The sequence below is a fragment of the Phoca vitulina genome, unplaced genomic scaffold (genome assembly GCF_004348235.1).
Source record: "Phoca vitulina isolate PV1807 unplaced genomic scaffold, GSC_HSeal_1.0 scaffold9, whole genome shotgun sequence".
NCBI classification, from domain to species: Eukaryota; Metazoa; Chordata; class Mammalia; order Carnivora; family Phocidae; genus Phoca; species Phoca vitulina.
Genome location: NW_022589712.1, coordinates 39,841,443 through 39,913,531, shown reverse-complemented (window position 1 = coordinate 39,913,531; position 72,089 = coordinate 39,841,443). Strand labels below are relative to the sequence as shown.

At 38.4% G+C, this 72,089-nt stretch overlaps 2 protein-coding genes and 1 pseudogene across 4 annotated transcripts; all 3 read left to right on the top strand.

Moving 5' to 3' along the window:
* The first annotated feature begins 8,362 nt into the window (after nucleotides 1-8,362).
* Nucleotides 8,363-8,541, top strand: LOC116634817 (annotated as a pseudogene).
* Nucleotides 8,542-15,518: 6,977 nt separating this feature from the next.
* FABP7 (fatty acid binding protein 7) lies at nucleotides 15,519-19,828 on the top strand. The gene is made up of 4 exons (XM_032407963.1): nucleotides 15,519-15,834; nucleotides 16,279-16,451; nucleotides 17,079-17,180; nucleotides 19,464-19,828. Exons 1-4 carry the CDS (start codon nucleotides 15,762-15,764, stop codon nucleotides 19,512-19,514), a joined length of 399 nt encoding a protein of 132 aa, XP_032263854.1. The 5' UTR covers nucleotides 15,519-15,761; the 3' UTR covers nucleotides 19,515-19,828.
* Nucleotides 19,829-22,763: 2,935 nt separating this feature from the next.
* SMPDL3A (sphingomyelin phosphodiesterase acid like 3A) lies at nucleotides 22,764-40,396 on the top strand. 3 transcript variants are annotated; one of them, XM_032407959.1, is made up of 8 exons: nucleotides 22,764-23,654; nucleotides 29,033-29,246; nucleotides 30,381-30,525; nucleotides 35,004-35,100; nucleotides 35,839-36,008; nucleotides 36,469-36,649; nucleotides 38,004-38,128; nucleotides 39,763-40,396. In XM_032407959.1, the coding sequence occupies exons 1-8, from the start codon at nucleotides 23,543-23,545 to the stop codon at nucleotides 40,078-40,080; spliced, it is 1,362 nt and encodes a 453-aa protein (XP_032263850.1). In that variant the 5' UTR covers nucleotides 22,764-23,542; the 3' UTR covers nucleotides 40,081-40,396. The 3 variants fall into 3 exon arrangements, with proteins under 3 accessions (XP_032263850.1, XP_032263852.1, XP_032263851.1); XM_032407960.1 differs by lacking the exon at nucleotides 22,764-23,654 and adding an exon at nucleotides 23,683-23,846 and having other exon boundaries at nucleotides 39,763-40,302; XM_032407961.1 differs by lacking the exon at nucleotides 29,033-29,246 and having other exon boundaries at nucleotides 23,591-23,654; nucleotides 39,763-40,302.
* Nucleotides 40,397-72,089: the final 31,693 nt, after the last annotated feature.

Sequence of the window (72,089 nt, the reverse complement as noted above, 5' to 3'; positions counted from 1 at the left end):
TAGTGGCTGGTCTGTCGGAAGCCCTGTATCTTGGCTACTACTATTATTACCTCCACCGTCATCCTTGCTTTTAGGCACACATTCCAGGTGAGGATGGGTAACCCCAGGGGGCAAAGTATGGTCGGATACCTCTTGTCCTCGATTTTCATCACTATGAATGCCGGTACCCTTGCTGAGAAGTACCATTGCTCTAAAGTTTCCAGTCAGGTAACTACCACATCCTGGCTACGGGCCTTTCTGGTTTCATTTCACACTTAGCTATTTTCACACCTCTCTTCAGCACATTTAGCTCAGGAAGTTCTGTGTCAGATACACCTACTTAGATAAGCAAATGGCTATCTCTATTTTAACACTCTGCTCTGCTTCTGGGTAAGAAAGGAACTTCATTAAGCTTGCTACCTCCTCTCTCTCCACTTGAGAACTGAGGCACAAACTCTTTCTCAGATCCTTCCAAACATGTACAGGATTTCGTTCTGCACTACACCTCAGGACTCGGCCTGGGGAAAGGGAGCCAGTGAAGGACCCTGGGCCCCATCAGGGACTCACTAGCTCCCAAGCTCTCTGGCTTCCCTCCTCAATTCCCTTCGTTTTCTCTCATCCCTCTGCCTCTGCCCAGGTCATCTTTCCTTCCTATGGGCCTTATAGAATCTGAGATGGGGGGACTGGCTCTTGTTTATGCCTGAGTCCCCAATCCCAAATACTTCGACTTCTCTGACTGAAAATCTACTGCCCACCCCAGGCTTTCCACCATACCCCCATTCCCACCTTTGTCTGTGGAAAACTCTCCTCCCTTGGTGACTTAGCTGACTAGCTAGATAATTTACTAATGTGATTGAGAAAAAGGCTAAGGAGCAAAAAAGAAAGAATCAATGATTTACTTTTCCAAATACTATTTTGTTCTAGTCACTCTTTATGTTCTGAGAAAGAAAACTGACTTCTCATTTAGGTGCGTTTGTCCCTGTCTGCAATCTCTAAAAAAATTGAGAGCTCGTTTTTCCATACAAAAATCTATTTCACAAGAAGAGTAAGTTCCTCATCACACAATGTATCCCACAGTCCTCTGGGTGACATTTCCTCCCCCGCCTCCAGGGTTAAGCCCAAATAGTGGCTTCCATTTGCAACCCGCTTGAGTAGAATTGCCAGTCATTTTTAGAGGGGATTTTCCTCCTTCCAGTGCTGGCCTAAGCCACTCCTGGCCCTCCTTGCCCTCCTCTGAGGACACTGACCATCACACAGGCTGAAGCCATCCTTCATAAATAAGTTCTGATGAAAGCTTTTACATAAGGGGTGAAGGGTTGGCTTTGCTTATAGCTAGGATGCTTTTTACACTTTGTCCAAGCTTCGGACACTTTTGAAAGAGAAAGGGGACACCATTTCTAATTTTGCCAGGACAATAGGGTATGAATGATTTAGAAGACTGAATTTCTGTAGCAATTCATAAAGCTCTGTTGACTCTTGTTTCTTCCCTTACATAGATTCCCATTCCCCTACCTAGAAAATTTAAGAATTCAGTCATTTGCTCACACCCAGAGGTTTATCTGAAATTAGTTTGACTTTAGAGTCAGCCTCATTCCCACACACCAATTCTCTCCCATCTCTCACTTCAAGATGATTAGGTTCTGTAGTGCGTGTATTTGGTAGAGAGAAGCTTCTACGTACTGTGGGTACCACTATGAGCCTGCAAGACTCAGTTGTATAAGAAATGTAATTTTATTTTTCTACATTCAAACTTGGTTTCAAACAGGAATTCCACAAAGCGGATTCTACCTCATCTCCATCAAACCTAGATAATCTCAATTCATTTACAGTTTATTTTTAGTCTTCCGGAGAGGAAAATCAGGCAAGTATTTTCTCATTTCTCCAATCCCATCCACTGGATTCCCTGCTTCTGTGGCCACACGCTGTGCCATATGCCTTCAGTTTCGGTGAGAGAAATGCTGCCACTCCTAAGGCAAGTCCTTCACTGTACCGGACTTCTCGGACTTCCACCCCCTCGAGGACTTCTCTCCAGAGACTGTACCCTTTTTCTTAATTGTCCCAGGGACCTTCAAATAATTCAGAAGTTCAACCTTTTTCAACTCAAAAGTGTTAGCTTTTACAACTTCTTTTTTTTTGGCTTTCCCTTTCCCTGTTCATCCCTGGTGACAATAGGTGCCTCAAAGTCTAGCCTCAAGCAGTGGCTCCAGCCAAAAGTCTGGTAATGTTTCTCGACACTGCCCTTTCTCTCATGTGGAGCAGGGACCAGCGGCATCAGATGCACGGGGGATGAGGGCCAATGTCCAAAGAGGACTGAGAACTAGATGCCGGGATACCACCGTAAGGCCACTTCCTTCCTGGCCCCTGTTCTCTGGCACCTCCATTTCATCCCTGGTCTTCGGATCTTGGGTGAAACCTCATAGAGAAGGAAGAAGAGGGAATCCTTGAATTGTCTTAGTGTAAACCTAAAATGCCTCAATAGTCACAAATTTTACTGAATTTGCTGAAAAGGGACTATGTCAAGTTTTCTGCCCTTAGATAAAAACTGGAAGTTGAGTTAGTAATCAAGTTCAGTTATAGGAAAAGAAAGACATATATTATAATATGTAGGTCTGGACTACAAATTCATATGTGCTATCCTTGAGGGTTCTCTCCTCTTTATGTGGCTTGTGGACTTTCTTTCCTGATTGGTCTCTCAAGGAGGGTACATGAATCTCAGAGTCTGCAAGATGATCTATTAAGATTCCAGAAGAAATTATTAGTACTCCTATTTATATTTAACTTTATATAAAACGGGATTTACATTAATCTTTACTATCTTTAGATGTGGATTGATACTGGCCCTTCACACAGGTATAATGTCAGTCACTTGTCATGAAATGTCCTGAGGAAAAAGTGACGTGGTAGTCTAGTGGTAGTCTAGTCCCATTTTTCATCCCATTTCAGCTTACTGTGAATTACTGGCTTGTATGTGGATCCACTGAAGTGAATTCTCAAATAATGTTATCTAGGTTTATTTAAACTAGGCATTATAAAATGAGATAAAAAGATTGGGAAAATGTCTACAAAAATACTGAAGATTTAAGACAATGTTAATAATGTACAATATTATAACAAAAAATGAGTGCTGCTAATGTGTTCTATTCTTAGTGTGAGTTTTTCTAAGCCACATTCTAAGATATAAATTGGGAGCATATAGATCATTTTAACAAAAAAATGTTGGCTTGGAAAGTTCACAGTTACAAGAAGTCCACTTGAAATGTGAGTTTATGCTCATTATTACTGAAGATAACCCTACCCTTAAGAGTATATTTGGCCTCGAAATAGTAGCTAATGGTAATAGGAAGCCATCTGCAATTAGCAAGATAGTATACAAAAATATTATTTCATCTTCATCTCATTCTTCAGTTCATATTTTTATGTAAAATTCATACTATATTAATATAGTAATATAAACATATAAATTATGAATAAATGAATAAATTATATACATGAAGGACAAGCATTTTTTATTGATGGGGTGCAAAATAAAAAATATTTAGAGACCATTGCTCAATAGGACAGCAATGAGAAGGGCTGCTTCTAAATCTTATAAAATGGTAGACCTGCATGGTGCTTTGAGAAGTTTGTTAAGTTCCTTTGGGACCAACATCATATTTTGTTTTCTTCTTGGGTTTTTCCTTTATAAAGTTATGAAGCAGGGCCACTCGCATCACACACTCAGAATGAGTCTTACACCCTCCCACTCATTCATTTATTCAAACATATCAGTTAGGCACACCTTACCTGTATAGAGTCCAGAAGTCTTCCTAAAAGTCTCCACATCAAGTAACAAGAACTCTTGGCAACAATTCCGAATTGTATTTGGCTGCCATCTTTCCCCACAGGGTGTCTGCCAACTATGCAAATCAAATTACAGGAAGAGGTTTGGCATTGCTCAAGCTAAAAATCTAGACATGCAAATGAATTCTAATTAATCCCTAGGTTAAAAAATTATTTCCAATAAAGGGCTATTTTTCTTTCTCCTTCTCCTCCTATTCTTCTCCTTTCAATACATTAAAATAATGTTACAGGTTGTCAGAAGCGTCCACAGTCCATCAGGCTTAAGCAGAGAATACATGACATGATAATAACTAACTTCTCTTGAGTACTTACTAAGCACTTTATTTGTATTAATTCATTTACTCCTTACAATGACTGTTTAACTATGACTCTGCTCATTTTAAAGAGGAACTGAAGCACAGAGAAATGAACTGATTTAGCTAATTTTCTATATGGTAAGGAGGAGAGGCAGGACTTCTCCTCTGACGGTCTGGCCAAAGCGCATATGATCTGAATTGCTATGCTGTAAGGCTACCTCTAGCCTACTTATGGTTCATTTGGCAGATGTCAATTTTTTCTTCATGTTTTTTTTTTAAGATTTTATTTATTTATTTGACAGAGAGAGACACAGCGAGAGAGGGAACACAAGCAGGGGGAGTGGGAGAGGGAGAAGCAGGCTTCCCGCGGAGCAGGGAGCCCGACGGCGGGCTCGATCCCAGGACCCTGAGATCATGACCTGAGCCAAAGGCAGATGCTTAACGACTGAGCCACCCAGGCATCCCCTCTTCATCTTTTTTTAACTTTATTTTTTAAAAGATTTATTTATTTATTTTAGAGAGAGAGAGGGAGGAAGGGAGCACATGTTGGGGGGGTGGGCAGGAGGGTCGGAAGGAGAGAGAGAATCTCAAGCCGACTCCCCACTGAGCTTGGAGCCCAACATGTGGCTCAATCTCATGACCCTGAGATCATGACCTGAGCTGAAATCAAGAGTCGGACACTTAACCGACCCAGACGCCCCTTTTTAAAAACTTTATTAAGATATAATTCAAATGCAACAGATGTATCTATTTAAAGTGTACAGTTTGGTAATTTTATCAAATGTACACCCAAGTATACAACAGATTAATCAAGACAGAGAGTATTTGCATCACTCTATATTTCATTACTTCTTCAGGCCCCTTTGCAAGAAAGAGTAACTGAGACTTTCATCATTATAAAATATCCCTCTTTGTCCCCAGTAAGTTTCCTTGTACTGTTCTATTTTGTCTCATAATAACACAACCACTTCAGCTTTCTTAGATTAACATTTGCGTGATATTTTTCCTATCACTTTTAACATATGTGACTTTCTATTTAAAGTAAACTTTCTTGTAGAAAGCATATCCTAGGAATATATATGTACATATACTTAATTCTACCATGTTTTCTTTGTTTTCTATTTGTCCAATCCTATTTGTTCTTTGTTCCTTTTTTCTTCTGCACCTGCCTTTTTTTGGGGTTAATTGAACTTTTTTTTAGCATTTAATTGTTATAGCCACTTTAAGCTTTTTAGGTGTAATTCTTTTCTTTTTCTTTTTGACTGTAAAACTATGTCTGAGGAGTAGTTTTACATTAATTATTAAATTGGTCAATTGAATAGCTAATTTTTTTAAAGTGGCTCTTTTTGAAAACAATAAATATCTTAATTTGTTATAACATTCTGATTTTATTTAAATAAAGTCGCTCTATTTTTACATTGTTATATTATGTATTACTATATCTTATTATATTCTATATATTTTCTGTCATATATAATGCTTTTATATATTATATATACATAGTTATATATATATATATTATGTTGTTTTATCCAAAGTGGATAAAATGAAAACCACAAAATGCAAGAAATGAGAAAATGGAGGTTTTTGAGGAATAAATCTGTAAATGTGGTTTCTTGAATGCACTACTTGTTTCAAAATTGAGGTTAACAATAAAATGAGTCTTTGCTGAGCATTTTCTTTGATGTTGACTAGGGCCATTTTGTTAGCCGTAAATACTTGAAAAATAATAGTGAGTTGAGCATGTATCATTATAACGACTTAAAATGAGTGCTTTTGCATTTTTGAAGGTGATTAGTGTATGGTTCCTCATTAAGTGAATAACCAAATTTTGAAATAAAACTTGTTTTGAAACAAAATTTATGAGATTTCCAGGTTAAAGTTAGCTTTATTTACCAGAGAACCTCAAACATAGCTATTTAGTTCCTTCTGCCTTCCCCAATTCCATCTGGGTGAGTGGATAAGGCTCATACAAGGTCACTGTTAACATAAATAGGTCCAAGATCTCTTAACCTCTGTGACAGGGTTTCCATGAAGTTAAATTTGAAAATAGACCAACATAATGTAGAAGAATTAAAGAATCCTAGGACATTTAACAAAGAAGGAACCTGAGTGATGATCTAGAGTAACGTCATCATTTCTAGACCAGGATTCAGATGGTTAAAGTGGTTAGGAAATTTATCTAAGGAAAAATGTACAGAGAGCCAGTGGAAGAAACCCTGTGTTTTAAGCCTGGACAGTAATCTTTCAAAGTCAAAACAAGAAAATCTTCTCATAATAGGATTTTAATATAGGGCAGCCAAAGATTATTATATTAACTTATTTGAGTACAGAATTTGAATAGATTTAAGATTAAAAATGCTAATCCCTGGGTTATGGAGTTTTGCTTCATTTTGTTTTTGTTTTAATTATTTGTTCAATTGAAAGCTGTCTTGAAGAGAGTAAAAGGATTGAGGACACAGACTTTTTGCGGAAAGTAAACATTTTCCTGAAAGAAGTATCATACTTTGGATAAATGGAGCTAAAACCTATGGTCTCTAAATGGAAAGACTACATATTATAATGATTCAATCCTTGCTGACAAAATTTATAAATTTTAACTCAATTCCGATCTGTTAAAATTTTGAAAAGGAGATGTTCAAAGAGACAGAAAAACTACCCTCTCCAAAAGGATCCCCAAGAAATCTTGAACTGAAGCATTACTTCAATCTTCTATGACCCATCAGCTCTTTGATAAAAACTGCATGCTGACCCTTGATATTATAAGTCAAAACAATGAGTATTTTCATATGCTTCCTTTAACTGAACACATCCTCCCTTCCCGCACCTAAGAGCCTCCCTTTAGAGAAAGGATTAATGTATGTATCTTTTCTATGAGTTGCAAGCCATTTCCTTAAAGTGTTTATCATTGTTCTAAATTTGGACTTGATCTTGAGAATTTTGAAACACATTTTGACAGCAAAGCTTGATCTTGTCCCAGGGGCAGGCAAAACTAGGCTGTCAGGATTGGATGTATGCCATCAGAATTTACTAATTTGTAAGAGAAATAAAATTATAGAGTAAATTGGGTTCTCAAATCCATTGCCTAATGTAGTCTCTTCCTGCAGACAAACAACACATGAAAATGGTATAATAAGAATGCCTGTTGATTGATTTTTCAAAGAGAACATGTCTTCTACATTCACATATAATGAAAACAGATTTGAACCACAGCTGTTTTCAAACACTCTGTGACATTACTCTATATTGATTTGGTATGTAAATGCTATAATGGAAAGACTGGTCAGCTATACTTCTTATAACATTTTATGCATCTTTTCAACTCTGATTGAATGTCTATTGGCTTTTCCCCTTATTTATATGTTTACTTATTTGAATTATATTTGATTAAAAAATATTGCTAGAATTAGAGTTTGGATTCTATTTTCATTTATTATATGAAATGATGTGGTATTTTGATCTATATACTGATGCCTATATTCAGCTACAGAAGGTTTTTCTCAATTATGATTTTGTTTATTCCATTCGTTTTGATGTCTATCTTAATGATATCTGTAATAATTAGGCTGCATTTTCATTCTCTTCATAGCTAACATTTTCACTTTCACTACTCACAATGTCTCCCTGCATTCTGGAGAGTCTCTTCAAACAATATCATTCTGTTTATTACTGTCTCTTCGGTTGATATAATACCTTCTATTTAGTTATTAATTTCCTTGAGTCTTTTGATCACATTCAGCTTATTTTTGAATCTCAGTCTTTTTGTTGTTGTTGTTTTCATTAGGCTTATCCTTTATTTCAATCTGTTCTCTTCTTATGGGTTCTTGCTCCTGTCTTTTTTTTTTTAAACATCTTATTTATTTATTTGAGAGAGAGAGTGTGTGTGCGCATGAGCGAGAGAGAGAGAGTGAGAGAGAGAACACAAGAGAGGGAGCAGCAGACGGAGAGTCTCACAGGGAGCTTGATGTGGGACTCGATCCCAGGACCCTGAGATCATGACCTGAGCTAAAGGCAGCTGCTTAACTGACTGAGCCACCCAGGCACCCCCGTTCTTGCTCTTGTCTTATAGAAGCCACTCGCACCTATTGATATGCCAGATATATTTTTCTGGTTTTTTTTCTTCTGTTTGTTTTGATAAAATTTTCAAGGGTATACTCTTGTTCTCTGTTGTCAGGATAATGTGACCTTTACTTTTTTGTAGATATGCCCACAGATTTCATGTGTCATTTGATTATTATTTTTTGGTTATCGCTTCTTGGCCTTTTGGCTAAGATCAAGTGTAGTAAAAGAAATAATCATTCAGATGTGGCATTTGTTACATACAGTGTGAGTAGTGTTTTTTGTTTTTTGTTTTTTTAACTAAACTTGCTACACAGATAATAACTGATAGACCCCTCCCCTCAGATAGACGAGCTATCTGAACTAGCTATCTTAGCTAGAGGGTAGGTTTGGTGGGATCAGCTTCCAGTTGTGAAACAAATGTGAAATGAATTGGAATATTCTGTCCTCACTGCTTAGTTCTCTGACACTTTGGGGATATACCGGCAAAAAAACTACCATATTCATCATTTACTGCTTAAGTGGTTTTAAAGTTTGCTTAAGATAATAGCACCTTGTATGTAGAAACCACACTTCTAAGGGAGCATTATGCTAGCTACTTCCTGCCCTTTTCTAATTTCAAGGGAGGAGAAGGAAAGGGCAGGAAAGAGGGAACAGAATTATAACAATCTAAAATGTAATGTTCCTGTTTGCAATATCCAAGGAAATATGTCTTGCTAGGTTTCTGGTTGGCACAGACCTAACATCCTGTAGCCAGGAGGCAGATGGTGGAGTAGATCAAAGACTTTCTTGCTTTATTTTAAGCTTTAAAGGCACACTATATTAGATGGCAAAAGGGCATATGACTCACCAGCATACCCGTTCATAATAAATATAATTGGGGAACCTGGAATTTAAGGGAACATTGTTACTATAAAAAGAGATGATTTATAAAAATCCTGGAAATGACATAGTAAATAGATGAACATTAGAAGCATTCCTTTAAAAATCAGGAATGAGACAACAATGTTTTTGCCTTGAGTTGACCTTGAGTTGAAGTTCTAAGTACAATATTATAGGAAAAATTATATCAGAGATGAGTAAGTTGAAATAGCATAATTTATATATGCTATCATTATTAACCTAGAAAAATAATCTATGGGTTATTAAAAATAATAGGATAGTAGTGAACAGGCTACAGATCAGATGTTTCCCAAGGTCAGTTATATTTCTATGAAATGGCAGCAAACCACTAGAAAATATAATTAAGGAGAAAATATTATTTTCCGTAGTCTCAGGGAACCCCAGTTATCTAAGTCTATATAAAATATATACAAAAGCATTAGAGGGAAAATGATGAAACATTATTACACAATATTGAAGACTCTATAAATAGATACATCATTTACATAAATAAGAAGACAATATAAAGGTGTCAATTATTCCAAATTGATCTATAAAAGAGATGTAATTCCAATTAAAAAAACAAATTTTTTATGGATGTTAATAGAATTTTAGTATATATATAAAAATAAGGGCCATGAATAGTTAGGATATTTCCAAAGAAGAATAATAAGTTGGGGAGACTTGCTCTTCCAGATACTGGATTATCCCAAAGCCATAAAAATTAAGATGACTTAACAATAGTAGAGGGATTTTAAAATTGATTAGTAGCATAAAATAGGATGCAGAGATCAACACATGTATGGAATGTTGAAAATTACAGAGGTGAGTATAGTTTGGGTCCCTACTTCTCACGACATGTAAAAATATAGTCCAGATAGTTAAGAGCTCAAATGTTAAAACTTTAAAACTCTTGGTAGAAAATGCATATAATTATCTTTTGGAACTTGGGTAGGCTGTTTCCTTAAATAAGACAAAACACATTGACCATAAAATAAAATATTAATAAATTTGACAATATTAAAAGCAAGAACTTAAAGGGATGCCTGGGTGGCTCAGTTGGTTAAGTATCTGCCTTTGGCTCAGGTCATGATCCCAGGACCCTGCTCTCTGCTCGGCAGGGAGTTTGCTTCTCCCCTTCCTTCTCCCTCTGCCTGCCGATCCACTCACTTGTGCTCTCTCTCTGTCAAATAAAATAAAATCTTTAAAAAAAAAATTAAAAAGTAAGAATTTTGGCTATCAAAAGCTACATTAAAGAAAGTGAGTTACAAATTTGCAGAAGATATTCATGACAACCACACTCTAAAACAATTAGGATCAAGAATATGCAATAAGAAAAACACAAACAATCTACATGATATTGGGCAGAAGATGAATAGATATTTCACAGAGGAAGGAACCATAGACCAATAAACACATGAAGAGATGTTCACCTCATTAGAGATTAGGAAAACACAAATCAAGACAAAATTGTCATTTTATATGCATCTGATGGGCCTACTTTAAAAAGCTTGTCAGTACTAAGTGTTGGGGAAGATGTGAATCCACTTGTGGGGGCCTAAACTGGTGCATCCATTTTGGAAAACATTTTGGCATTATCTTCCAAAATTGAAGGTTAATCTATGGCCCAGCAATTCCAATTCAAGCTATGCATGCATGGTTGGCTTACTTTGCTCAAGAACAGTGTTAAAAATTAATACTTTCTGTTTTCTTAAGAAGAAAAAAATACCATAAAGCAGGTGCCAGGAGATTCAACTCCACGTGGAGATTTTGCCAAGATCGCCCAAAGCAACTTTTCTTTCTTTGTTCCTTTAATTTCACTATTAAAAAAATCTTTATTTCATTTATTGTCATTAGTTAATACATAAAGGAAATAGCCATGAAAGAGTGGTCAATCTGTCACAGTATTTGCTTTCTAAAGCCTGTGGATGCATTCGTGTTATAAAAGCCATAGCAAAATCATAAACTGCTCTCAGGTATAGGAAAATTGGAAAAAATATCTATTAGTTGAATCATGCTTAGCACAACACAGTCTCTTCGCTAATCTTTCACTTTCTCTTCTAGTACAATCTTCAATAACAGAGAAAAATAGCCTATTATTTGAAAGCAAACATTATTAGGTATAAACTAATACATCTTAAATAATTAAAAACAGTAAGGTTAAAGTGTCAGTTTAGAGAACTATAAAATCGTCAAGTGGCTTTTCCTTAAATTTCTACTATAGACATGTGTATAACAAAATTCTCTTCCCCTTCACACTATATTAATATACAACCAAAAGACTATCTCTAAATTGCTGAGATTTTATGTTTTATATGAGGTATGAAAGAATCAGAGTTACAGAATTTAAGTTTTAAGTTAAAATTAGTATATCATCAGCTTACATCCTTATGTAGAGAGTGGAAGAAATAAATGAGCATGGGTGAATAATTTCAGCACCATGATCTATAAGGAGCTAAGGTGAATATGTACAATTTCAATGATCTTACATTCTTGGACAATGAAAAAGAAATGATTTATTATATTTTAGAATAATACTTAAACATTCTATCAGTTTTAGCATATTTTATTAAACGGAACATAAGAATATTCTGATGTTACAAAATAAAATGGTCTAAGAACTTCCATCACAGAGGATTGTTTGCATAATGGATTAATTAGTCATCTAGATTTAACAAAAAAGAGAATTTATGAAAAGGTCATAGATGGAGCTAGCTTTAGGGACTTGGTTCAAAGGCTCAGTTGATGTCAGAAGGGTCTGACTGTATACGCTTTGCTTTCTCTGGGTTGGTTTCATTTCAGGCTTTCCATGGTGGCCTCCGGCATCTTCAGTCATGTCAGCACAACACCAAGTCCAGGTTAGTCCCCATCCCAGGTTTAGGGGATTCCAGATCAGCTTCTGCCCGCCCGCCTCACCAGATCTGTGCTAGTGCTCAGGCCTGCAAGGAGCCACAGGATGCCTGTCGGGAACGGGTAGAGGGGTAGGCTTTGAGTTCTAGCTGGGACGCTGGTGAGGCTGTGGGCATCGTTGGATCCATAACTTTTATGGTTGAGACACAATGGCATGTCAGCCTCCCTTTGAGTTCTTACTCCGAGTCCTTTAAATGTTAGTGGCAGGCCAGGTATATACAATGTTAGAAATTTTCTTCTTTAACGTGAGGGCAGGAGGAAGTCATATGAAGGAGTTTAGGCAGGAGAGGAGCAAGATAAGATTTATTTATTTATTTATTTATTTATTTATTTATTATGTTAAAAAACTAATGATGTACTATATGCTGGCTAATTGAACATAATAATAAAAAAATTTAGATTTTTAAAAATGGCTTTACTGTGCTGTAATCAGCATAGAGTCAGCTGCACATATTTAATGTACATACCTGATAAATTTTGACACACCAATGAAACCATTAATACAATCAAAAAAATGAAGAAAATGAAGAAACAAATAACTTGTATCTAGAATATACTGAGGACTCTGAAATTCAGTAGCAGCAAGACAAACAACCCAATTAAAAATGGACAGAAGATTTGAACAGTCGCTTCACCAAAGAAGATATACAAATAGCAGAGAAGCACATGAAAAGGGTCTCAACACCTTTTGTCACTAGAAAAATGCAGATTTGTATTTTAAAAGGTCACTCAGGCTCCAGTGTCGGGAAAGAACTGGAGATCAGGCATGGCCAAAGGAAGAACAGCTGAGAGGCTGTTGCCATAGTGATGTAGGAAAGATGTTAGGGTTCGAAGCCAAGAAGGAATTCTTGAGACATCTTTGGTGCAAAAAAAAAGTGGTTTTATTAAAGCACAGGGACAGGACCTGTGGGCACAAAGAGCTGTGCTGGGGCTGTGAGGAGTGGCCCATTATATAATTTCAAGCTGGGAGAGGGTTAGGGACTTTCAGAGCCTCCGTTAAATACTGTACTTAGAACTCTTGAGGTATTTTGCTATTTGGGGGTACCCTGAGTCAGAACAAGTAAAGCCAAAGCCTCTCTGATTCCCCACAGTTCCTCCAGTTCCTGGCATTTTGGAAACAAGGTCTCCAGGATCCTGAGGGGGCTAGCTATTTTTAGGAAAAGGTCATTTATCACTGTTTAGTAAAAACTCAGTCATGAGACTCTTCAGATGTATGTCAGTGGGTCATATGCTTAGAGGATGATTGGCAACATGTATCTTGGTGGTGTAAAGAAAAAGGAAGTTTCCAAAGGAATTTTTATATGTTCAAGTAGATCTACAGGATCCTGGGGCTCAAGCTTAGATTGCCTCTTGCCCTTAGCAGAGTATTACCGTCGAGGCAGCTGAGCTCCTAGAGGAAGGTCCCTCTGCCTGTTCCAAGGACTTGTCAGTGGGCTGTAGGTAGTGAGGAGATTTAATAATTTTTCTTCTGCCTTTGTTTCCCACATCAAAAGGATTCATAAAAGACAGTGGCTGCTTGAATTAAGATGGTGGTTGTAGAGACAGGGGATGGATGACAATTGGACAAATATTCAGGAAGCAAAATAGATAGACCTTGACACTGATTTTGATTTTAGAGAATAGAGTGTTAGAAATGATTCCAGGGGCACCTGGGTGGCTCAGTTGGTTAAGCAACTGCCTTTGGCTCAGGTCATGATCCTGGAGTCCCGGGATCGAGTCCCACATAGGGCTCCCTGCTCAGCGGGGAGTCTGCTTCTCCCTCTGACCCTCCCCCCTCTCATGCTCTCTCTCTCATTCTCTCTCTCTCAAATAAATAAATAAAATCTTTAAAAAAAAAAAATGATTCCAGATTTTCCGGCTTGTGCCGTGGGGTGGCTGATGGTGCCATTTACAAATGTGGTGAAAACTGGAGAAAGGCCAGGTATGGGTAAAGATTAAATTTATGTTAAAGGAACACTTTTGAGGTATCTTTGAGACATCACAGTAGAATCTTGGAGCTGGCAGGGGAATGAGACACGTTCTGAGGCTTGTGTCTCGTCTGCAGTGTGGGCAGAAGCTAAAAGGCAGTGGGCTGAGGCTTAAATGCTAGCAGATAGAGGAGAGCAGGAATTGCCGAATCAGATGCCCTTGTTCCATCCCCATGAAAGCCAGGGAGCCTACTTTTCATCTGTGGTCTATACTAAGTAAAGCACGAAGAACCTCTGGGGAAGGGAGTTTCTGAGACCTCCATTAAATACTCTACTTAGAACTCTTGAGGTATTTTGCTATTTGGGGGGTACCCTGAATCAGAACAAGGAAAGCCAAAGCTCCTCTGATTCTCACAATTTTTCCAATTCCTACCCCCATTGTTAACACCCAACTTATATACAGATGGTATTTACATAGATGTGGCCTCAGGAAATCAAAAGGTCCTATGGTGCAAGTCATTCAAAATCTTATTTTTTTTTTTAGTCTTTAATAAACATGATTTATTTCTCAGCCATATGGATAGTAATCTCACTGCCAAAATTATTTGATTTTGATGATTTGGGACATATAGGATGTTCTATGATATTATATATATATTTTTATTTTATTATGTTATGTTAATCACCATACATTACATCATTAGTTTCTGATGTAGTGTTCCATGATTCATTGTTTGTGCATAACACCCAGTGCTCCCTGCAGAACGTGCCCTCTTTAATACCCATCACCAGCCTAACCCATCCCCCCAACCCCCTCCCCTCGAGAACCCTCAGTTTGTTTCTCAGAGTCCATAGTCTCTCATGGTTCGCCTCCCCCTCCGATTCCCCCCCTTTCATTTTTCCGTTCCTGCTATCTTCTTCTTCTTCTTTTTTTTCAACATATAATGTATTCAAAATCTTATTAAATGATCTTATGTTCAATTTTTCCACATAGATTTTATAATCTGTTGAAGGAGAGAAAAAAGAACATTCTTTTATTTTGTACCTCATTAGTGAGTCCTAACCATACTCTTCCTTAGGTCCCTTTTCCATTTCAGTCTGGCTCTCAGATTCTTAGAAAGGACAATGGATCTTTAAATTCACTCAGTTTGTGCTGGGAAGAGGCCAAAGTTAGTTAGTGCCCCATTGATACTCAGACGGAGTAGCCTTCTCGTTGTACAATCTAGGGAAGGCATTTATACCCCCTCCCCCTCTTCTTCTCCTAGTTTGGCATATTGTAGCTTGTGTTTTGCTCTCCCTGTAAATATGAGAGAAAATAAAAGAGACTATTCAGCCTCTTTTGTCTGAAAAGTCTGACATTTCAGTGGTTTTCTTTAAAGGGGGTCCTCATTTGTAATCAGCTTTGCCATTAACGGAAATCAATCTGAATGTCCTATTGTGCATCTTTTTCTTCCCGCACAGTCTAAAATTGCCTTTGCCAAGTTTTCGAGCTGAACCTGAAAGACCCTCTCTCATTTCCCCCATTCCCTGCCTCCAGCCCCATTGAATCCTTGCAGAGCTTTCTCAGCAGAAAGGCTACAGAGTGAGGTTAGGGAGGCACTTGCCCTACTCCGCTAACCCAGTGGCCTGAGCCAATCACAAAGCAGATTGGAACCTCACTTGAGCTCCCCCTCCCCCCCTCCCCCGGCAACAGCCTTCTGGAAAGGGGGACACTGGAAGGGTGTGTTTGCAATTCAAATCCTTGGCTTTCTGCCTGCCTCTTTTCCAAATAAGAAGGCAGGAGCTGCGGTGAGGTGCAAAGGGGTCTTCTGAGTTGCACTGGCAGTAAGATCCAGAGATCCTCCCTCCTGTCTCTTACCTGTTTTCAAAGCTAACAGAAAGGGCAAGGATGGTGGAGGCTTTCTGTGCTACCTGGAAGCTGACGGACAGCCAGAACTTTGATGAGTACATGAAGGCTCTAGGTAGGTAAAAATAAGATGTGCTGCTCTCCTCTTAACCTGCAGCTTCCATAGTACGCCCATTCCTTTCTTCACCCATGAGATTGGCGAGTGACAAAGACAGAGTGTATTGTCGTAATCGAATGCTAGGCTATGCATTTCCCACAGAAAGGATTTTTAATGTGGCATGTGTCTGCTTTCTTGCCTGGGGCTAAATAACAGGGCATTTAGTAGTCTGTGGAGAATGTGAAGCTTCTGTGCCTTTTTGTTTTCTCTTCAGCATCCACTTATCATTTGTGCATCCAATTAAGCATCCATATATATGATTATAGCTCAGTAGTTGTATTGGCTGATTAGGGGGCTGATGAAACTTACACTTGAGGGTCTGGATTCCAGAATAGGAAAGTGGATTCTTGTTATGTGAGTTATTTGGGAAGTTGCAGCTAACTGTATTGCTTCTTTCTTTAGGTGTGGGCTTTGCCACTAGGCAGGTGGGAAATGTGACTAAACCAACAGTGATCATCAGTCAGGACGGGGACAAAGTGGTGATCAGGACTCAAAGCACATTTAAGAACACAGAGATTAGTTTCCATCTGGGAGAAGAGTTTGACGAAACCACTGCAGACGACAGAAACTGTAAGGTAAGGAGCCGCGCCTTCGCTGGAAGGGGGTGGGGAGCAGGGAATAAAAGAGAGAGTCCGCATGGTTCTCTTTTTTAGATGATGAGAAGTAGAGAATGTTCTCTGTATTTCAATTCAGAGAGGACATGAGGATTACTTTCGCATTGTAGCGCACACATGTGATGTTCTGAACAGTGGCTGCTGACTGTATGTAGCTCGAATCTCAAGTCTATTTCTTACTCTACATTTTTCTTCTCATATCTGTATTTCAAAAAGTAACAGTGTTCATTTAAAATAAAGATTGCATTTTGCTTAATCTCTCTGATTGCCTCAGTTTGACTAAATAGTTTGCCTCATCTTAAAGCTTTGTTTAAAAGAGTAGAGTGACCGGTCTGAGAGTACTTGTTCAGGATTTTCATTTCTGATAGATGAAGTTTTTGCATTTAGATGTACACATTTCAATCAAATTATGAATTATTAGTTTCTATAATGACTCCAGAAGCAACAGAGGATATGGTACTAATATGATAATTAGTTGCCCACCATTTATTCAATTATGTAGCTCCTTCAAAAACCACTTCACTTGATTTTTATATGAGAATCTAATCGGAACCTTTGCTATGTTCTGCATTTTGTTGTCGGTCTCAGTCTGTTGTTAGCCTGGATGGGGACAAACTTGTTCATGTACAGAAATGGGATGGCAAAGAAACAAATTTTGTAAGAGAAATTAAGGATGGCAAAATGGCTATGGTAAGTAATGGCAATTCTCCCTTGGTTCCTTCTAGCTTGGCACAGCTCACTCCTGTTCCCCAGCTCCTTCTCCCTCCCTCCCTTCGTTGATAACGTTAAGTCTCCAGCAAGGTTCTTTGACCATGCGTACAACAGAGGAAATACAAATGTCCTAGCTAACTGTATCCTCAGCTCTGCTTCTTTAATTATAGAAAAAAAGAAAAATTCTATGCAGCGTATTTTTAAAAAGTTGCCACTGATTTAGCTACAACTATGCCAAAAGAATGTGTGGGATTACCGTGAGTGTCTAAACCTCAAATGAAAAATGAATATAAAAAATATTCATGGGGACATCTGTGTGGCTCAGTCTGTTAAGCATCTGACTTTTGGTTACGACCAGGACATAATCTCAGGGTCATGAGATCAAGCCTCATGTAGGGCTCTGCTCAGTGCGGAGTCTGCTGGAGATTCTCTCCCTTTCCCTCTGTTCCTCCCCCACCCCCTCACCCCGCTCAAGCTCTCTCTCTCTCTTTCTCACTCTAAAACAAACAAACAAACAAACAAACAAAAATAAAATCTTTAAAAAATATTCATGGAAATATATAAAAGGAGTGATATTACTATAAAAATATCAAGTTTCCTGAATATCAGAGAAATTACAGCTACTGTAATAAATAAGAGATCTTTAAGCACTTTATATTTTAGTTTATAAAATTCCATATGTTCAGTGCAGATAATTTAGGATGTAACAGAAAAGTGTAGTATCTCTTTAGAGGGAACCATTTTGGTGTTACTTCCTTCCAGTCTTTCTTTTGAGGCATAAGGTGTCTTGTAAACATGCCTGTTCAATACTGGTGGTCATGTAAAAACCTATAAGATATAAAATAAAGTAAAACTTCTCTAATAATGGAGTAACATCATAACCTGGGGAAAATGTAATGCCTTAATCTAACATCCAGGCACTATTTTGTGAACTGAGTAATGGTATTTTGATAACATTAAAATAGTAAATATATCATTTGGGGTTTTTTGGGGGGGGCTGGGTATTGCTGTACATATTCCTTCTAAGTGGACGAAAGGGGTTTCTCGTTTTTGTGATTTAAGGAAATTGTTGTTTTTTTCTCTTCTCCATAATTGCTGCTATCAGGGCTGTTCTAGATTAAGACACAGGGCTTACATTATTCATACTTCTTTTCACGGGTGGAAATGGGATGGAGAACAGAGGGTCAGTTTTCCTTTTACGTGAACGAATATTTGCCCACTTATTTCTGCACTGATCGTCGAAAAAAAGGACTGATTTATAAAAGATCCAATCTGAGATTCTCCTTTATGCTTTTATCTCCATTTTTTCCCCTGGATACAGGACAGTGGATAGCTCAGCTTTGGCATGTATGACTGATCAGTCAAGACTGATTTCAAAAAATATTAAAACAATGGATGATGAAGGCATGCTATATTCTTGAAAGTCATGTCAACACATGAAAATAATGAACATTAAAAAACCCCCTAGGTTTTGGGGCGCCTGGGTGGCTCAGTTGGTTAAGCAACTGCCTTCGGCTCAGGTCATGATCCTGGAGTCCCAGGATCGAGTCCCACATCAGGCTCCCTGCTCAGCAGGGAGTCTGCTCCTCACTCTCATGCTCTCTGTCTCTCATTCTCTCTCTCGCAAATAAATACAATATTAAAAAAAAAAAAAAATTTAAAAAAAAAAAAAAAAAAAAAAACCCCTAGGTTTTGTAGAGATTTTAGAGCAATTGTTCCAGTCAATTTGACATAAAAGCCCATGTTCCATATCATACCCACCTAGCCACCTAGGTCCACATCGGCTAAAGTATGATGACCAAAGTAATGAGAACGTTTGTAACTTTACTTTTTCCTGATGACTTTGAAACCAGTCATTCCAAATACCATTTGTCCAAATTATTTGGATTTTCTAAAAATTCTTCAAAATTTATGTTATGAAAACAGATTCACTTTCAAAGCAGATAGCTATTTTGCTCCAATTACCCTGATAATTTAAGGCAAAAGGAATTCTTTTGACCTGAAATCTACATAGTTAATCTCGGTGTTTGAGTTCATTTTCCTTTTAGAGACATGAACTATGTATACGTGTTATTCACTCCATAAATAAAAAAGTTTCTTTTCTTTTTATTTTAAGAAGTGAAGAGCTGATGCAGCATTTAATGTTTGTAAATGACATTATTCTTTTGCATAACACATAAATTATATATATGATAATCTTTAGAAATTTCAGCTGCTGATATTCTTGTGTAAAAAGATTTGATTATCTTTTGCATCTTTCAGACTCTTACTTTTGGTGATGTGGTTGCTGTTCGCCACTATGAGAAGGCATAGAAAGGTTCCTGATCTGGGGTTGGAAAAGCTCTACAATTTTTCTGTTTACTCAAGTCTCAGTGTTATCCTGCTCTTACAGCATGGGTGATCACTAATTAAAGGTTATCTCTGATGTGGAGGTAGAAAACGGTGCTTTAAACACTTGTTTTAAAAACTTTTTACTGCAACTAGCCCAATTTTGAACTGCAGATATATCATGTTTTATAATTCACGTTAAAAATTTTAAGCCACATTTTTAAAATAAAGAAGTGAATACATTTTATAATTTCCATTGGAATGCAAATCAAATTGGAATAAAAATCTTACACCCATGAGAAATTTTGTCGTTGTTTTTAATATCAGTAATCTGGTGGGGAATTAGACATTAGGAGGTTTTAGACAAAATAGCCTTTCTTATTGTATAAGGTAAAGCTGGAAAAGTTAGCACTTTGTTTAAAATATGAATTAAAAAGAAATAAGCAGAAGCCTGGGGAAAAGTGGAAAGGCCACAGTTTTGGTTGAGACTGCCATAGAGAATTTGTGACAATTAAATTCATTTGGCCAGAACCCAAAGTAGCCTTGTGATGGTGGGTTGGGCTGCTATTAGCAACAGGTAGTCTGATGAAACAAAATGATATACATGAAAATGTCTTATTTATATTTAAAGGTAAATATAGTCAAAATATCACATAATCAAAATGTCATGTAACTGGCTTTTTTTTGAAAGGTATATAGGAAAAGAAAGTGAATTTTATCCTGGATTATAAAGATGTGTCTCCAGACAAGTACATTGAGCTCAACTAAGTCAATAAGAGTGCTAAAATGGAGTGTGCATAGAATGTGCATTAAGGCATTCAAATTCCCTTCTTTTGGGGGGTAGAGGGTGTGGGAGTTGTCCAAACTGAGTTGACCAAGGGAAAGTAAATATCTATTTGTAACTGGCTAGGATTTGCCTTTGTAAGTAGAAACAAACAAATGTTATTTTGTATTTCATCGTTTATAAAATACTTTTTAGCCAATTCCCCAAACCAACAATGTGAAGCAGGTAAGGCAGATACTATTATTTTTAGTTTACTGAAGAGGAAATTGAATATTAGGTTTACATGTCCACATTCTCATGATTAATGAATAATACTGAGAACTGTAAACCTTGTGATTTTCCCCTTCATTTCTTCTCAAAAATTGACATTTCATTTAACATCTCTTCTGGGGAAAAAAAAAAAAAAAAGAAAAAAGAAAAAAGCAAGAGTTTTAGTTTCCCTGATCACTCCTTAGGAAATCTTTTCTCTGTTAGCCTCTGGTAGGAAAATAGGGTAAATATTTTTTCAGGAAAAATATGCAATATTCATTTAATCAGCCAGCCAATTTCAGTAAATTTCTATAAATTAATTCAAGGCCCAATTAACTTACAGATATAAGCATGAGGAAACTTACTTTAACTTACAAAATTCACCATAATGATACTATTATCTGACTATTGGATTACTTTAATTACTATAATGAAGAGTAGAAAAAACTAAAGTGTAGCTATAGGATTTAACATTTGAATACACTTATTACCAAATGCCAAGATAAGACAGGCTTAGATGAAAATTCCTAAAACCACAGGATCTATCGCCCCACTCCCCTGTTTTTTTTAGTAGGATCCAAATCCAGAGTGGAGCCCAATGCAGGGCTTAAACTCACAACCCTGAGATAAAGGTCCTGCTGCTAAACCAACTGAGCCACCTAGGCACCCCATACCTTTGTCTTTAAAAACATGAAACAGAACATCAAGACAGTGTTTGCTCCAAATTGTTCAGACACCCTTCATCTTTGCTTCTGTTGGAGGACTGATTTCTCTTGGTGATTCCAGCCTAAGCTCCAGTAGAAGCATGGATTCTGGCCTCTCTATTCTTAAGGATACAAGGCCTAGGATGGGGATTTGGCAGCTTTGGCTCAGTATAATTAGGCCAAATAACATCCTGCTGCCGTTTATTTCCATAACAATTGTCTCGCAGAGTGAAGAATGGGAAGGGTTTTGGGTGGCCTAAATGAGAACAAAATTAAAATTATAATTACTGAGATCAAGGGTGGCAGTGATGGACCAAATGTATTTTTCTGGGAAAGTAATTAACAAATGTTTTTGCTTCCTAAATGTTTACAGGGTAGTTGCAAATCATTTTTTCTTCAAGCAGTATTCCAGCTCTTACAGTAATCTGCCAGTGTACTAACTTTTCTGGTTTGTCCTTTTTGTTTTTGTTTTTAACATAGCTAATAGAAAAGGGAAAATTACCAAGCCCACAGGCAATTTGACCAACAGGCCCTGGGAAAACGTTTGTGAAATCCCAAGGTCTGCAAACTTGAGTAAAGGCTGTCTTGGGAAATCCACACTTGGACCACTGATGATGAGTAAGCAGTGGTTTCCACTCAGTCACATGTGTTCTCTCTCACCCAAATGTACACCTTCACAACAAACCATTCCTCCCTCTGGAACATGGGGACCTATCAATACATTTCCAAAGCTAAGGTGAAAACCCAGAGATGTTGAGGCACCGTAGCTTTGTGCTTCTTAGAGAGTAGGTATAAAGGAAAACAAAAGAAAGCAGAGGGAGTAGAAGGCAGAATGATGTTTCTACCCATTGTCTTTTTAGGATTTCAAGCATTTCTTAGGTTTCAAAATATGCAGGTGGTATTTTATGCTTACTTACTGAAGAATTGTTTCACAATCAATTCACTTCCACTAAAGCTTAATGAAAACTGGGGAGATGGGGGGATGGAGAAGACCGAAAAATGCTATTTTTACACTTAAAAAAAAAATCCTTTTCCTATCTTTGAAAATGTTTGGGCTAGAAACACACAAGTTATTTTGCTGTCCTTAAAGTTACTCTCTCATCTGTCCACCATTTTTTCCCCTGCCCATTTTCCTCCAGACTTTTGAGGTTGTGGACTGAAAAATTCCAAAGACCGTTCTGTCCACCACTGGAAAGCATTTTGGTTCTAGAAAGGCTTTTGAATTATCCTAAAACTGAGGCAGGACTTAAGCACTCTGGCAATACATGAAACTAGATGGAGGCACCTCGATTCCCATTTCAAAGCCCCTTTCATGTGGCACTTTCCCATTAAATTACACAGGACACAATATAAGGTTTCCTCTGATGAGAAACAAATACATTTAACAACCTCTTTTATGAGGTTAGTCATTCTGCAGGATATTTTCTTCTCCAAAGGAATTCCATGCCCTACAAATTTAAGCTATATGGTTTTTATCTTAAAGAGACCAGCATCCCCATATCCCCCTTTTAAATGGTAAAAGAAGGAGCACAGAACCCAAAGCAGTTTGGTGATCTTGGTTCTATTGTCAGACTGAGTATCTTCAAAAATTCCTTAGAAGAGTAAAATCAACTAGCTCTATGCTTTTCATGTATCTCTGGACCGCCTAAAGCACAGTTCTGAGACATTGTTCTAACTCAGTTGAGCAAACAAAAACCCCCAAACAACCAAAAAACTAAAACCTAGTGTCTTTGAGCAGTGTTCTCAAACATCACCATCACTTTAGCATCACCTGGAGGGCTATTAAAAACACAAATTACTGGACTACTCCTACCCTCCCTCCTGAGTTTCCGAAGTCATTGACCTGGGATGGGACCCGGGAATTTTCATTTCTAACTAAAATTCCCAGGTGGTTCCGATGCTGTTAGTCTAGGGACCGCCCTTTGAGATCCACTGTGCTATCCAAAACTTCTGATGACCTACTCCAAATTATGATACTTCAAGGTTCTCTGCGTGTGTTCCGCAGAGGTGCCCCATCCGTTTGGTGCCAGTGGCGTATAGGAAAGATGATCTGCTTGGGGTTTGCCCAAGCACATTCCTTCCTAGGCCAGTCACTGACGCGAAGACATAAGAGGGCAGATAATCGCCAGACAGTTGCAGAAGGTCAAACGAACCCACTCTTTGCGGAATCTGCCCTCGCACGTGACCGCTGGGCGTCTACACCCTCAGCCTTCTGCCTTCTCTCCACCCCCGGGCTAGACAGCCCCAGGCTCCCCGGCTCTTGGCCTTGACCCGCGATGGCGCTGCTGGGTGCGCTCGTCTGCTGCCTGTTGGTCGCCTGGCATGGCCGTCCCGGGCTCGGGCTGCCCCTGGCGCCCGGTGGCAGCCCGGGTCCCGCTCCGGCCATGGGTGAGTCTGCGACCCTTTCCCCGCCGGGAGCTGCCGGAGAGCGCCGGGTTAAAGCGCCCGCGCAGTCAGGAGAAGTGCTTGGGGGCAGAAGTGCGCCCCCACCGGGGCTCGGGGGAGTGGAGCCCCAGACGCGCGGAGCGCTGGGAGGAGGAGGGCGACTGCGGGACGAGAGCGCCTAGCGACCGGCGGGAGGTCGGGCTGGGGAAGTATCCTTGCCAGTGGGGGGCGCTGCAGGGGGCTGCGGAGACCAGATTTCTCCGGGTGTTTGTCCCCGGAGGAAGGAAGGAGATCTCTGCTTGTCCCAAGGAAAACCGAAGCTAGAAGCTGGATGTCCCGCCTTCCCAGAGGGCTCGATCTGCCCAGAGCGTAGGGGAGCTGCGGAGTTTTCTCTTCCCCACAGGGGTGTACATTTCAGTGGGACTCGGGGTGTCTTCTGTCCTGCTCGCCGGGGTGTGGTGGCCTTTTCTTCCCACTCCTCCAGCAGAGGACCATCACAGTCTCGATGCTACCCACCTCTTAGTCTATGTTAGAACTCGTGGGACCTGGATGCCACGGGGTTCTCTGTGGGTGGGACCAATTTTATTCATTCTTAACGCTTTAATTCAGTAGCTGTTGCAGTAGTGGTTCTCAAAATGTGGTACGGGACCAGCAGCATCAGCATCACCTAAATTTGTTAGAAAGGCAGGTTTCCAACCCACCCCAGACCTATGGAGTACGAAACTCTGAGAATGGGGGCCCAACAACCTGTTTAACGAATTTTAAGATTTTTGAATGCCCTTTGAGCCTTCAGTTTCAAAGATCAAGGTACCCCCGCCTCCCTGACTCCCTTTGAAAATAATTGCTTTGTTAATTAGAGGCGGAAAATGTTGATAGGTGGAGCTCTGTTCTGTGTTTTGGGCAAAGCGGTCTCTGAAACTCAGCACAGTGCTCGGTGCTGAAACCTCCTCTCTTCTCTGACGCCCTTGCTCTCTCACACGACTTTGGAAATGCTCTGAAAAAAATCCCTCCTCTTTGTCTGCGAGCCAAGTTCTCATGACTCAGCTGTCAGGCAGTTGAAAGCAAGAACTGTGAATCTGGTTTCCCAACTGTCAGTCATAACAAGAAATTGTCCCAAAATACTTATGCATGCTGGTTTCTGCTTTTATTAAAGCTAGTGTTGTTTTTCTTTAATTATGGGACTGTTTAGGATTTTGAGATAAAATGTCCCGGCTTGCATGGGACCACCCAATGGCGAATTTGCTGTTTGGCTTTAAGGATTTGATTGCAGAATGCCTCAAATGACAACTTTCTGATGTGTAGGGAATCTTCACTTACGCTTCCCCATTTTGATAGGGAAGCTACAAGGCTGAGTCACTTAGGGAGGGGGTAGGGATGCAGTAACTGGGGTTTAAAGACCTGCTGATGTGTCGACTCAGCAGTTTCACTGGATATATTATTTTATATGTTTTCCACTTGATGTGACCTTCTCTTTCCTCCTGACCCCATCCCAAATTGCTTCCTTTACAATACCCACCTTGACTGGCTTCTGCTTCCTTGGTGTGTGTGTGTGTATGTAAATTCCCAGTCCTGTCAAGTCCCAGGGGTCAGAGGACAACAACCCAGGGAGATCTTATGTGGGTGTGTTTGTCTACAGCTCTTTAGAATTAAGGGCGCCTGGGTGGCTCAGTCAGTTCAGCATCTGCCTGTGGCTCAGGTCATGCTCCCAGGGTCCTGGGATCAAGTCCCGCATCAGGCTCCCTGCTCTGTGGGGAGCTTCCTTCTCCCTCTTCCTCTGCCTGCCACTCCCCCTGCTTGTGCGTGCTCTCTCTCAAATAAATAAATAAAATCTTAAAAAAAAAAAAAAAGAATTAGTAGGTCAGGGCCTGCAGGAGTATTTGGTAGGAACTGACATAAGCAAACAAACAAAAATACCTATTTGAAACAATCATGTGTCTAGACATCTGAATTATGGTTTACTATGTTCTTTAGGATAAATTTTAATGTTTTTAGATAAATTATAAGGGTTTTTTTTTTGGTATAGTGTTGAGCATATATCTAGCTATGTTGACAAAACACACATGCACATGCATATCCATTTGTGGAAATCTTGGTGAATATTATCTGCAGAACAAGAGAGAAATCATCGTGTAGTGAAAAGAACTTGGGACTGCAAACCAGAGAATCTGTAGCAGAGTGTGGGCTCTGCCACAGGCCAGGTTTGTGGCCTTAGACACACACACACACACACACACAGACACACACACACACACACCGTACTTTATAATTTCACTAGAGGTGGGAGGTGAGGCCTCCAGAGGTTCATTATTCATAAATCCCAGGCTAAGGACCTGGCTGAGCTCCTCTTGGCTTCTATTTAAAGACTTCCTTCAGTGCATCTCAGTAATTACCCCCTCACTTATCTGGATCTGGCAATGCAATGTAGTGGAAAGAGCACTCTACTGGAAGTTTGGAGAGACTGGTTCTGGTTCAGCTTTCATTACTGAGTCACCGTGTGATCTGGAGGAAATCCTGAAATCTGTCTGTGCCTAATTAAAGAATGTTTATTGAGGGCCCACTATAGGTCAGACATCTTCTAGATGCTGAGGATACATAAATCTAGGTACTAGAGATGTGTTCTTAATGTGTTTCCAGTTTGGGTTTATAAAATTTTAGTATATTTATTTTCTCATGTTCCTTAATCATCACAGTATCTCATGCAAGTGTTGTCATCTATTTTACATGAGGCAAGTGGGACGGAAGGACATTTGAAGATGAGCACACACAGAGAGGCAAGCAGTTCAGTGGTTAAGAGCAGCATGGAACCTGGTGTTAGATTTCCTGAATCCCTAGCTCGACTCTGTTGTATATGACACATGTGATTTGAATTAATCTCTGTGTGCTGCAATTCCTTACCTGTAAATTGAAAATAATGATGAGTTAATGCATGTAAAGCATAAAAAAACAGTACGAAACTTAGAGTAAGTACTTGATAAATTCTAACTCTTACTTGGAGATGAGGAGGTTCAATCTCAAATTCAAGCTTGGGGTCAAAATAATAATAGTATAACTAACATTGAGTTTACTAGATGCCAGGTATCTCCTAAGAGCTTTATTCTACTAAATCACTTAACTCTCATATAGGAGGCAGTGATATTCCCATTCTGCATATAAAACAAGCCAAGATCACACCATTAGATTAGTAAGTGGAACTTGGATTGATTGATTGATTGATTGATTTTTAAAGATTATTTATTTGAGAGAGAGAGAGAAAGAGGGGGGTGGGGAGGGGCAGAGGGAGAGGGAGAGAGTCTTAAGTAGACTTTGTGCTGAGCGTGGAGCCCCATGCGGGGCTGGATCCATGACCCTGAGATCACGACCTGAGCCGAAACCAAGAGTTGGTAGCTCAACCAAGCTCAAACAAGCATCACTCAGGATTGAAAGTCATGGTAGTTTCATTCTGGAGTCCCCACTCTTAATCACAACACTATGTTGTTCTGTTTGCAGTTTATTGTACCTTAACATTCTACAAGTAATTAAAAAAACATGTTTGCATAAAAATAAGATGTACTATATATTTATACGCCAAGAAGGACAGCCTCCAGGATGATTCTGAGCTGCTTGCCAACCTTACTTTGTGTTCTGGCTAAAGTATGTCTAAGCTAAAAATAAAAGCTAGAGTATTTTTCTACGTTAAAGAATAAAATAAATCTCTCTTGACAAATGTTTTCAAATGGGGACGGAATACCAAGTAACTGATCATAAAGCCTGCTTTTTTTTTTTTAAAGATTTTATTTATTCATTTATTTGAGAGAGTGAGAGAGAGAGAGAGAGCACATGAGAGGGGGGAGGGTCAGAGGGAGAAGCAGACTCCCTGCGGAGCAGGGAGCCCGATGCGGGACTCGATCCCGGGACTCCAGGATCATGACCTGAGCCGAAGGCAGTTGCTTAACCAACTGAGCCACCCAGACACCCCTAAAGCCTGCTTTATGTCTACTTTCTCCTGGATCTTTTGTCTACCACTTCTTAGCTGTCAACTTAAATAAGTTATAAAATTGTAACAATGTTGTGGAGAAAAAATAACCCAGATATAACATACTTTTTTCACCTTAACAAGTTAACAGTTTTCAGTTTTTTGCTTTATTATCCCAGCTTTGGGTTCTTTTCAGGTGTTTGCTCACATCCATACTCAGCCTTCGTCATCTTTGTACAGACAGATACAAGTTCGCCTTCTACTTGTTTGCTCCACGTTTCTGGTGTAGGACCAGCTGCTGTGTCACTTCCGATGTGTTTCTGATATAAATTAGACATCTTCAGAGTGAACTCAAAATTCAAAGTGTGAAAAAGCCTCAATATTAAAATAATTTATTAATTGCAAATAAGAAGGCAGCAAAATCATAGATGATATATGTAAATTAGGTATAAACAAACTGGAGGACCTTTCAAAATGGGGTTCAGATTTTGACTCTGCCATTTATTAGTTGTGTATACCTGAGCAAATTTCCTAATTGACCCAGCATTCATTTTTCAACTCTAAAATGAGAACAGTGATTCCTACTTCAAGTTTTGAGAATGAAATGACATAGTATATTTAGTTTCCTTATTATAATGCCCGGCACGAATGCTTAATAAAGAGAGGTACTACTATGATTATTTGTACTTGTATTTCCTTCAATTAAAGAATTTTTCCCATGTTCTCAAATGGGTTCTTGGTTTCTCCCTGAGGTTTCATCCTCTTTAACAAATGCTTTCCTTAATATTAGTAACATTTGATACAAGTGTACACTAGGAGATTTTCCTGTACTTAGTACCTTTTAAGAGCTTCTGGCAATCCCTACTTTTGGCTTAAAGCTAGTATTAAAAATTTATATTATTTTTCCATTAATGTTGAGAGGCAAGGATTTTCAAGAAAGCAGGAGTGAGATTTAGTTCCTGGTTCTGCAATCTATTCACTGTGAAACCCTAACAGACCACATCATGTTTCTGTGTCAATTTTTCCACAAGAAGAACATAAATAAACTCTAAAACCTTAAATTCTACAAGGAAGGAAACATACTAAGACACAATATATATTATTAGTGACCTCCCAGAAGGATATCTCCCTATATTTCATTATGCAACTTATGTTTGTTATGTAATCTTTGTTAGGTAGTCATGCCGTCCCTGAGCTCATGAGTTCTGACACATGTAAGTAGTAAATTTTAGTAAATTCTTCTTACTATCTTTGGAATCCTCATCTTCTGACAGAGAAGTATTGTATTTACCTTCAGGGCAAATGAACATTTCAATCATTAAGGCTTTCCTCCATCACAGGGAGGACTATCTCTAGTTTTACTGTGAATATTTTTATGGGAATTGCTAAAGGGAAGTAGATTTAACACCATTTCTTTTCTAATCAACAGGACAGTTTTGGCATGTGACTGACTTGCACTTAGACCCTACTTACCACATCACAGATGACCACACAAAAGTGTGTGCTTCATCTAAAGGCGCCAATGCCTCCAATCCTGGCCCTTTTGGAGATGTTCTGTGTGATTCTCCATATCACCTTATTTTGTCAGCATTTGATTTTATTAAAAGTTCAGGACAAGAAGCATCTTTCATGATATGGACAGGGTAAGTGACTATATAAATACCATTAGTTACTCAATATTTATCTATGGTGTCCTAAGCTTCATTAGAATGCTGAATTCCTATGAAGATTAATTAGGTTTTAGGTTAAGAATTATTTGGGTTTTAAAAATACTATGTCAAATTAATCATTAGATTATTAGAGATAAGGAAGACTTTAGAAGTCTCAGAATTTTAATTTTTTTTAGAATACAGGCTCTAGAAAAATGTCGATGTTAGCTAAGAGATGACTCCACAAACAGAACACTTACATCAGTGTTTTGAGGTGTTTATTAATGTGATAATAGGTCTTGATTAGATAATGAAAAATAAAAGGCTACAATGGGAGTTAACCTGTGATAGCAATTTTGTACATATCGTCTCCTGGTGGTATAATTAACTAATTCTGTCTGCCATGACAGAGTGACGAGGTCTAGATTTCCTGTGCCAGCTCTAATGACCATGGTGCTATTTAACTAATTTATACATTATAACTCATTTAATCTTTGCAATTGATATTATTATTATTCCCATTTTACAGATGAAGAGATGAAGGCTGAGCATCTAAGTAACTTGCTCAAGGGCACATAGCTAGTAAATGGCAAAGCTGGGCATTTTAGCTCTGGAATCTGTGCTTTTAGTTGCTAAAATATTTGCTTCTCATAAATCTTCAGTCAAGCGGTGTAATAGGCTTGTATTTGTATTACGCCAATTTTTTAAAATAGGACTTTCTATGGGAGAAAGGTAAATGAAGAGTAGTTTATCAACTCTTAAAAATCATCTGTTGTTTTGTTGTGGAAGTGTGCAATTTACCCTCAGGGTAACAAGACATCATGCATAAATCTAGTGACTTATTATAGAAATTGATTTTGTTCTCGGGGCGCCTGGGTGACTCGGTTGATTTCAGCTCAGGTCATGATCTCAGGGTCCTGGGATCGAACTCCACTCCAGCCTCCACACTTGGCAGGGAGTCTGCTTGAGGATTCTTTCTCCCCCTCCCTCAACCCCTCCCCCTGCTTGCACCCTCTCCTTCTGCCCCTCCCCCTGCCTGCACTCTCTCTCTAAAATAAACAAATAAATCTTAAAAAAAAAGAAGTTTAGAAATTGATTTTGTTCTCTGTGATTCTGTCTCCTTTTCAGGGATAGCCCACCTCATGTTCCAGTGCATGAACTCTCAACAGACAAAGTCATAGATGTAATTGCTAATATGACAACCACCATCCGGAGTGTCTTTCCAAATCTCCAGGTTTTCCCTGCGCTGGGTAATCATGACTATTGGCCACAGGTGAATTTGATTTCAACTTCCAAAAGTGTTTAAAGGATTTTTCCCATCAGGACTGTCAAAACTATGACAATAACTAGCTGATGGTAGGGAGTGGGAGCGGGGCTCGTGGCGGTAGGGGAGTGTGCTCTTAATAACTATTGAAGAAGGTAAGACAAGTGCTTTGGAGACTTTAAAGTGACTCTTAATAATCCATAAAAAAAGTTATGTTCATAGTGAGTTATGGAAGCAAATTGCCTAGTTTGTGGATTATTGGTTCTTGTTTCCCTTCATATTCTTCCTCAATTTCTACATTCTTTTGAATAATTTTGTTGTTCATTCACATTTCCATGATAAGGTTAGCAAAGAAGTTTAATATTGACAAATGTTCACATCTTGCAGAATTTCTATCAGACATACAAAGTTCTCCACAGTCTGACCTATGCTAGATTATGATTAAAAACAAAAACATAGGGACGGCTGTGTGGTTCAGTTGGTTAAGTGTCTGCCTTCGGCTCAGGTCCCCGGATCGAGCCCCGCATCAGGCTCCCTGCTCAGCGGGGAGCCTGCTTCTCCCTCTCCTCCCTGCTCATGCTCTGTCTCGCTATCTCTGTTTCTCTCAAATATATAAATAAAAAATAAAAAAAAAAAAAAAACCCAAAACATAGCAAACTATCATAAGAACCAAAGAGGGAGGTTCCTGTTCAAGTCTAGTTTATCTAATTAAGATGTGATTCAAGACAGAGATTGTGTTCAGAATATTTAGTGGCTGATAAGCCCAGGTCTCAACCTATTAGAGTGGCCATCTGTTAAGCAGCCAGCACATAACAGTTGGATGCTGGGCCTTGCCTATAGGGTCCTGTTAGAGTAATGTAGAATCTTAGACTTGTACAGATTCAAGAGATCTCAGAGATCATTTTTTAGTTCAGGGCTTGACAAACTGTGATCTGTGGTCCAAATTGGGCCTGCCACTTGTTTTTGTTAATAGAGTTTTATCAGAACACAGCCGTGGCTCTTCTTTCTGTATTGCTTGTGGCTGATTTCTGATTTTGCGCTAGAACAGCAGAGTAGAATTGTGGCCACAGAGACTGTATGGCCCATAAGCTTAAAATACTTATTATTTGGCCCTTTATAGGAAAAATTTGCTGATCCTTGGTCTTCATTTTATAGATGGGAAAACTGAGGCCCAGAAACGTCACGTTGTTTGTTCACGTGCTCACAATTGCTTAGTGGTAGAGCCCACATCCTGGATCTTTGGTGTTCAATTAGACTAACATCTGCTCATTTATCCCTTGTTATTGCCAGATTCACATGCTCAGTATTCCTGAACATGGCATTTACTTTCCTACCTCTCTTTGTCGAGATTTATCTCCTTGCTTAGAAGGTCTTTTCCATCTCATGTCAAAAGAATGCTTCATGAGGGGTTTGATCACTTAAGTAGAGTGATTTTGAAAAGTTGTACTCTAGGATGAGCTTAAGTTTCAAGTAATTTCTTGGCACTGGCCTCCAGGCTTGAAATGAACAATATGTTAGTCTTCGCCAAGTCATCCTGTAAGCCGGTGGTCAACTTTGTTACTGCTAAGATGGTAGACCACACAGGGCAAAGGCTTGGGGACGAACAATCTCTAGAAGCCAGAGGTTAGCCACGTTGGTGTTTTGTTTTGTTTTTTAAAGATTTATTTATTTATTTGAGAGAGAGAGAGAGTGAGAGGGGGAAGGGACAGAGGGAGAGAGAGAATCTTGAAGCAGACTCCCCACTGAGCATGGAGCCCAACGAGGGGCTCAATCACAGGACCCTGAGATCATGACCTGAGCCAAAAACAAGAGTCAGCCGCCTAACTGACGGAGCCACCCGGGTGCCCTGTGCACATTGTTTTTATGTGCTTTAGGTGACATGCAGAATGGTGTCGTGGAGAACACATGGGGTTTAGGGTTGTATTCACTAGAATGTAAAACCCCATCCTGCTCTACTACTAACAGCTTGACCAACTTGGATAATTCACTTACTGTCCTTGACCCATAAGTCACTCATTTATAAATAGGAGGAATAAATAGCTGTCCTGGGAAGTTTTTGTGAGAATTAGTGATACTACACGAAAAGGCCACGGCTTCTTGCCTGGCACATAGTAGGCCCTCAGTAAGTGGAAAGTGGCAGTCGTTGCAGCAGTGAGCGGTAACATGGGGTACATTTTTCCTAACTCCTCTGGGGATTTGTTTCATTTTACTTTTATTTCTGTCTTCTTTTTGTGAAGTCAAACCTTATAATAATTCAAAGATATAGATGATATCTAAATTCTAAAATACATCCTATTATATGTATAGCTGGGGTATATTAAGCAGCCTGTATACCTTAAAGAGTTAATTTTTTTTCTCTTTCTAGCTTATGACTTTATATCTGAAAATCTTCTTTCTATTATTCTATTTCCACCCTTCCACCCCAGTTTCGGAAATGTCAAATGTAACATGAAAGCCCCACAACAAACTCTCCGACAGACGGATAGCCGAGGTCGAATTCTGGTGAATGTTAGTAACAGATATGTTAGTAACAAATTGAGCAAATAATTTGTTAACTACTTTTTCTCCATTATAATCTCATAAACATGCACATAAACCTAGTTACATAAGCATACATATACAGATGCACATCCCCACCCATTACATCAGAAGTAGATATTAGCGTGGGCTGCCCGGGGATTCCTTCCAGTCGCCACCCAAGGAAGCAGTCTGGGCCAGGGTCCTCATTTACTCCTACACTGGCCAGACTGGTGCTAACAAGCTTATGAGTGAGTCACTTCTCATTGTACCTCATTTCTCGGCAGTGCTCATGTCACAGCCAAAGAGGATTGAGATGATGGCGTGGGTACACCAGATACTTGGACATAGGAGTGATGGTCGAAAGACCTGGGATTTAGACTGAGCTCTGGAACTGATCAGCTGTCTCTGGATGAATCACCTAACTTCTCTGGTGCTCATATTTCTCATATCTAAAGTTGAGAGAAGAGTCTAGAGTAATTTTATGTAATTTTAAGATTATACATGACCATACCAGTATGTTGGGATGGCTAACACTTTTAAGTTTTTGATGTTGATGACAACCAATTTTTAATCAGAATCTGGATTGATTTATAAGTCATTGTATGATTTTCAGACAGATGATTCTGATATCTTACATAAATTGAAAATATACTTAGGATAGTTAGTTCTAGTTAGAACAAGTCGTTTGGTTATTACATTCCCTGAATGTACTTATATTTTCATCCTGTATTAGAGATATGTATTAGGAATGAATGTGACTTGGGTGTCATCTTGAAAAATAACTAAGCATTTTAACTAATGCTGACAGGAAAACTCCTTTAAGAGATAGGTCCATATTACCAATATACAGAAGAATATAAGGAGAGTGAAGAAAATGGCTTCAGTTTATTAATACAATTTTTTAAAACAAAAAATAGGAATAATTACCAAATTTCACACATGATTCGTGCATTTTTATTCAGTATGTATTTTCTTAAAATTTGGGGTATTTTTCCTTCCTTGAAGCTTATGTCACCATAAAGACTATTATAATATGATAAAATAGGATGATAAAAAATACTTTATGACAATAAAAATGTTTTATACACATATTGTTTAAAAAAATCAAAACCTGTGGGGCGCCTGGGTGGCTCAGTCGTTAAGCATCTGCCTTTGGCTCAGGTCATGATCCCAGGGTCCTGGGATCGAGCTCCGCATCGAGCTCCCTGCTCAGCGGTGAGCCTGCTTCTCCCTCTCCCACTCCCCCTGCTTGTGTTCCCTCTCTCGCTGTCTCTCTCTGTCTGTCAAATAAATAAATAAAATCTTTAAAAAAAAAAAAATCAAAACCTGTTGATGTAAAGAGACATCTTCAAATCAAAATCATGTGGTTGTAAATTTTCATTCAAGAAGTTCAGAAGTTTTATACTGGGGTGAGCATTTCAGAGGACATTGTTTAGTTCTAAAACCATGAAGTTTTCTTCATTCCCTCAGCGTGCTATACCAGCATGCATGTTCAGGCTCAAACCTGCCTCTGTGTCTGTTTAATGAGCTCACTCCCACATCTATCCTATATCCTGGCCAACCAGCAAAAGTGCTTTTCTCTGTAAATTACACTGTGCATGTTGGCGTCTGGATCATTGTCTTTGCTTTGATGCCCTTTCTTGTCAACTTGATGAAATCATTATTCAAGGCCTGGTTTGTATGTTCTCTTACTTTCCCCCCTGATGCTGTGGGCCAGACTCAATTATTCACGCCTCTATCCTCCTAGAACCTTTGTGGTATCACCTTGCACATTGTCTTATAGGTGATTGATTATATTTTTTTTTTTGTCTCCTTGAGTTATAAATTCCTTGAAGGTTACGTCTATCTAGTATTCATCCTTGCATCTCCAGATGTCTAACATAGTAGTATGTGCTCAAGTAATGTTTAAATTAGTTAATCCACGTGTCTTTAAAGTTTCAATGGTGGGTTATATTGTTTGTGGCCAGGATCAACTGCCTGTAGTCACCAGCAAGGTATACAATGCAGTAGCAGATCTCTGGAAACCCTGGTTAGATGAAGAAGCTATTCGTACTTTACGGAAAGGTAAGTGAAAGATTTATTCATCCTTAATTTGTCTCTATTTTTATTCATGTTGTTTAAACTAAGATCTTTAATGTTTGCTTGGGTGTATTCATTCTGGATGTGTCCAGTTTTTCTGGAGGCCATAAGTCATATTTGAAAGCTGAGGAGAGGTAGGGGTGGCGAGCGGACCCAGGGCAAAGCGAGCAGGTCCAAGGTCAGGGACTAGCTCTAAAAGTACCACTGCAGCAGCTCCTTGGGTGTTGTCATCACCGGCTCGCGGGTGTGAGTGGGGTTCTACCTTTAAGCCTCATCCCCCCCGGAGACTGTAGCAGCTCTGGTTTACCTGACGTCTCTTCCAAGGCAGTCTCTGGCAAGGTCCAGCTGTGTTCCCATTCTTTGCATTTTATATTTCATGCTATCTCTCATCTTAACTACCCAAACATGCAGAGGTAGAAGTTGATGCGCTAATATTTCTTTTCTAAAATTCGATACCTCATGGCCTAGTGCCCAAACAATTCATGTTTCATCTGAATATTGGATATAACTGTTATGATTAGCTCGGTGTGTGGGAAGGCTGCCGCTGGACCTGGCACACAGTAGGTTTTCAGTGTTAAACCTGTGTACATACAAACTAAATAATGAGAAATAAGTACAACCTTCCTGACTGGCTTGTGAGCCATAATTAAGAATTTGCTTTCATAGTCACTGTGAATTTCTACGTGTGTTTTTCTAGAGTGTGTCTTAAATTTCTTTTTATAGGGGGCTTTTATTCACAGAAAGTATCACCTAATCTGAACCTTAGGATCATCAGTCTAAACACAAACTTGTACTACGGCCCAAATATCGTGACTCTGAATGAGACTGACCCAGCAAATCAGTTTGAATGGCTGGAGAATACACTGAACACCTCTCAGCAAAATAAGGAGAAGGTAGATCCCAGAGACCAAAATCTATCAGGGGATAAACAGGGGCTAAATGTGTGCATTTATTAACTCGAGTGGGGTCAGGTATTAATAAAAGTATTAAAATTTGAAGATGTTTTCACACGAAACACCTTATGGTTTAATTAACTCTGTTGTGTTTGTTTGATTTTCTTTGCTTTTAATGCTTTGAGGACTGATTGATATCTGTTTTTTTATCAAAAAAAAAATTGTGACCAAGGTCACAGTTACCAAATATCATCAACAGTGTCGTTTAAATGAGTCAAATGCAAATGTAGTGATATTAATAGTTTTAGAATTTCATCTTTTTGGGGGCATAGGAGAGATGGGATATTAGCTTTCTAAATTTTAATTAATATACTTTCAATCTCGGGTATCTAAATGTCATTTGGTTGTGGTAAGTGTGCAAAAAGATTCTCATCAGTCTTCCTTGTGTTTCTTTTTCCAGGTGTACATCATAGCACATATTCCGGTGGGGTATCTGCCCTATTCCGGCAGCACCACAGCAATGAGGGAAGTCCATAATGAGAAATTGATAGATATTTTCAGAAAATACAGCAGTGTCATTGCAGGACAATTTTATGGACACACTCACAGAGATAGCATGATGGTTCTTTCTGATAAAAAAGGTAATATGATATTCTGTTTGCATCTCCCCAATCCAAGATGCTAGAGCAGAGCAGTGGATATCCGGTAATTTTTATTGAGCCAGCAAATTAAAAGTTTCACTAAATCAACCTGCCAGCCCCAGATTTTTCTGAATTATCTTCTATACTTGTAAGTCAAGTGTCTAATTCATATTTAGGCCTGCAGTTGGGTTTCTCCCTATTTGTTCCACGGGGCCACCATCATTTGATAGCTGTCAACAAAAAAACCCTCTGAAACCCTCAGCTCACTCAACTTTTCTTTCAGATCCTCACGTTTAGAGAAATACTGCTGTTCGTTATTTACCTCCTAGACTCAAATTTCTTGTGATATGATTTGTTTTACTTCTCAGAATTTGATTAGCAAAGCACAATTTACCATTAGTTTAAAATATATCAAGCACTTAATTTTAAGTGCAAATCAACATTGTCATTTACTCAGAATTAGAAGAAAAAAAAAAATAGAAGAAGCTCGAGCATCAAACAAACAATGATTACCTATTTTTAAGGATGACCTCACAAGGACAGGAAATTGGGAGTTAACAAAATAAGAGTTCTGATTTTAGAGTAGTCAGCTAGGGAAAAAAAACTATGTATTTTTTTCAGCAATTGGGGAATGTTTTCAAAATGCATTACCTCTTTCATCTACAATGAATACGCTTGGTAAAAAAATGACCATTTTTCAGCATGTGATAGCTTTTTTTACTCAGAAATTTAGTCCTATAGTAGCTATGTATAAAAACATGGTGACACTAATCAGATTCTTATGTGTCATTATTGGCATGTTCTAGGTAGATGCATAGAACAAACTAGTTTTGTATTTGTGTGTGTGTGTACTTGTAATAACTTGGATTTTGTTATTATGAAAATTTTCAAATATGCCCCAAAGCAGAGAATAATAAAACAACCCCCCATGTACCATCACTGATATTTGACACCTATCAAGATTTTGCCACATTTGCTTTATCTGTTCATTTTTTTATTCTTTTTTCTTTTCCTCAAGTATTTGAAAGTGAGTCTCAAACATTAGATCTATTTTAGGCCTACGTGCTTCTGTATGCATTGCTAAATATATGACTAGCTTACATAATCTTAATATGATTGACTTACCTAACAAGATCAACAAAAATTCTTTGGTATCATCTAATAGCAAATCATAATAAAATTCCTCTATTTTCTCAAAAGTGTCTCTTTATAGTTGTTTCAAGTCAGGATTCATCAAGGATCATATGTCATTTGGCTGTGATGTCTGTTAATCTCTTAATTTGAATTTGTTCACATTTTTAATAAAGTTAAACTCAATTAAAAAAATATGTTTATGTACATATGTTTTATCCAGGAAGTCCAATAAATTCTTTGTTTGTGGCTCCTGCTGTTACCCCAGTGAAGAGTGTTTTGCAAAAACAGACCAACAATCCCGGCGTCAGGCTATTTCAGTATGATCCTCATGATTATAAATTATTGGTAAGTTGGCACAATTTTAGAATTATGCATGTCTTTGCACAGTTTTCATTAGTTTAGTCGAATGTTTTCAGCTTAACTAGGTAAGTTGTTTCTATGTTGAAATCTCATGATGTCTTTCTTCTTTTTTATATTTGGCGTATCAGCATTTGCTAAGTATGGGTATAGGAGGTCAGCTTTGGGGAGGTTGTTTCTGTCCTTCTAAGGACTTCACGTTTGTTTAGCACATTGGTCAGGGCCTGATTTGTGGACTTGTATACATACTGAAACTTTTCACTAAGCCCTATTTATTACTAATTACTCTTCCCTAAAACATAGTTGTGCAGATCATTGTAGACTCTGAAGCCGTACTCTTTCAAGAGTTGTTTTACCTAACTTCTTGCCCCAGTCTATTCATCTGTGAAATGAGGATTAAACTAAGCATTACTGACCTCACAGAGTTGCTGTCAAGATTACGTGAACAGATATGTGTAAAACACTTAGAAAAATGCTTGGCTTATAGTAAGCACTCAATACATGTTGGCAAATTTTTTTTTGTAAAGAAAATAAATTGAGCTGGACATTTATTTTTGAGACACATGTTCTCTGGAGCTTACACCCGACTATGTTTTAGATCAATTTAGCCTCGAAAGGCTGGGTGTTTTGCTTATGAGTACTGCCCCTTTTAATTAATATAATTTGAAAAGAAATTTTCAATTAAAGCTCTATTGATGTAAATGCATTTTTTTTCTGGATAAATTTAATAGGAGGTAGCTCTCTTATTCTGTAGAACATGTTTTTATGAAGGAAGAAGGGCAGGGAAAGTATGATTTAATTTGTAAACATTAGATTAAATAAAACAGTTGACTGAATTATTTTTACAACTATTAGTTTCCTATTTTGGGATCTGAACATCAGATACACATACACGTATATATACATATATGTTACATATATTATATATGTGTATACATGTACATATACATGTGTGTGTATATATACACACACATACTGACATGGAAAGATGCCATGATATAGCACTGAATTATTTTTAAAAGTGCAAAACAGTGTATTGTATAACTTCATTTTTTGAAAAAGCCAAAAAGATAGTAAATAGGTATGTATATTCTAAATATTTATATTTGTTTTGTACATAAAGTCTAGAACAACACACATACATTGTTTTAACAAGTTGTTCATTGGGGAGAAAAAACCCACTTTAATTTACAGTGCCGATTTCCATGATATAGATACTCCCATCACGGCCAATTTTAAGCTGCCCAAGTGATGTCAATTAACTTGCAAGACTGCTGAAAATTGGACGGTCGGCTCTGCGAGCTGATGCAGCGGCCTCAGCACACCACTGATTTACATGCAGTGATTTTATTAGCAGTGGTTACTTTTGAGGCGTGTGAATCAAAAGCTTTTTATTTTGTACATCTCTCTGTATAGTTGAGATTATTTTCTGTTATGTTCCTTCATTATTTCCCATAGAAAGAAGTAATATAGATTTTTCTATTGGGACTTTTTTTTTTCTCACTGTTTTTAAATGACTACAACTTTAAATGAAGAATGTCACACAAATCCTAATAAGGACTCTTCTTGCTGTGCAGTACTTTATATGCCAAAGAATGAACCAAGCTTTGTTTTTGACATAGGATATGTTGCAGTATTATTTGAACCTGACAGATGCAAATCTAAAGGGAGAATCCAATTGGAAGCTGGAGTATGTGCTGACTCAGACCTACAGCATTGAAGATTTGCAGCCAAAAAGTTTGTATGGATTAGCTAAACAATTTGCAGTCCTAGGCAGTGAGCAGTTTACAAAATACTACAATTACTTCTTTGTGAGTTACGACAGCAGTGTAATTTGCGATGGGAAGTGTAAGACCTATCAAATTTGTGCATTTTTGAGTCTTGATCATAGTTCCTATGTAGATTGCCTCAAACAACATTATATAAAGTACCATCCCTAGTATTTCATGGTTTGTGTTCATAGAAAATGTAACACTGTTCTGTTTCTGAGATCAGTTTGTGGAAATTGTTACATAAATCTTTGTGAGTTACTGAGTGGGCAAGCAGAATTCCTATCTTTGCTTTCTTTTTTATAATCCTCAAATGTAGATATTTGTAACATTCTAAATCTTATTATATCGAATATATTTGAACTGCCCATTTCTAGAAGGATGTCTGGACGTGAATACCCTATCTTCCAGTTTATAGATCTAATGCAAACTCTTGTACATTCTTGAAATTGTCATTTATGCAATAAAGCAAATGATTTCTCCTCAAGTATGATGAATTATTTTTATTTTTTTAATATATTTATTTTTATTTAAATGCAATTAACGTATAATGTATTATTGGTTTCAGAGGTAGAGGTCACTGTTTCATCAGTCTTACATAACACCCAGTGCTCGTTACATCATATGCCCTCCTTAATGTCCATCACCCATTTACCCCATCCCCCCACCCCCTCCCCTCCAGCATCCCTCAGTTTGTTTTCGATGATTAAGAGTCTCTTATATTTTGTCTCCCTCTCTGATTTCGTCTTGTTTTATTTTTTCCATGATGAATTATTTTTAATAGGAAAATTTTCTTTTAATTCACTCTTAAAAATTTATGTGTAAACTGAGGTTCAAACTGTTTAAATCTCATGTGTAAACTGAGGCTAGCATAGCTTCCATGCACTGTCTACTGTTGGGAAAACACCAAGGTCTTATCGAGGCCATCATGGAGCCTGGAAACACCACAGGACCTGAGTTGCTTAGCTGTCTTTACTCTGTGAATGAAGGGGAGTCCTCTTTAGTACCACTAACTTTTAAGGAAGAGAATGTCACAAGTTGTGCTTCTTGTAACTGCAGTACTGGCATAAGGCCTAGATCCTGGCCCAGTGCCTGGCACTTAGTAAATAATTGCCGAAAGGAATTGAAAGGTATGAGTATTTCTCAAAGAAATTTGTGAGGATGCAGCAGTGGTGTTTTCTTTGTCACGATACCTCAAAAGAGGATAAAAATGAGCTTTTATTTTGTGGGATTGTTTTTTGGGTTCTCCCATGGTTGCTTGCCTCTCAGCAGCTTCCCTCAAGCTGTTGTTTGCTTCCAGGCTAAGTAGGAGAATTCGAGTAGAAAAGCAGAGGAGGAGGCCTGGAGATTTAGGAAACCTCAATACTTTGGCTCACTGAATACAATCAACCTGAGGTCAATCCTGAGGTCAATCAACAAGAAGAGTGAAACTCATTATCCTGTGACTGGTTTGACTTTGTGTAAAAACAAAAACAAAAACAAAAACAAAAACAAAAAAAACTTATACATGTAAGATCTCACCATAATGACACTAAATTATTCTGATTTCCAAAGGGCTGAGAACACAAATATTGCAAAATAAAAATATAACATCTAAGAGACTATCGATATTCATTAAGGAAACATTTTCTTAATTAAAAAGAAAAAGAAGTGAGGATCTGGAAACAAAGCAAAAATTCAATGTTATAAAATAATCTCATTATTTAGAATTCATCCTGTCTTCAATTTTATATTCAAAGTTGGTATTGTCAAATGCCTACATTATATATTTATATATTTTTATACTCATGGACAGAAGTTTTAAGAAAACAGGTTTGTACCATATAAGAAAAAGAATTTTAAATGGCGAAAACCAAAGATGATGCGCACTGACTCCAAACGAGTCCCTGCGGTGGGAGTGAAGAAGTTTGGGTTTGCAGGATTACGGTGGAGGAAATTCCTGCATTGGCTAAGATTTGGGGCAGTGAACCGGCAGGGTCCTTTCTACGTTATTCTACGGCTTAAAATTTTTAATGCTATCTTTTTGTGTTCAGATTACTTTTACCTTAAAATAGAAATAAATGGTCTCACATTTCAAGTAATATTCAGGGATGTTATCAGTAATTAAATGAATTTTACCATTCTAAAATCAGAGCATGTTACAATTATTTATCGTGGCTTTCTTTTCAGGTTATTATTACCAAATCTCAAATTCAGCTGCCCATTGCTTGAAAGGTCAATACTCAAGAGATAAGTGTTGATTGGAAAGGAATATGAGCTCTATTCAGAAGGCCAGCCACCTGGAGAGAAGGCAGACACTTGTCCAAAAGCCAACTCTGAGGCTTCTGTCTCGCCAAGAGGGTTTTAGAAGGACAGGAGGTCTTATTAATCAGTGAGGGGTGCAGTGGCCTGTATCATTTCCTAATTCTCTGTAGATTTCGTGGTGCCTATTTACAACTTTCAGTGCTTGAGGCTAGTGCAAGAGGCCTAATTCCCGTTCCGGGATGTGTGAGAATACTCCTTCTAGAAAGGAAGGTAAGATTTATAGATTCACAAGGAGGGTTAGTAAATCAATCATATGAACTTAAGAACACCTATTAAAGACCATCTTGCTAGTTATGAAGATCAAGGCGACCTCAATTCCCCACTGTCAATTTACCATTCCATATCTATGGGATTAAGGACCGAGGTCCATTTTCCGTAGCTTCTCCATGCTGATATAGGGCATAGTCAGGACCTTCGAATGGAACATGTTAATGTGGGTTTGAAGCATTCCTTTATGCACAACTGATGTGACTTGCTTGCACAGTTTTGTCCACACATTGTAATGAGCTTAATTCCTATGTATACACATCATACTACTAGCATGAGGGTGAGTCCTAATTTTAGAATGCCTTAGAATGCCTTCTCATATGGACCTAAGTCCTGATGGTATCCAGGACAAGATGTTTGTGAACCAATTCCATCCTTTCTGGAACAGGGGTATATGGCAATCTAGAGTTTGCTGCAACCAAGTGGCTTGCTTTCTGATTTTATCAATACTGGTTTCCACTTCTGAAGAGGTATTGATATAAGCACAGCAAGATGAATTTGCAGCAACATCAACTCCCCCTTGATAAGCTAGGATATAGTCTAGAGCCATATGCTTATGCAGGCCTTTAGGGAATCTAATGATATTTGCTCAAGTTAGCCAAAGATTTGGTGGTTTCGTGATGGTTAGAGTTTGGGACAAGTTGCAAAGCACATGTTGCTGAGCGGCAGCTTCCCATTATGGCAACACCGTGTAACCAAAGAAATATTCATCCCCGTCAGGGATATTGCCTGTGTGGTCACAGTAAGTCTAGTAGATAATTTCAGGGAACTAGCCCAGTGTTTAGTCTCATTAGCCAAGTAGAGGGACAAGGGGATTCCTGGGGTGTCCAGAAAGGGTAGAAGAATTTATAATACAGTCTGTGACCCAGGGGACTCCATCTGATTTGCAAGTAAAGACAAACCCAGCCAGAGCACAATGATGAAAGGTGGAGTCCTTCTCAAGTCTTCGTGAGAATCAGCTTACCAACAGGGCAGCTCAGTCCATCCAATCTCTGCTCGCCTGAACCTGGCTATGGCTATCATCTGTAGCCAGAAAGAAAACAAGACTCTTGTTCACACATAGGGAGCTGGTCCCTTTTGTGAGATGGTTTCATGTGCTATCTAACTGGGGAATACATGCCTATTTTCTGTCCTTTGAAAATAACCTCTTTTAGTACAGTACTTAGAGGGACTATGAGACACTGGGGTGCCTCATGATCATTTTGAGAGAATCTAGCCTATTCTAACACTATAGATTTTTTAAATAGTCTTTTTTTTTTTTTAATTAAGTAAGCTTTATGCCCAATGTGGGATATGAACTCATGACCCTGCGATCAAGAGTCACATGTTCTACTGACTGAGCCAGCCAGGTGCCCTCTAACCCTATACATTTTTATCCTGGCCTTAGGGATTGGAAACCAATTGCCTTTGGGGATTTCTGAGATGTTATAAATGGAGTGGACCAAGGGGTCTCCATGGTCGAGCACTGACCGGGCTTTCGGATGACATGTCCAACAATCAATAGCACATGTGGCTGTAGCCAAAGTCTGAATTACCCATCCTAGTGTCCTGTCTTTCCAATCTAGGGCGAGAGAAGACATGGTTAATTTGGATCACAGAGTGAACACAGTTGTCATGGATTTCCTTTCCTAAAGGGGTATTTTAAATCCTGAATAGGATGGCTTCCCCAGCTGGGGGGTTTTAGTGGCCTCTTGTTGTCAGTAGGTGGAGCCCTCTTCACCCTGGTGTGGTGCATCCATGACTTTACGTCTGCAAGTTTTAGAGATGTATGAGTGGTTAATAAGACTTCACAAGGCCCCAACCATTTCTCAGCCAACTGCTGATTGGGTCCTTAATTTTTCCAGGTCTTTAATAGTACTGTGTCTCCAGGCCTGAAAGGATGTAGTGGCTCATCTGACGGATACATAGACCTAGAGGGGACAAACTTGTGCAAAACAGTTCATATTTGACTCAAAAGTTTTACATGTTGTTTACTCCTATTTTCACTTTCTTAGTCTAAAGGTGATGTCCCCAGAGCCGAGTTCTGAAAGAGTCTTCCATTTATAATCTCAAAAGGGCTTGATTTTAGCCTGCTTCTGGGGGCAACCCTAATGCAGAGCAGGGCAATAGAATTTTATCCCATTTCAAGTTTGTTTCTTGACAGATTTTGGCCAAAGTCTTTTTCAGTGTATGATTCATTTTTGCTATTTTTCCTTGAGGTTTCCATGAAGCATATGATTTCTAGTTGATCTGTAAAGCAGTATTTCCTTTCTGTACCACATTAAATCCAAAGGCAGGTCCATTATCATTCTGAATAGTGTAGGGTAAACCAAACCTAGGAAAATTTCCTTTAGCAAGAGTCTTACAATGTTTGAAGATTTTTCCTTTTGGGTGGGGAAATCTTCAACCCATCCCAAAAAGTCAACCCATCCCAAAAAGGTATCTACAAACACTAGTAAATATTTAAAATTCCCAGTAGTCCTAGGTATCGGATAAAGGCTATTTGCCAATTCCCCTTTATATTATATCCCTTGGCTTGGTGGGTGTCTCTCATTTTTTGATTATTCTTTGCACATATAGGGCATCTCTGGGTGATTATATGGGCCATTTTCCATAGATATGGCCCTTTGCTAGGCTTTGTTGTGCTTGACCTGAGATCCCAACCACGGAGACAGTCTTCTGGGCATTCCGTGTCAATTTAGTATTCAAGATACTGTGTGTGACCCCTGTATCTACTCAAAAGTCCATCGGTTCATTGCCTACTGTCAATTTTACCTGGGGCTCCTGTGGGGAAATGATCAGTGAGGTATAGGGAGACCCAGGGCTTCTTCATTCATTCCTATTGCTCCTTTCTCCTTTTGGAGTTTTTTCTGTCTATCAGGGGTGCTCTGTCCGATGAAGGTCATGTTTCTGGGGCCCCTGGGTCAATATGTGTATTTCCAACAGGCTTGATAAGTTCTTTCTAACCAGGCTGCTGGGTTTTCAGTTATTTCTTTCCTTGATTCTTGAATCTTACCCAAACTGTACTGCTCCTAGGAACCTCTTTACTTAAACCTGCCGTCATACACCACTGATAATGCTCAAACCGTTTGGGTCCCAATTGGGCTCAACCAATAAGACGGCAGTTCCTGGGTCTGGGGTCTGGGCTGGATTTTCTCATCTGCTTTAGCTAGTACTAGATGTCTTTTGTTGGCAGTTAATATCATATTCATTAAAGCTTATATGTCTGCCCAAGTTGGTTGATGGGTCACAAAAATGCTTAAAAAGAGTTCCACCACCTTTTGGGGGTCATCCCTATAAGAGAGATTGTCATTTTTTTCAATTCATTAAGTCTGAAATTGAAAAAGGTGTTTATGTCCAATAATATCTGAGTGGCTATCCTTGAGCATCAATGCTCTCTAATGGGTATTGTCTCAAAGGATATTGCCTAGGCACCATAGTAGGTGCTCCCTGTCCAAACTGGATGCCCTGTCAGGTCTTAAAGGGAGAGACTATTCCAGGATTCCCTTGTCCCATCCCATAGGATGGTGGGATTAAAGCCCCAACAGGAAGAGAAGAAGGTGTAGGTAAGAACTCTGGCAGAGGAAACAGTAGAGCTAGATTTACCGTATATTCTTCCTCCTCCTTCTCTCTTTGTTTTTCATTCACATTATCAAGACACACTTTTGGTCTTTCTTTTAGTCTCTGTGCCATTAAGTTACTGGTTTCCTGAGCAGCATCTTTATGATGTAAAGACATGAAGGCTTGAACATAGGGTATCTCATCATCCTTTCCTGCCCTTTGACAAAAAAACTCTAACTGTAAAATAGTGTAATATTTTAAAGATCCATTTAAGGACCATCTGTCATCTGATTCTAGATGGCATATTGGCCAGGCAGTATTAAAATAGAAAATTGAGCCACCTGGGTGGCTCAGTCGGTTAAGTGTCTGCCTTCAGCTCAGGTCATAATCCCAGGGTCCTGGAATCAAGCCCCATGTTGGGCTCCCTGATCAGCGGGGAGCCTGCTTCTCCCTCTCCCTCTGCCCCCCACTTGTGCTTGCTCTCTCTAGTGTTCTCTGTCAAATAAATAAATATAACCTTAAAAAAAAATAGAAAACCATCTTTTCTGAGTCATAGATTCCTGGCTGTATTCTTTCCATTTATTCAAAATCCAACCAAACAGGGGTAATTAGTGGGATAGAGGTAGAACTTCCCATTACACAAGAGACTATAAACATACACACACACACACACACACACACACACACACCAGATCTGCCCTGAATCTTGAAGAAATTGGCTGTTATTCAAGTTCTTAGTTTCTCTCAATGTTGTGCCTCTCCCAGAACAGAAGAGCTCAGACAACAACAAAATCACCTGGCACGTCACAAAAAACTACGTCGCTATGCACTTCTGACAAACTCACCTGGTCCACTCACCTTCTGACAAACTCACATAGCAGTCACCTTGTTCCAAATGTTCTTTTCCTTTCCCTTCAAGTCAAAAGTGAAACTGGCAGTTAATGTTGGTTGGGAATCAACAGGCAGTTTCCCCGAGACAAAAGAAGCCTCCGCACCTGCAGGGACAGATCTCTCAGATTCCCTCCCGGAGACCATCTAGCCCTGACCTGTTCATTGCCTGCAGTCTTCCAGGTGGTCAGGCTCCTGAATAAAGCTCTGTTCCTTCCCAGTCAACACTTGTCTCCTGAGTGTTGATCTTTCCTGCAACAGGCAGTCAAATTTGGGATTCAGTAACATTATGTTCAAATATGTAATAAATGTTATAATGCCCACACTAAAACTTGTCTTGATTTGTCTCTGGTTATGGATAGTGCTTTGACAAATTCATATACTACATCCTACTTAGATTTTTAAAATTGCTACTTTGAAACCAGTTTTGTTGATAGGAAGGAGGGGTGCAAAAGTGAGGAAAATGGCAGATAGGTCTTAATAAGGGCCACTGATTTCGGTGGGTAGAGAGATTTAAGGGCAAAATGTACCTGCTTATGTATGCAATACTAGAAATATCTATTTGAATGAATTCTTCCCATTTATAATAGTAATATCTTTGCATATTATGAGTGGGTTGGCTAAACTGAGCAGACATCTTCCATCTTGCATGAATGCAGTTGAAGAATTTGCTTAGTGGATTCAGCAGCCCTCCGCGTGTTGCCTTGTCCTGGGACATCATCTGATCTTGCATTCAGACTCCTGAGAGAGTTCTATTACTCTAGACTCTTGGCAGGTGAGCATAGTATTCACCTTCCTCTAACTACTGGAGCTATTTTATCTTCCAAAAGAACTGAATCACTGAAAATAACTACAGTGGGTCGGTTCTATAATATAAATTTGAAGATGAAATTCTCTGCTGCTTAGCAATTTAGTCTGAGGAGTATACCTAAGATTAAGCTCTCAAAAATACACAATAAGAGTATAAAAATATCTATGGGAGCATTGTTTGTAGTAACAATAAAAAAACCTAAAAACCACTTAAATATACCTCAACAGGAGAATGGATGGATGAAATATTATTTATTCAGAAAGAGGAGTATTATGCAGAACTGAAAATTAACATTCATAATGTCACAAACATAACAATGAGTGAAAAAACAAGTTGCCAAGGGATAAATACAATATCGTACCATTTATATCAAACTTTAAAAATGAAGAAATAGCATTGCTTAGAGATATGTATGTAGCACACCAAAAAGAGGTATGCTGGTAAAATAAACATCAAATACAGGAACGCTGGAGGTTAGTGAATGAGAAAGTTGATTGAGGAGAGATAGGTTTTTTATATGTTATACATACACATTTTTTATATGTTAAATATCATATACTCACTTTTTGTAAGGGGAATTAGAAACCCAGCATTTAAAATTGATTTGTTTTAACTCTTCTTGGAGAATGCTTCAAAATGAAAGCATGGAGACACTGGGAGGGTTTGAATAGTCACATTGAGGGGATTGTAGGTGGATGGAGGCCAAGGCAGTGGAGAAAAGTAGCCCATTTTGTGATATATTTTGGAAGTAGAAGCAGCAGGATTTGTTGATGACATGGATGTAAGAGATGAAGTACGGAGAGAAATAAAGGATGATTCCTAGATTTGTGGCTGGAAAACTGGTAGATGGTGGTGTCATGAGGGAGTTGGGATTACTAGGCGAGGAGAAGGCTGGTGGGGAGTATGTGGGGGGGATAGAGTAACAGATTGAGGGTATCATTGTGTCTTATAGCTAATGCAGGCTACTGAAGAATTCATCTAGTTCATTAAACATTTTGCTATTCTAATCATCTCTTTAGGATGTTAGGGTTTCTTTTTAAAAATAAATTAGTATCCTAAGAAAGAAGCCAAACCAACTTAGACACTACTAGTATGACTATTTCTACAACATTTAAAATTTGTTAGGAATAAATATGACTGACTTATGAAAGTTTATCATCTGCCTGCCTCCCTACTGGTATTACCTAAACCATTCTAGACAAATGTTGAGGACAGTTATGGAAAAGAAAAATAGTATTGATTGAATTATTGATGAGCTATCTATTCTTTTGGTGGAGAATGGATTTTCTCTTGCTACAGAATCCCTTACTTGGGTTGCTTCTTCTTGGAGTAATTATATGCATATGCATTAATGTAGGCAACCACTCCATGAAACATTGAAAGAAATAATGAAAATATAAGGATCATACCTATCTTATAACTTTAGTTTTTTAAGACATAACTAAAGTTCCTGTTTTGCAAAATTGTCCTCATTAAATTTTAGCAGCCCTCAGCATCCTTACTTTTTAATAAAATGAATTCCTTTCTACAATATATATCTCTTCTTTAATTTTAAAAATTAAATCAGTATAAAACTTTTTTCTCTTATGTTGTAAAACTTCAGCTCTTTTGCATTCTGTTCTATATATAATACATTCCCTTTTGAAAAGTCTGTGTCCTCAAACTGGTAATTTAGAAAGACGGCCAGGGATGTATTCTAATTAAAATAGACAATCAGTTTCTAAACGCAAATGCCAATTACCCATTTTCTTCACCTTTGCTCACATTGTTCCTTTTCTCAGTCTACTCCCCCCCATTTATTTCTCTCTCCAATACTGTTTTTTCTAAAAGACCCAACATAAAAATTGCCTTTGTTGTCAAAACTTACCTAACCTCTTCATGTAGATTGAATCTTCCTCTCGGCACCACCATTGCACCTTATTTAAAAACATTAATGCTATTATCATGACTCCTTTTTCTCTCATTTCCTCTTCCATTAGTTCTGAGAGGATGAGGGCTCTGCTTTACTCAACTTCATATCCCCAATGCCTAGCACAATGCTTGAAAAATAGACAAATAAGCTTTATAATGAAGAGTGTTGAATGAATGAAATTGTATATACCTTTGGAGATTTTTTTTCAATTTTTTGCTGGTGCCTGAATTCATAGATGAATAGATGAAACTTCCCATTGAGCAGAGATCAAAGGTTTAAGATGGAAGTCTTTGGCTTAGGCAGTACATCGACTGAAACTTATTTACCCAAAAGGGTAATGAGTTGATTAGTCAGCCATCCTACATAATTGAAGCATCCCCATTCTAGTTGAGGCAGAGAGGATGGATTCTGGCATTGGCAGGTTGAGGAAAAGGAACTGAGAAAGGAGGTGGAGGTTTTGAGACATAAGAAAAGAAGGGTAGCATGTCCTCTTACCATTGTGTTACCGAGGAGGTGTAGTGAGTAAGAGGTCATGGGGAATGATATGATAAGGTGATGAGGTAAGGCTTCTAGTTAGAGGCATTCGAGATCTTTTTAGAGAGAGAGAGAGAGTGTGCATGCATGCTCTAACCGGGGGTTGGGGGATGTGAGGCAGTGCGGAGGGAAAGAGAGCATCTTAAACAGGCTCTATGCTCAGCACAGAGCTGGATGCGGGGCTCTATCTCACGACCATGAGATCATGACCTGAGCTGAAATCAAGAGTTGGACACTTAACCAACTGAGCCACCCAGTCGCCCCTACTTATTGTTATATTTTATGGATATGTTTGCTATATCAGAAAGAGCCAAAATCTTTCATATGGAATCTTTATACTTTAGAAGCAAAAGAGGATCTTTTCAATAAGAGTACTATCCATCTTCTTTAGTTGAGAATGATAGGCCACAGAATATTAAATTGTGGTAATGTGTTTATTAAGTTACTCATATGTTCCACACCTATTTTATGGAAAAGGGAGGAGTGGATTCCTACATTTATTCATTAAACATTTTTTAATGCCTCTTGTGTGCAGGGCCTATGCTAGGTATGAGTATACAAAAGTAATTGAATCATGGAACAAAGGGAAGACACACACATAAGTAAATAATTAAAAATTATTATACTTACCACAAAAAAAGAAGTGGTAATTATATAATGTGATGGAGGTGCTCGTTAATGCTAAGGTTGTAGTACTACTGCAATATATAAATGTATCAAATCAACATGTACACTTCAAACTTTAGCTATGCTGTATATCAATTACATCTCAATAAAGCTGGAGGAAAAAAGGGCTATTAGGCTGAGAAGTTCTAAATTCAGAAACTATATCCACCCTTAGAATTCACATGACACACTCTGAGAATGGATAGCATTAAATGCCAGTCTTTGAGACATTTTTCTGAACCAAAATATTTTTGTGTTAATCAGTGCTGCAATTGAGTTTTATTTATTTATTTATTTTTAAAGATTTTATTTATTTATTTGACAGAGAGAGACACAGTGAGAGAGGGATCACAAGCAGGGGGAGTGGGGGAGGGAGAAGCAGGCTTCCTGCTGAGCAAGGAGCCCAATGCGGGGCTCGATCCCAGGACGCTGGGATCATGACCTGAGCCGAAGGCAGACGCTTAACGACTGAGCCACCCAGGCACCCCTGCAATTGAGTTTTAAAGTATATTTAAACCGAGAGTGGAGCAGAAATATTTTTAATGAAGGCTTTACGAGGATTTACATTTAACTTAACAATAGAACTTACTCTGCTCTCCCAAAAATTGTTAGAGTAGCTAACTCTAATTGATTTGCTGTCTCGTTTTGCCTGATTTTTCATAATTATGAATTGTTTTTGCATTACATGGAGGATTTTAACAAGGTTTCTAATTTTTTTTGTTCTTTTGATTAATTATTTTAAAAATATAGTCCCCCTCTGAGTCCTAAGTTTCAGTGTTTTTGTTTTTGTTTTCCTTTTGCTGTGTTAGTTTTATATAATATCCATGTGGACTTTTTCCATCATGCAGTTTCAACTGAAGTAAACCTGATTCTGCATTTTACCGAGAGAGAAGAAAGTTTTCTCATCTATAAACAGAGATGCCAATAGTATTTCACATAGAAGGTTGTTGTGAGTCAATTTTTGTAGAGCATGTAAAATAATGTCTGGCACATAGTAAGTGCTACAAAAATGTAGGTAAATGAAACTGACTTTGCATTACCCTTGATTTCATTCTTTGTGTCCTTGAGTGTTATGAACTAACATAAGTCAGCTTGCTCTTGGCTTCTTTTTGGCAAATATTGGTAGCCATCCTGAAATTGTTGGGTGGCAGGTTAAAATGAAAGCTGGTTTCAGCTAAGTTATACCACACATAAAGACATTTATAAACTAAATATTTATTAGTAAGATAACATAAAAAAATAGAAAATAAAAACAAAACAAAAATTTTACACTACTCATTTTATAGTCTCTAGAAGATACAGTCTATCATCCACTGAGGTGCTTTGAGTACTACCTGGAATAAAAGGTTTGCTGGAGCCAAGTGCCAAAATTCTAGAAACAAGATATTTCAGTCTTGTAGCATTCTCTGACACTCAAAATCGGGGATGTGAGTCATTAGCATCTGGTGCAAAATTTGAAGAGGTGCCAAAAAACTTAGTAATCAAGAGAAATATTTAAAGTCAATATTTTAAAAACTCAAAATGAATGCAAAATAATTTATTATGAGCAAAACGTCAAAATTTTAAATAAAAACAGACTGTTTAAATTTCTGCATTATTGTGCAATAAAAAAGTCAGTTCTGAGTAGCCAGTGGTTACTGGCCTTCCATAACAATTATGAAGGTTAACAATGGCATCCGATCCCATTATGCCAATGCAGGGTTTTATATATGGTCGTATTTTTGATTATAGAGATTCCATTAACTTTTTCCACTTGGTTCAAAATATGGGAGAACATTTTGGCTAGTGCATAAAAGGGCACACTTGTTTTGTTACCAAGCTCAGGCTCCAATATGGCTGGACAGGGCACCACTCAAAGCCCTCAAGATTCATTTTTGAAGGCAAAGAGGGTAGAGTTTTAGTCCAAGGCATCATCCCTAAAGGCTGCTGACCTTTCTGGGCTCTTCTACCTTGTTTATGTGGTAGGAGTGAGTGTCTCTTCAAAAATACATGCATATATGTCTATGTCTATGATCTATCATCTATCTATCCATCCATCCATCTTTCTAGCCATGCTGTTTTAGCTAATTGAAATACTTTGAATATCATTAATTTAACTTTTGAGAGTTCATTTCCAACATTCATCATGCCAGTCCACAGGCCATTGTTTCGACCAATAAAAACCCATTTTTGCAATTGTGTGAAAATTAGCAGAGCAATAGCTTTCTGATTAGGACCCACACTGACCACTTCCAGGCCTGTATTCTTGATGGAAAGTTCATTGATCCTTCAAGCATGTGAACTTTTCGATTACAAATGGACTGCCCCTAGAGCTGAAGCTTAAACTAAGTGACACATACATAACACTATGTCTTCGATGGGGTATTTTAAAGTAAGTCACAGTGCAACACTGAATTTTAGTCAATATATTATTTGATCTAAAGTTGGACAGCACATTGCTGCTTACCTCCTAGGCTAATTTAAATATATGCCAAACATATAGAGAATGGGGTTCTGTTGACTTAAGCTGATATCTTATTTTGTCTCTACTATTTGGTTGTCTGAGATGCTAAAACACCATTATTATGGGACAAGGCATAATTTTTCTGTAGTATTTGGGCTCATCCTACATCCATACATATAATTTTTTAAAAGATTTTATTTATTTATTTGTCAGAGAGAGAGAGAGAGAGAGAGAGAGAGGCAGGGGGAGCTGCAGAGGGAGAGGGAGAAGCAGGCTCCCCACTGAACAGGGAGCCTGATGCTGGGCTGGATCCCAGGACTCTGCAATCATGACCTGAACTGAAGGCAGACGCTTAACCAACTGAGCCACCCAGGAACCCCCACATATTTTTTTTAAAAGATTTTATTTATTTGAGAGACAGTGAGGGAGGTAGGGCATAGGAAGGGGGACAAGCAGACAGTCCACTGAGCAGGGAGTCCACACGGGGCTCGATCCCAGCCAAGACCCTGAGATCATGACCTGAGTCGAAGTCAGATGCTTAACTGATTGAGCCACCCAGGTGCCCCCGTGTACGTATAATTTTTTTTTTATGAAGACTACATCTCCCATAGTTCTACAAACATTTCTCCTCCCTATTTCTTGCCTACTTATTTTCTGGGGGTCTTAGTCTAATTTTTTTACAGAAAGAGATAGATCGATTGAGGATGAAGGAAACTAATACTCAGGTTTCTGCACTCTAGCTGGAGAAAGGCACACACCTTGATTTCTGGTTGGTAAATACCTTGTGCTTCTGAGCCAGTGGCAGACAATGGGGTAGGGACAAAATTTCTTTTCTTCTTTCAAGCCAGCAGTTTGCATTGCTTGATTGTATATTTTACAGAGATGGGTAATTTTTCTTCCCAACTGGTTATCAGTTCAAATACTTCCCAGATTCTCGCAATAAGATGACACCTAGTCCTAGTTAACTAATTTAGCCTTTCATCAAGTGTTTATGAAATTCCTCCTTCATGCTAGGTGCTGTTTTAGGCACTAGAGATACAGGAAAAAATATCCCCATCTTTACGGAGCTTAAATTATTGTTGTGCCTTTTGATTTTATTCTGAATAAGAATTCATGGGGCAGCAGTATGATGAACTGCTAGACAGATGTCATTTGAAGTCCAACCCCAAACATTTTAGGCATATCTAGTGAACTTCAATATTTAGGGTCATTATCAGTTTAATCGATTCTAATATCCATAAGTTACCCCTTAATGAGATTAAACATTTTAAGTAAAACTGTATAGCATTTCACTTATTTCCTCCATGGACTTTCAAAATAATGTACTTTTTTAGCACTTTAATATTTCAAAAACATTTTAACCTATCTGCCACATTACTTATAGGTAGAGTTGACTCAGAAAGATTGAGTAACCTCCCCAGGGGATATACCCAATTAAGTAAAGAAGCTGAAACTCAAACCCAAGCCTTCTGGCTTCCAAGTTCAGTACTATTTCCATTATACTAGGCAAGTTTGTAGTTTCCAGGACTTTCCACAGTGATGCATGATTCATCAGGTTCACAGGACAACCAATAATAAACTCTTCCACCAAAACAATTTTAGTTATATATTTCACAACTGAGTCAGACGATGGATTTTTTTGAAAATTGCCTGTCGGTATTTCAAAATATTGTGTTTATTCAGGAAGCCTCTTGTGTCTGTCATATTAGATTCTGCCTGTTCTGAGAGCTCAGAATCAGCACTCCTCAGATGCTACATGCCTTCTTATAAAGAAATACTCCATGGTTATTGCTGAGTTGAAAACACAACCAACACTAAAGCTGCAGGATGTTGTCTTGACCTGCTTCTGTTAAATTAACACTTCTATTGTATATATCTTGGTTTGCTTTTTCTCCTCACCAAGATATAATTTAGGAATCAAGCAAGAAAGAGTTTATCCTTTTTCTATTGCCTCAGAGTAGGTAAAATGTAACCTTTCAAGTATAAGAGAGTTTTGTTCAATCTTGACTTTTACGTATTAAATGCATCGTTACCTTTAATATGTTGCTAGAAAACTTTCTTTTATCTTTTTTTAACAGCTCATTATGTATTTAATGGGGCTCAGTCAATTATCCATTTAACATAGTCTATTGAACAACCATTTTATGCAAGCTACAAAATTAGTTCCTATATACCTGATTATTCCAGTTTATGGAATGATCTTCAAGTTTCTGCACTGCTTCTGGGCCCCCAGAGCATCTGATATTTAAAAAGGACCCATCATTTGGACATCCATGCACCAATCCTTTTGTTCACAGGGGAAAAGTCCTACAGCTGCATGAAGAAATAAGGATTATACTGGAAAACACACACACACGCACACACACACACACACACACACTCTATGTGTATATATCTCCAATACATATTATGCCACCGATCTTTCTTAAGAAGCAATAAATAATATAATTGCTACACACACATGCACTTACACACACATTAAGGTACCCTCATGAGAGAAAAGGCTTCCTATTCAAAGATAATGTGAGCTGGAAAGAAACATTTCTGTATTGTTTTAGAAGTTGGTTAAATTGTGTGTTTAATCAAATTGCACAAGCATCTCTTCATAGATCCAAAGACATAAAAATGAGAAATGACAAAATCCAAATCTCTTTTCTCAGTTTTTACCAATATAGTTTTTTTTAAAAGCTACTGAAATTATTTTTCAACCATCATGTAATAATTATTTCCAGCAAGCATCACTGATGTATGTTAAAATGCTAAAACTATGATCTCAAAGTATCTCCCAACAGATTACAAGTTAATTATAAAAATTAAGAGTAACTTTCTCATAGAGAAACCCGGCCGATGCCACCTTAACCAAGTCTTAATCTTTAAAGTCACTAACAAACAGCTGAGCATCCTGTTGTGATTCATTAATGACACGCTACCCCTGCCTAAGATGTGTAGTGTAAATGAATGTACACTTAAGGAAACATCAGACAAATCCACATTGAGAGACATTCTGTGAAACAGCTGGTCCATAATCTTCAAAAAGATTAATGTCATGAAAGCAAACAAAAGACTAAGGAATTATTTTAGATGAAAGGAGACTAAGGAGACCTGACAGGTAAATGCAGTGCAAAGTCCTGGACTGGGACAGAAATTTCCAAAAAGAACTTGATTGGGATAATTAGTGAAGATTGAAAATAAGATGTAAATTGTATAATATTGCATTCATGTAAAGCTCTACATTTGATAATTATCTGTAGTTAGGTAAGAAATGTCCTTGTTCTTGGAATACACACTGAAGTAAGTATTGAAGGGTAAAGAGCATGGTGTTTGCAACTGTCAAATAGGTCAGGAAAAAAAAAAAGCCTAGCACACACACACACACACACACACACACACACACACACATTCAAATATATAAGCATAAAATAAAATGTTAAAAAATAAAATAAAATATGAAAGACTTCCAAGCTAAAAACCGAAACAAAAGTGAAACTTATTGAAACAACAATGGTTGTTATTCCCTGCAGTCTGTGGCCTGAGAAATAACGGAATACTTTAAACCAAGTGATAAAGATTAGGGACAAAACTGTCAGATTTGTTTTATTTACACTCTTCTTACTCTCTAAAAGGTCCACTTTTTTTTTTTTTTTTTGCTTTGGTGTCATAAACTATTTCTTAATTGCTTTAGGTAGCTTATGAAATTTTGCATGGAAGGAAACTTAATTACGCTTTCTTGAACTTCTTTCTCTCTTGCTCTACTCACCATTCAGGCAGATGGTTCTGTGGCTCTACAACAAGGGACCATGGGATTTCACACAGCACTATCCCCGGGGCCTTTATGTCATCTCCATTCACACAGGGCATGTTTAGCATTGCTTGTAATGAGGCTGCCTGAACCATGGTAACCCTGTAACTCAGTAAGCAGTGGAAAGTAGATGGTTCATTCTTTCTAGGGGCATGTTGTGAGGGAATCGGCTTTCACTACAGGCTTCTTCTCCTGGAGGTGATAAGGATTAGATGCTGTAAGCATTGGGTGGAATCTATCTGTTCTCCCAAAAGGCCAAGTTCAAGATCTGTAGGAACTATGCTTCTTACTTTCCCACAGCCATTTTCAGTGTCTTTCTGAGCCTTTAAAATTGATAACCTTTCTACCGTGGCTTCTTTCCATTTTCAACATCTCTTTAAGGCATTTTCATCCCTCTATTTAAATGATCCTGAAAAAATGCTTTCTTTCTTTCCTATATTAATGCAGCAATTGAGTAGCCAGAAGCCATGTGACTGGGAGCTACATTTTCCTGGGGGAAAGGAACTGCTTTTCTCACATTTCCCTTTAAAGCTTAGAGGAGAAGGAAAATGTAAAGCTTTCTTTTGTGTTTTCGGTTATCATGACCTAATGTCTTACGCAAAATCAAATACACTAATTTATATTTTCAAAATTTTAAGTTTTTAGTGATAAAAACTGGCAGGTTATAATGAGAGAACTTACCCAGCACTACTTTAAAGAATATTTTCATAGTATCAGTGACCTGGGATCTTCCTCATTTCCTGGTGCTTCCCGCTATTACGTCATTATCGCTGAAAGAACAACAGGGATTTAGCAACAGGGGATTTTTGTGGTACCGGTTTTCCACTGCAGAGTTTTAAGGCAGACTTAATCAGCTCTACCGTGTCTCTTTTACTGTCAAAGTCACTGCAGACATGTTTCCCTTAGATTGTATTTCTCTTTGAAGCATCTGGAATTTATAATTAAACACTAATATTTGCAGGAGGAAAGGTTTGAAAATCTGGCTTTTGTTGCAAATGAAGAAGTTCTTTGGTGTGGAGGTAATTATGAAAAAACGTCTTTGTAATTTGTAATAAGAAGTTGGGGCCTTGCCCGAAAGTCCAAGAAATGGTTCTTTTCTTTTCTTTTTTCTTTTTTTGCATGTTTAGCATTAGTTTTTGTTTGTCTGAATATAGATGGAAGGACTTGAAATTCCCAGTACCTACTCTATCCCTGGAATTATGTAATCATAGCAACATTAGAGCTTGAAGAGAGTATAGTTAATGCCAGATAATGCTGACAAACATTTTCCAAGGTCACTCTTTCTAAAATTTATCTACCTAAGAAAGCACCTATGATATAGCCTCAAGACAGTCCTTTTCCATTGTCTCATTCATAACCACCTTCTCCCATTTTACAAAAAAAGACAGTATTCTCATCTATCCAGGATCTTTCTATGGCTCACAACCCCCACTGTGTCAAAATTTCCCAGGTCCAAAATAAAGGGTCACTTAGAAGTACTGCAATATTGAAAAAGTGAATACCCTTTAATGACTGAATAACAAATCCTGTTGTAAGTGAGATAGTTACTTTCAATATATGGATAGATTTTTAAAAATAACAGAGATAGATTATTAAAATAAACAGAGCCTTAAGCAGCTGCTTTGAATTCCTTTGGACCCAGCCTTGTTCCTTACCTCCTTAGTGTGGGTTCTGCCCCAAGCAAATAGATTTCCCAGAAAGTGAGTCCCTGTTGTATGTCTGGCTCTGGAATAGCCAGATACTGCATGGATTCCTAATGACGTGACCCTCTTCCTTAATTGGGTTCCTAAGTACCAATAACTTTCCAATTCAGGACTGAAAATGTGCCACCTTGCTCCCTCCTGAGTTGTGTGGAGGAGGGGAAGGCAGCTGAGAGATTGGGGATTGGAACCAGTTTTATAGCATGGCATTTTGAGGAGAGAGATGCAAAGCTGAGTCCCTGTGGAAAACTAGAAAAGAAGGGGATAGGCAGCAGCCTGAGACAAGGATTAGAGGATGAAGCCAGAGCAGAAAGCTGAGTGCAGCCCTCTTAGCGTGGAGCCGGGGGCCACAATCTCTTGCCACAATCTCTTGAGGGAGTTTGGTAGTTAACGTTCTTTAAAACATGGGTAATCATTGACATAGCAGTTAAAACAAATAATATAACCAATAATATAACCATTTACTTAGTACTAGCAATCTAGGCTGTTTCCAATGCTTTACCATAACAAATAATGCTATAAGGGATATTCTTATACATTAATCTTCAAGTAGATTTTTTATTACTTTCCTAGCATTAGTTTCTAGAAATGGAATTACTGGATCAAATCATGTGAAAAATTTTGTTGATACCAATTTTCTCCATATAAGATTTTATATTCCAATTTATACCTTCACTAGTAAAGCAGAGTACGCACTTTACCAAACAATGATTATTATCATTTCAAAAGACTTTCAACCGTGTGATCGATGACGGTGCGATTTTATTGTGCATTTCTTTGAACAAATCATTTTTGATGTTGAGTAGTAACTTCTGAAAAAAAGTAAGAAGCAGGACTACTCTGGACTGAACTAGAGTATGTTTTCTGAAGTGTCTCTCCATCTCCATTTCATACACAAACTAAAAAAACTGGCTGCACCTGATGATTAGATTATGTGCTAGAAGGATTGTAGATTCTAAATCCTGAGCCACCTTCTTCCCCCACGTTCCATTCCTCAAAGGCATTCCTCATTATTACACATTCAGTCCAACTGCAGTACTGTAAACACCACCCTCCGGAACAGAGTTGATCACTGTGTAAACTCAGCTTCTCCTTCTCAGTAATACAGCATTGTTATGATCATTGTTATTTTTCTCGGGATTTCAGCAATAGCCATAGGCTTTTAAAATAACCTAGTCTTGATTAATATATAATCAATTTTGAAATTACTCTTACACTTTGACAACATTTAAAATTCAAGCCCATATTGTTTGAAACTGTATTCTGTTATGTTCTTAATTTGTTTTCCCCTCAAAATCCTCTTTTTGACATTCTAGACCCAAATATGCATCCCGCCTTCCTTGGTTATATCATAGCTTCCAAATGAAAATATGGCGCATGTGAAGATGTGTGCATATCTTCCAAAAGGGTAGTACATGAAATATCCCAATGCCAAATCAGAGGGTAATTTTGATTCTTGAAGGCCAACTTTTAGAAAGGCTCTGGGGGCACCTGGGTGGTTCAGTCATCAAGCGTCTGCCTTCGGCTCGGGTCATGATTCCAGGGTCCTGGGATCGAGCCCCACATGGGGCTCCCTGCTCGGCGGAAAGCCTGCTTCTCCCTCTCCCACTCCCCCTGCTTGTGTTCCCTCTCTCGCTATGTCAAATAAATAAATAAAATAAATAATTTTTCTCTCTGTCAAATAAATAAATAAAATCTTAAAAAAAAAAGAAAGGCTCTGGAATCAGCTCCGCACAAGGCTTGGTTGCACCTCCGATGGAGATGCCGGCATCGGGATGTTAGGACCTGATACTCTTCCACATTTAAATTGCTAGCATTATGGACTGAATGTTGGTATCCCCTCAAAATTCTTCTGTTGGAATTCCAACTCCCCACGTGGTGGTATTAGGAAGTGAGTACTGTGGGAGATAATTGGGTCAGGAGGGTGGAGCCCCAAGAATGGAATTAGTGCCTTTATAAGAAGAGACAGGACAGTTTGCTCTCTTATTCTCCAACTATGTGAGGATACAAGGAGGAGATGACCATCTGCAAACCAAGAAGAGTGCTCTCACCAGACACTGGATCTCCTGGCACCTTGATCTTGGAGTTCCCAGCCTCCAGAATGGTGAGAAATGAATTGTTGCTTAAGCCACACAACACAGTCTATAGTTTTTTTGTTTTTTGTTTTTTGCTTTGTCATGGCAGTCCAAATTAAGACACATAGCAAAATCCTCTTGTTCTAATCCCTTTCTTATCCAGCATCTTTCTTATGGTTTGACTTCCCAGGTAGCTGGAATTCTTGCTGGCTAAGCTGATAAATAGTTTGATCTGCTTAATGCTCACATTTATTTTTGCAAGTCAATCCACTGACATTTATTTTTAATTTTAAAAAATAGGTGTCAAAGTTCCTTGAAAGGGCTGATAAAAAAAAAGATCTTAAACATGCTTTAACACAAAGGATGTGTATCAGAGATTTTAAGAACTCAGCTTTTAGATCTGGACAGCTGGGGTTCAAATCTCATTTCTGCTACTTATTAGCTGTATGACCTTGGTAAGTTTGTGAGCTTTGGTTTTCCTAATCAATAAAATATGATTAACAATACAATTTATATCACAAAATTATTGTTATGTATTAAAGGAATGAATATTTATTGAGTGCTTTGAAAAGCGCCTGGCAAAAGGTAAGCACTACATAACTATAAGTTAGTATGAGTAAATAAATGCTGTAAATTGTGTACACATGCAAACTAATCTCTTAGTTTCCTCTTTCACTCCACATCTCATTCTCAAACCTTATATCTCTAACATCCAATTTTTTCACATTCTTTTAGTAAGCTCAATGTTTCGTTTTGATTATTCTGTTTAGCTCAATTGGAAGGAAATTGACATTTGTATATTTTCAACCTGGAATGAAGCAAGTTTCCATATATGGATCTTACCAAATATCTCTTTGAAAGAATCTATGATAAAAATCTGTAACTTCGTATTGCCGAAGGCTTTCAGAAGAGGAAGGTGATGACAAAAAGGTAAATACAGCCAAGCAATATGTGACCTACTTGGTGAGTATTGGATGCATAGAAGGATGCATAGATAGGAATAGGCAGACAAGTGTGTGGATAACAAAGGCAGGTATCCTATAAAATATCTTGCACTATCCTGTGAGGAGAATTGGTTCAGATCTCAGGGCCAGATTAAGTCAGAGCTGCTACATTTCTTCTAGTACAACCCATTTCTGAGATGAACAATGATGTGACTGTAAATAATTTATAGCGTATTAACTAACAATCTCTGCCCAGGAAGAACAGATTTACTAAATGCTATTTTAGATATCATTTGATGGTCTTTGGTCAGTGTTAAATTTTTTTTAAAGTGCTTCCAACAAAAGCATTTGAACTTTCAAGAAATGACTCTTCCTAATGCTTACATTAGAAAATAAATGACATGCAAATTATATGCAATTCACAAAATTCCTGCTTGTGAATAATTAGCTGAGTTCACTGGAAGCCTAAGATGTAACAAACACCATCAGTTCTGCTGTTACCACACGACACCTTCCTTTTCCTCTTATTTATTTGTTTATTCTGTATCTTGGCACTTTCTTCTAAGTCCTGGTGTTAAACATGAAGTGTTTTCCAAGTGTGAACCTCAGACGGTATTCCATCCGTCATTCTCCCTCTGTAGGCTGCACAATGCCCACACAGAGTGAGTATTGCTGTTGGAAGCCTTCCCCTTCAGCAGCTTCAGGATCTCCTTTTCTTTCTGGCTTTTGAGATGCTTTGTCAGCTCTTGAATGCCGCCTCTTTGGTTGCCTTTGTGGAGACAGATTGTGTTCAGATGTGATTTAGTTGTAAGCTGATTGCCGCTCCATGTGTGAAGAGAGCATGACCAGTTCGCGGGCAGCCAGTCCGCGCGTCCCCAGCCCGTTACATCAGCATCGCATGATGGGGAGCTGGGCAGCGCCCAACAGTCTCCCCTTGCTGCTTTTTCTTTTTCTTTCGTTTTTTTTTTTCCTTTTTTTGGTCTTTCAAAAAAAGACAAGAAAGCCTGGGAAAAAGAGCAAGACATGCTTGCTTTTCCATGAGAATCGCTGAATTCACTATAATGACGACACTATATATATATATATATATATATATATATATATATATATACACACACACACACACACACACACACACATATATATACATATTTTTCACTGAGGTTCTAAAATGGGAGGGGGAAGTAAAGGGAGACAGAAGATGAAGAAAAATTTATGGTGTGGTGAGAAATGGGTCCACGATATCAGCCTTGCCTGTGTTGGGACTTTATTGGCCCCTCCCCCTCACAACTTCCTCCCCATTTTTCCCGTGGTTATATTAACTTTTATCTAGAAAAGTATTTGTGCATTAGCAGAGCAGAGACAAAGAAAATAACACTTCTGTTTGTTTGGGTTTTGATCAAAGAAGTAGAATGTTTCTTCCTGTTTTCTTAACATTCTGGATAATCTCTCTTCAGATCTCCTATTACATTGCTTAAGGTAGATTGCATGATTTAAATAAAAGGTAGCTGGTACCCCTTGCCTCTCTTGTGTCATTCCTCATCAAGGGCACAAACTGGTCTGGGGAGGTGTATTGCATGTGACACCCTGGTTTCCCTGTTGCTACCACCTGAGGACTATCACACTGACCACCTTCTTTCCCAGATAAACGAAGCAATAATATGCCCCATGTCCTACTGAAACAACTATAGTCAATACAGATGGCCCATTTCAACAGTACTTGGACTCTGAGTTTGAACATTTGATCAAGAAAGTTTTTAAAATAAGGAGCTTCCTTCTGCTGAGGTCCACTAACGTCTCCATAACATGTAGACCAAACTCCTGAGAGCACTTCTCACTGCTTATCTAAGACAGAATTGCAGAAATCTCTTTTTGATCACATGGAGCTAATAATGGTATCCTTGCCCATAGTACTTTTCATAAATTAAAGAAGAAAGCAACCGTGTTAAAAGTATTAAAGTATGCTTTCTTATACTTCTGAGAGAGAGATTACTCTTGCAGAGAACACTTGTTACAGTTATGAAGCAGAGGCACCAAATCACAGACCTCAAATCTTTTTGTCACTTTTAATAAAGCTCATTTATAATATTCCTTTATTCGAGTCTCCTCTCCCTGGGGAGGGGAGACTCCTAACTTTATCGTTAACCACTGAAATGTTAATGAGAATATCTTTACGTATTATTTAATACATTCTGCTAATTTGATTACATAAGTCAAATAACATTCTCATTGCAAAAAAATTAGAAAATGCAGAAAACATAAAGGAGAAAACTATCCCATCATTCCACTACTTAAAGGAAACCTCTCTTAATGATCGCCTTATTTGTTGGTTGATAGAATATTTGGGAAGGGGACCTGGAAGGCATCCAACCTGCCAAGTTGATCCTGGCACTTTTCCTTTGTAACACTTGTCACAGATGAAATAATTTCATTCTTTTGTGTGAATTTTTTTTGGAGGGTCTATCTGTCCCTCACTAATATATATATAAGCTCCACGAGGACAGGTGCCTTTTCTGTTTTGTCCACTGTTGTATTTCCAGAACCAAGAATGTGCCTCATTGAACTTATCCTGTTTTTTTTTTTTTAATTTTTTTAAAGATTTTATTTATTTATTTGACAGAGAGAGAGAGACAGTGAGAGAGGGAACACAAGCAGGGGGAGTGGGAAGGGAGAAGCAGGCTTCCCGCGGAGCAGAGACTCGGATGCGGGGCTCGATTCCAGGACCCTGGGTTCATGACCTGAGCTGAAGGCGGATGCTTCACCAACTGAGCCACCCATGCACAACCTATCCTGTTTTTTTTGGTTTTTTTTAAGATTTTATTTATTCATTTAACAGAGAGAGAGAGCATAAGTAGGCAGAGCGGCAGGCAGAGGGGGAGGGAGAAACTGGCTCCTCGCCGAGCAGAGAGCCCGATGCTGGGCTCGATCCCAGGACCCTGGGATCATGACCTGAGCTGAAGGCAGATGCTTAATGCAGATGCTTAACTGACTGAACCACCCAGGCGCCCTGAACTTATCCTGTTTAGCAATTTTGCATCCTGGTATTTAAAGCAGCATTATAAGCATAATATTTCCCTAGGCTTTTATAGGGGATTCTTTATATAATGCTGCAAAATCAAATGCTAAGGGTATTGAACATTATGCTTTTGAGTGCTTAGTACAAGATTCCTTTGTGTTTGTTATTAGATGACTGTCCTGTTATTGCATTCCTTGTATCATCCCTTTAAAGCTCCTTTTCTTTGGTTTCCATTGCCAAGAATGGCATGGATGGATGGCTGCGCCTTTCTTCAGCAAATCCTTCTGGCTTTACTGATTTTTCAAGCCTGCCAAACTCCTGCACAGGGCCTTTGCACAAGCTATTCCCTTGCCTGGGAGATTCTTCTGTGCTCTTCAGAGGACGGTGCCTTCAGCTCTGAGCTTGACTGTCAGTTACCCAAAGCAGGCTTTCTTGACATGCTGTTGGAGTTTATGTACTGTTGTATCTGTTGTATGTACTGTTTGTATCTGTTGTATGTACTGTTTGTACCAGGACAAAGTTTATCACTGTTGAATATTTTAATTATTTTTCATGCATATGTCTGTTACTTCTGTTCCTCTAGCTTTTACTAGAATGTTTTCATGAGAACATGAAACTCATTTTGTTCACTGTGGTATCCTGTAGAGAGAAGAAATAAATTAGACTACACTTCATCTGAGAAACATTGACTAGATTTACATGCCCTACCATGTTTTGTGCTAAATACTAGGAATTTGAAGAAGACTATGAGACCCTCCCTGTCCTTGGGGCTGATAAGCTAGAAGAATTTATTTATTCCAGCACAAATACGTATTGGGCCCCTGATATCCGAACAGGCATTGTGTACATTGCCAGGGATATTGCCCTGAATGAGGAGAGATTTGGCAAGTGTGCGCGGTGGTACAGTTCTAGGTGATAAAGATAGAGAATAAAAAACACAAATAATTAGATAATTACAGTTTTGGTAAGTGGTACAAAGCAAATAACTATGGATTATGAGAACATAGCCAGGATTGAGCTTGGATGATTTTATGCATTCCAGATACCCTGACCTGCTATTCTGCCAGAAAATGAGAAAATCAGATGTGTTTATTTAGTGCTCTTTGGATACATGACATAGATACCTTTTCTCTCCTTGTTTCTTAAGCAGCCACATATATTTCCAACCAGAGACACACACATACATCAGTGGAGTTAGGCCAAAAAAAAAAACAAGCTCCTAGGTTGATTTTACTTTAAGATAATAATAGCCAGCACTAAGAAGCCAACCTGTGTGTCTATTCATGTTCCCCTTTTCCAAAAATAAAGTTCTGTGAGACATGAATGTTGATTAAACATTCTGAAATAAGTCAAATGCCAGGACTAAGAAAAAAATACTCTAGAGTAGAAATTAATGCGTTTAATCCCATAAAAAGGATCTCATTAAAGTCACTTAAATATCTGATCATGAAAAAAGGATTTCTCTTGCCTATGATAGTAGGCTTCATTTCACAATGGTAACATGGGATTTGGGAGTTTTTATTCTGAAGTGCTATGCTAAGTGACTAAAATATTATCCATACCTTTTGATGACACTTTAATTTTTTCAAACCAACAAAATGGTGAGTGAATTTTATTAGGGGGGGCAGGAAAACTTACAATAAAGTAGCTTAAAAGAGAATTCTCTCTTGTGTGAATACTTTATTGACTAGTAGCTGTATGTAACTCTTTACTGCCCTCCCCTGATCAATTTTAGAAAGGCTGCCTCTTTCAGAGAAAATTAAACTCCTCCATCATTAGGAAAATAAATTCGGTCATTTCCTCTGATGGGTGAATTTAAATGGCCTCTTTTCTGGGAGACAGTGTCTCCCATGCCTCAAATTGCTGTACATATTAGCTTCTCCCCAAAATTAATAACAAGGAAAGAAACCACAGCATTTAATTAACACTATCTCAGAGCCCTGGGAATCTCTAGATTGGTCCTAACTTTCTTCCCTTTCCAGAAGTATTGCTCTGTCTCATTAAAAGAATATAGAGGTGGGAATAAGTAAATCGAACGAAGCTCCCTCCTTCATATAGTCTTCACACAAAAGGGTCTTTCTATTGAAATTGTGGGGAATTAATGAATTCCCAGTAGCTCGAATACAACTTTATGGGATAGACATTGCTCTACCTTCTAGCTGGCCTATGAATTTTAAAAGAGGAGGGTGGGTGATCAGGGGTCCCATTTAATTTAGAATCATGGAATATTAGGGCCAAAAGTGAAGCAGAGGTAAACAAATCTAGTGCTAGCCCTTGAATTAAAATGTGAAGAAACTGAGACTCAGAGAGTGAAGTGAAGCTCAAAGTCACACAACGAAAAACAGAGGTTGATTCAACTACCTCTGATTTCTTTTCTACGCAGATCCCACCACACCACCTGGGTTTGGAAAAACCTCTCCCCATCTTCTGTGTGTGGACCTGGGTTTCGGTTTTCCTCCTTCTTTAAAACCTTAATGCTATTGTGCTGCCATCTGGTGACAAGGAACATGTACTACAGCTACAGGACTAGGTCAAGCCCGTTCCTTTACTCTTTCATTCAACAAACATTTATTGAGGTCTACTAACTGCCTGCCATTGCTCTATGCACTGGAGTTTCAGCAGTAAAAACAAAATACAATGTTCCTCCCCTCGTGGAGCTTATGTCCAAGTGCAGAGAGAAAGACAGTACCCACATGATACAATACATGAGGACTGTGAACAGCAATACATCCGGGAAGCAGGTAGGAGTGTGTGGGCAGAAAGTTGCGACTTTATTAATAGTGTGTTCAGGGAAGGCTTCAGTGAATATGACATTTGTGAAAAGGTTTGAAGGAAACGAGGGAAAAAATCATGATCGTGTCTGGGGAAAATGACCTAGGAAGAGGAAATGCGAAAATGTTGAGGGGAGAGAGTCCTTCCTGTGTCTGAGAAGGCCAGTGCACCCTGAGCTGAGTGACAGGGAGGGTGCAGGGGACAGGACAGAGCAGGGCAAAGATTGGGGAGAGGAGGGCCCTACAAAGCCTGTGGGCTGGAGCAAGAATTGGGCTTTTCTCTTGAAGAGATGGGGAACCAATCAGGCTTTGTGAATAGAAGTGGGACGTGAAGCGCCCTATGTTTTTACAGGATTCCCGTGACCTCTGAGTTGTGAATACACTGTGGTGTTAGGAGCCGAGAAGCCAATTAGAAGGCTGAGGCAGAGTGATGGAGGTGAGCACCATGGAGAGAGCTATGGAAGGAAGATTTTGGACATGTTCTGAAGTTAGAGCCATGATTTGATGTAGGATGTGTGCGAAAAAGACAAGTCAATGTCCATTACAAAATTTTTGACCTTAATATGGAAGGATGGAGCTGTCATTAAAATGTGATATGGAAAGGCTGAGCAAGAAGCAGATTTTGAGGAAAAATTCAGAAGCTCAGTTTGGGATATTTTCATTTTTATATTTATCCTCATATTTACCACTTATGGTACTCTTCATTCACTTACATAGATCCAAATTAGCAACTGTCTGGTGTAATTTTCCCTCTATCAAAAGAACTTCCTTTAATCTTTCTTTTAGGGCACTTCTGTTGGTGATTAATCCCTTCACTTTTTCTTGGTCTGAAACGATCTTTATTTCAGTTTCATTGTTGAAAGTTATTTTCATTGGATATAGAATTCTAGGTTGACAGTCCTCACCTTTCCTTCCAATACATTCAGTCGCCTTGTTGTCTTCTGGCTTTCATAGTTTCTGACAATTCTATTGTCAGCCTGGCCTTCATGCTCTGAATTTATTACGCCTTTTTCCCCAGCTGCTTTTAAATCTTCTTTATCACCAGTTTGCAGCAATTTGATTTTGATGTGTGTTGGTGTGGTTTCTTTTTCTTTGGGGTTCTTTGAGCTTCTTGGAGATGTGGTTTATAGTTTTCATCAAATTTAGAACATTTTTGGTTATTATTTCTTCAAGGACTTTTTCTATCACTTCTCCTTTCTGGGTCTCCAGTTACACTGTGTTAGATTGCTTGATATTGCTTCATAGGTCGTTGCTGTATTGTTCATTTTTTTTTTTTTTTTTTGAAGTTTTCTTCTCTCTGTGCTTCAGTGTGGGTATTTTCTATTGCTTTAAGTTCACTTCAACACCTTTAAGTTGACTGATCTTTTCTTTTGTAGGGTCTAACCTGTGGTTAATTTCTTCCATATTGTTCATTTCTGATGTTATACTTCTATCTCTACAAATTACATTTGATTCTTCCCTCATAATTTTCATGTTTTCTTCCACCTTCTTGAGTATGTGGAGTATAACAGTGTTTGAAATTCATTGTCTGCTAATTTCACCATCTCTGTAAATTCTAGTTCTGTTGCTACTGATTGACTTTTCTCCTGGTGATAGATCATATATCCTGCTTATTTGTTGCCTTTTTTTGAAAACTGAGGACAGATATTATGAATTTTATGTTGTTGGGTGCTACACTGTGTTGTACTCATTTTAATAGTGCTGGACACTGTTCTGGCACGCAGTTGAGTTACTTAGGATCTGCCTTAAGCTTTGTTAAGGTGAGTCCAGAGCACCCTTCAGTCCGGGTCTTATTTGTCCCCAACATTAAGGTGATACTCTTCTGAGGATATTACCCAATGCTCCACGTAATACAAGGTCTTTCTCCTTTGACTGGTGAAAATATTAAGTTTTCTCAACCCTGTGTATCCTTTTCTATTAAAATTGTTCTGCCTATTGCTTTTGGAAGATTCCTTCTCCAATCTCAGTTAGTTTCCTTTCACCTACATTCGCATCAGGACTCCAACAAGACTTGAATTGTCTCTGTGTAGCTCCCTCTTCTCTGGGATCTGTCTTACAAATCCTAACTGCGTTAGACTCTCTGAACTCAAATCTCTGTCTTCTCAACTCCATTGGGCTCTGTCTAGTTTCCTTCTCATTGCTCTACAGCCTGGAACCTCTCTTCAGGCAGTTAACTATGGCAAGCGTGGGCTCACCTGGTTTGTCGCCCTTCTCTTGGGGATCACTGTTCACACGTCCTGTTGTCCAGTGTCTAAAAATTCATTTCATATATTTTTTTCTGGTTTGCTAGTCTTATTATGTAGGGCTGCTTGGTGGCAGTGGTTCAATCCAATCCCTGTTGTTTCATCTGAGCACGAATCAGAAATCTCTAGGGCTACAATGCTAGATATGTCTGTTGAACATGCAAGGGAAGGTGATTAGATATACACGATTGGAATTTAGGGGATCCAAAGTGGAGATAAACATTTATAATATAAATTTATCACCTCTTGCCTCGGATAATTTCCTCCCATCTTTGGCTCCAGTCCCCTTATCAGAACTAAATTGTTCCACATTCTATCCTATCAGGTCTCAACTAAGAAAGAGACAAACTAAATAAAATAAGATGATAGAGTGTCATTGAGTTACTCTTTCCTGGTACATATTTCTATGTTGATAAGGCCCACCCTGGGTCAATATCTTTGCCAAGAAAGCACAAATAGATTTTACCTGAAGTGCCAATTCCTGTCTATTAATAGTAGCCTCCTGAAGGTTATGTATAGAAGGAATCCGAGGCCATGCCCAGGCTCAGGAGGAGAGAGTGCCATGATTGATTACTAATTTCTGTTGTGGCAGTGGGAGAGAGAATCCTGTGTGTTTACCTCACCTGTCTTACCATAACATAATAAATGGATATATTTGGGCCACATGACATGTAAATGACACAATATAGACTATCAACTATTCTGCTTTCATTGATAGAGATATTAATTAATTATTTCTGAGGAATAATTCATTAGTATATCCTTCCAATCCCAAATTAGTCAAGAACACAAATGCCTGTTTCATCTTCCCTAGTGGTTGGAAAACAGAACATTTTCTTATGCAGACCATAGGTAGTTTCATTTGACATAATGGAGGATGGTGCCAACAGGCTAAAGAAACCTCCCTTCTCTCCATTCTGTCTTGCTGGACTCATCACTAGGACCTCACTGTCTTTCCTGTAGCAGGAGCAATCTAAAAGGACAAACGTCATTCTGTAACCTAAGAGTTAAGATTTACCTGTAACATCAGAGCTAAACCTTCTTTAGATTATCCTAAGATGTATATTCAAGCTTTTTTTTCTTTTTCTTTTTTTTTTGAGAGAGAGAGAGAGAGGTGGGGTAGGGGCAGTGGGAGCGAACAAATCTTAAGCAGGCTCAAGGCCCAATGTGGAGCCCGACGTGGGGCTCAGTCTCACAACACTGAGATCATGACCTGAGCTGAAATCAAGAGTTAAATGTTTAACCCACTGAGCCACCCAAGTGTCCCTTTCAAGCTTGTTTTGAATAGTGTTTGAATATAATAAGCTCTCAATGAGTATTTTTCATGAATGCATTAATGTGATTTTTCCACAGCCTATTTCCATTACTGTGATACTTCAGCCCACGTTTAGCATTTTCCTTGGAGCAAAATTGACACATTGGGCTCATCTCAGGAAACCTGGGGACACCTCAGCCACATAAAAGCTACTAACTGGGGCAGGTCAGTTTTCTTCAAAAAGGTGAACTTAAACTAGCTGCCAGAGCCCAGCATAACCAGGAGGTTCCATCATTCTGCACAGATCACCTCTCATAATTCTTCTTCAGTTGACTCAAGTAGAATTAGTTGCACAAGGGAATTGTGTTTGCAGTTCAAGTTTAGTTCAGCTTGACAAACATTTAATTAGAACTTGCTCTGTGGCATGGTTTCTCCACCTTAGCATTATCGACATGGTGGGTTGTCTAATTCTTTGTTACGCAGCACCATCCTATGCATTGTACGATGTATAGTAGCATCCCTGGCCTCTGCCCAACCAAATCACCCCCTTCAGTCTTGATAATGTTTACAGATATTGCCCAATGTCCCCAGGAGTAAAATCACTGCTGCTTGAGAATTGTTGCTCTACACCCTCACCTTTGTCAATAAACCCTCTTGAATGGTCTTATTTTAAGTGTGACATCTGTATCCTGTTGGAATTATGGCTGATACACAGTGTGTGCTAACTGAACTCAATGTTCACTTTGTAAGGTACAAGGAGAGATAAGTATTTGGTCTTAAAGTATTTGGTTAACTTATAATTTTAAAAAATCACTTTGTCTAGTAGAACACATGTTTGAAGTGCTAAATCTGGAATTAGGTAGAATGTCTAGTTAGCTGCAATAGTATTTAAGACATGTGATTAAAAATGCCTCAAATAAGCTTTCCTCATGGAATCAATGGGGAAGAGCTGTGCAGAGACATGGATCCCCTCATTCCTGAGGATGGTTGGAGGAATCCCCGCCTGTGTCTC

Bases quoted from the DNA above. Each gene is read 5' to 3' on its own strand.
- SMPDL3A (XM_032407959.1), top strand. From the start codon at position 23,543: ATGGCGCTGCTGGGTGCGCTCGTCTGCTGCCTGTTGGTCGCCTGGCAT. The intron at 29,247-30,380 runs GTAAGTGACTAT...TCTCCTTTTCAG, and splicing joins TCTTTCATGATATGGACAGG to GGATAGCCCACCTCATGTTC. The intron at 30,526-35,003 runs GTGAATTTGATT...GTTTGTGGCCAG, and splicing joins ATCATGACTATTGGCCACAG to GATCAACTGCCTGTAGTCAC.
- FABP7 (XM_032407963.1), top strand. From the start codon at position 15,762: ATGGTGGAGGCTTTCTGTGCTACCTGGAAGCTGACGGACAGCCAGAAC. The intron at 15,835-16,278 runs GTAGGTAAAAAT...TTCTTTCTTTAG, and splicing joins TGAGTACATGAAGGCTCTAG to GTGTGGGCTTTGCCACTAGG. The intron at 17,181-19,463 runs GTAAGTAATGGC...TGCATCTTTCAG, and splicing joins AGGATGGCAAAATGGCTATG to ACTCTTACTTTTGGTGATGT.